This window comes from Anas platyrhynchos, chromosome 1 (assembly GCF_047663525.1).
Source record: "Anas platyrhynchos isolate ZD024472 breed Pekin duck chromosome 1, IASCAAS_PekinDuck_T2T, whole genome shotgun sequence".
NCBI lineage: Eukaryota > Metazoa > Chordata > Aves > Anseriformes > Anatidae > Anas > Anas platyrhynchos.
Window position 1 is genome coordinate 104054326 of NC_092587.1, and position 72089 is coordinate 104126414.

Consider the following 72089-nt stretch of genomic DNA (forward strand, 5'->3'; position numbering starts at 1 on the left):
TGTAGTAAGATTGATAACATATAAGACTGCAGGGTCAGAATTATAACTCATATTATATTTAATTTCTGCAAGCATGGGTTGGTTACTTAAGCTAACAGAAAAAAAATTGCATCTGTCATGAGAGTTATTTTCTCTGTGTACTACATGCGTATTACATACTTAAAACATAGTTACAAAAGTGTTCATATTCTTGTAAGAGAAAAAAATGACAAATGGCAGGGAATAGATAACAATTATCTCATTTATAAAAATGTAATAAGTGGAAGAATGAAAAATAATAACTTTTAAGAAAATAGAAGGAAACTTGAGGGAAAGATTAATCTGAACATTTTTCTCCTGTTGTGAATATATGCATGATTTTGTTGTCTTTCAAACATTTCATTGATTTTTGATAGCATAAAAGTAAGTAACTTGGCCAGTAATTTCTACTCTGCTTTCTCAAGGAAGCTTCTACTCTACCACAAATTTCATCTTTCCCTGACCTGCTGAAAGCTCATCAGGGTGTACTTTTAGATATCTCCAGCTCGCCTACAGATAACCCAGACCTTATTTTTGTAAAATTTTAGTTAGAGTTAATTTTTACATATTTTTTTTTAATGTCTGCATTTCATAGTGTCAGAAGTAGTACCACAAAACTAAGGCTGCTTTTTTTTTTTTTTTTTTTTTTTTTTTTTTTGGTGCAGTATTTTAATCTCAGAAGAGAACGGCTTTAATAGTACACTGTAAATTTGCCGTCTTGAGATGTCCACTTGAATTTTGAGTTTTGTTTCTAGAATTTAGAAATTCAGAGAAGGTGGGGAAGAGTAGAGAAGGCAGAAGGGTTTCCTAAGCACATAAGTGGTTATGGCCTATTGTACTTTTTTTAGAATTGAAGTATTTCAATAGTTTGAAAATGAGCCAGACAGCCTGTGTATTATGAACAGGGAGTGGGGGGAAGAAAAAAAGATAAAAATAAATAAAGAGCAGCTGCAGTTCTGTTAGCAGCACCACAGAGTTAAAAGGGATCTGCAAAATTATAACCGACATTATGTATACAAATCTAGGAGAAAAGAACCCTAAAGTATATTAAACCTTGTCATATTCTGTTCTAGTCTGAAGACTTAGGGTTCAATGTTTAATTTATGTGCAAGGATTTTTTCTCCTTTCAAGTGCTTATGGAGAATTTGAATTAAATATGTAAGACAAACATTAAGTCAGAACTTCTAATCTAATTATAGTCAGATCTTGCCTTTAAAAATAAAAAATAAAAAATGTCTCCCAATAATGAAGTTTGCTATTTTCCTGACTATAGCAACTACAGCAAGAAGTTACAAGTTACCTGTCAAACAAAGTTAGGGTAGAAAATAATAGTGTTGGTGTAGAAAATAATATTGATTAAGAAAAACATATTTTTATTTTGGCATTATTTTTGGCATCTCAAATTCCTAGGTTTTGCTACTTCTTGACATTTAACTGTAGGTAGATTAGTAAAAATCACATTTTTCCTGTGTGGAATACCCCTTTATGATTTCAGTGTGCAAATAACGTGAAGTATTTTCCCACTGTTTTGTCATTAAGGTCTTTTTTAGTGAGAAAGACAGACAAGTGATCAGGGAGTACCTGAATTTTGAAGACAATTGGTTCCAGAGTATGGTGAACATTCATTGAATCTGCGTGTGATGGTGAAAAGAGGAGTATTTATTTTCTTTACTGCACTTTATTCAATAAACTAAAGCTAGTAGCATAACCCTGTTTTTTGTTTTGTTTTTGTTTGTTAGTTTGTTAGTTTGATTGATTGATTATTTGGTATTAAATGTTCTCTCCTGTTAATGAGAAACTGAACAGTCTTTCATAGACAATGTTCCAACTGAAGAGGAATCATTGATGTTTTTATTTTCCTTCCATCTGAAGCTCAGTATTTAACTCTTCTACTAATTCTGGTTGTCAGTAAATGTCAAGATTGTAGATATAAAAGGAAGCATATGCCAGAGAAGAGTCAACTGAGTTTCATCTAGGAAACCATCAATAAAAGAAAGTGGAACACATTATGAATTTAGTCACAACAATGATTAGATGTGGTAGTAGTGATTACCAAGATTTTTGAAATACGGTCAGAACTACAGTCACTATAAATTACAGCAACACGAATAAAGACCTCCTCTTCATCATATAATCTATTTCTGGTTTGGAATAATTGAAGAAAGCTCTTTACAACTGATTGTGTTTGTACAATTTTAAAAAATTATTCTTGTAGTGCCAGGTAATTTGGAAATAGAGAGAAATTGTGGGGGGAGTCAAATTAATATTGTGGACATTGATTGTGATTTTGGGAAATGTAGCAGTGTCTTACCATCCTCTGAGTAAATAATTTCTTTCTTATATCTAATCTACATTTTTTTTAGTTTACAACCATTACTTCTTGTTTTATCATTACCCTCCCTGACAAACAGTCCCTCCCCAGCTTTCTTGTAGGCCCTCTTCAGGTCCTAGAAGGCTGCTATAACATCTCCTCAGAGCCTTCTCTTCTCCAGGCTGAACAACCTCTCCATAGGAGAGGTGCTCCAGCCCCTTGATAATCATTGTGGCCTTCCTCTGGACCTGTTCTAACTGTCCATGTTCTTGTGCTGGTGGCCCCAGAGCTGGATGCAGTACTCCAGGTGGGGTCTCATGAGTGCAGAGCAGAGGGGAACAGTCACCTCCCTCTCACTGCTGGCCATATTTCTTTTGATGTAAGCCTTTGGTTGGCTTGCTGGGCAGCAAGCACTCATTGCTGGGTAATGTTGAGCTTCTCATCAACCAAGATGGGGGTGGGTTCTCCTCAAAGGTGCACTCAATCCATTCTCCTTCCAGCCTGCATTCATGCTTGGGATTGCCCATGGACCAGGATCTTGCACTTGACCTTGCTGAACTTCAGGTTTGCACAGGCCCACCTCTCAAGTCTGCCCAGGGCCCTCTTAATGGTATTCCTTCCCTCCAGCATGTTGACCATACCACACAACCTGGGGTCATTTGCAGACTTGCTGAGGGTGCACTCAATCCCAGTGACCATGTTGCTGACAAAGATGTTAAACAGTACTGGTCCAACACCAACCCCTGAGCAACACCACTCATCACTGATCTCTACTTGGACATTGAGCCATTGACTGCAACTCTTTGAGTGTGACCATGCAGCCTTACCTATTGAGTGGTCCATCTGCCAAATCCATGTCTCTCCAATTTAGAATAAGCTGTCATGCAAGACAGCGTCAAATGCTTTGCACAAGTCCAGGTAGATGATGTCAGTTGCTCTTCCCCTATCCACCAATGTTTTAACCCCATTGTAGAAGGCCACTAGATTTGTCAGACGCTGTCTGCCCTTTAGTGAAGCCATGTTGGCTGTCACAAACCACCTCCTTAATTTCCATGTGCCTTAGCATAGTTTTCCCAAGGATCTGCTCTATGAACTTGCCAGGTATAGAGGTGGGACTGACTGGCGGGTAGTTCCCTGTGCCTTCCTTAATCTTTTTTAAAAATGGTGATTATTTTTCTCCTCTTCCAATAAGTGAGAACTTCACCACACTGCCACAACTTCTCAAATATGATGAGCAGTGGGACAGCAACTATATCTGTCGGTTCTCTCAGCACCTTGTGAATGGACTTGTATACGTTTAGGTTCCTTAGGTGATCTTGAACCTGATCTTCTCCTATAATGGTCTGTTCTTCATTTCCCCCAGTCCCTGCCTTTGCCTTTTGGAGCTTGGGATCTGTGGCTGAAGCTCTTGCCAGTGAAGAACGAGGCAAAAATAGTCATTGAGTACTTCAGCCTTCTTCATGTAACATCTCCCGTTTCCTTCTAGAAAGGGCAAAAAGTTTCCCTAGTCTTCCTTTTCTCAGTGATACACCTGTAGAAGCTTTGGATGGCTTGTCATTATCAATTTTTGGTATGCTTCCCAGAAAGAAAGAAAGACCTTCCAAATTTCAGTTTTGTAAGACCATCCTTTAAACATTTTAAGCTGGGAGTAGTGAGCTGCTGTATGTTTTCAAATCACTTGCAGAAGGACCACAATACTTACAACAAAAACAAAAGCACAGTAAAAATTAAAACCTTGCCATGTCTATCCCTGAACAGCAAACATCTTGTTTGTTCTTAGAAGAGACTAAGAGATGAAGGCATCTTTGCCCTGTTGGAGGAAGACCAAATATTCCTTTAATTTTCTTTCAGAGAAGAGAACTTGTAATTGTCTTTTTTTCCAAAATCATAGCAGTCTTTACAGAACATTACATGATGTTCTTGCATGAGTCCTGCTCACTGTACTTCATCTTCTACAATGCTGTGTTCTCTTAAATTGTGTAACATCAGACCCAAGGGGACACAGGGTAACTCTGTTAGTAGAAGAATAGCATTGCATAGTTCTGGAGAGTTGTCTGAAATTACCACAAAGTGTTGTTTGTGCCTTTTATGATTGCCCAATTCACAGAAATGCAGGTGCTTTAGATGCAGGGGAGGAATGATTGTACCTTGTTGTGAATGTGGGCAACCCTAATGGCTGTTGCTTAATGGGGCTAGATTTCATTTTCTGTCTCCTGAATAACATCATGGCTTCCCCACTATAAGTCACAAAGGAGCTGGAATGGTGCAGCCAGACTGCATGCAAATATTTAGCATTTTGGAGTAAAGAGAATACACAGCTAATTGAAGGGCAGTTCCAGCCTCACCAAACCCTGTTGAAATGAAGGAGTATTTATTATCTGTGGGCAGAAGTTGGAGATAAGTGCTGGAAGTAAATTACAGCTGTTTCCTAGCTGCTGTCAAGAAAGAGATTTTTAGCCAAAGGCTGTGGGTTTCTCTGTGGAGAAGGTCAGTGAGGGATTTTTATATTTTTTAATGCAGTGTTGTGCCACTCTGGCCTAGGTTCTGTCACTGCTTGGTAGGTGGCCTGTCCATAAGCTGGTGTGATACTTCTGTCATTTGTAATGTGATTTGGCATTCACTCCAAATCTGTTTGTGTCCCTTAAATTCAGTCTAAATTTTGAAAATTTTGTCTCCATGGACAGTGTCATCTAAATAAGTTATTCTTGCTCATTTCTGATTGGTGGGAAAACAAAAAATCAATGGCCTTTTACTTATCCTGCTTTCCTGTTTGGCTGCGCTAAAAGCAACATGCAAGGAATCCAAGATCATTTTCCAAGAATTATAAAGAAAAACAGTGTGTTTTTAATATTCACCTCTTATTTGGAGCAATTTCCTTGAAATTTCTGGGAGTAGAGATTCAAATTGCTTTTAAAAATAAGATTCTGTCAAACTGCTAAGCTAGGTAGCCAAATACATTCCTGAAAACCTCCCATTTTGGTCATGGACTGCATTAGTTTTTCTATCTCGGCATATATTCTAAATGGTTCCCTTAGAAATATACCAAAGTATTATATACTTTGCAGAGAAAGGAAATATTGTTACATACCTTTGCAGAGAAAGGAAAGCATGAAATTAAAATAGTTCCTTGTGCTCTCTTTAACTTACAGGTTGCTCAGCCTGTGTACATTATCTTTCTTTCAAGTATCTTGGGTTGGTGGGCAGATGGATGGACAGATGGGTGTACCTATGGATACAAAAATGTGTTTATAGGAGCACAGTCAATATTTTTGGACATGAATGTCACACTTTTTTCACTTTATTTATTTAATTTATTTTTTAATCTGTATCTCTTTCCACTTCATGCAAAGGTGAAAAATTAATACGCAAAACTTAGAATAGCAGTCGTAAGAGTTTCTGTTCTTTTATGTGTATGAGAATAAATAAGTTCCTTCAAATTAATGAAATAGTTAAAGTCTATTTGACAGTAAAATTCATGTTGATGAAACTACAGGGAGCCTGAGGGTTCAGTGTACTATAAAGGTGAGCTCAGGTGAATCACAAACACAAAGACTCAGTCCCTCTCAGCCCTTCCTCTTTGCATTATTTATTCTATATACTTTAGGTGATGGTTAGCTTTCTGTATTGTAAAACTGGAAAATCCTCAACTAGTTATATTTAGATGTAAAATGATGGGATGAAAAATAAAATGGTTGATCTGTAGCAATCAAACTCAAAAACTTTATTCTAGTCCTTGGGGAGTGAGGAGTTTGGAGCTGTATATGTGTATGAAACAAAATTCATGGCTGTTTCCAAAAGGTTGATACTGGAGCAAGAATCCAGATGCTGATACCACAAGGTACTACAAGCAACACGGGTATCAGAGCTCTGGTAACCCTGTTTAGTGAAGGCAAATTTATATCGGAGAGCCTTAAATGTTGATCCATGTTGTTTCTTTTGTCAACCTTTCTCTTTTCTTGAGCAATTGTATATATGAAATAGTTCTTGACTCCCAGTGTGAGCTTTGTAATGGAGTTTTAAAATGTCTGTGTACAATCAAAAATCATTAATGTTTGTTTAAGAAACCAGATAACATTGGAAAGTAAATACTAAATAATAGAGTACAACATGAAAAATGACTATACAATACTATCTCTAACAGTTTATGAAAATGGCGCACGAACAGATGAGACAGAAGTTCAAAGGCCCAGGGTTCCAGCAAGTGACATTATCTTTGTGGATTTCTGTTTGGATTCGGAGTTGGCTGAATGAATCTAGAAATATGTAATCAGATATTGCTCTACAGCTGCTCCTTCCAGGAAACTCAAGAGCGTATATTTTCTGACTTTAAGTGGGCAATAAATTATTTTCAGCAATTCCAGCTCTGCTTGTTTCCATAGGTAGCAGTGGAGTTTTTGTTTTGTTTTGTTTTGTTTTTGTTTTTGATCAGTTGTTACCTGCTTATCTAAGCCATTCACCACTGACATGTTACCTGACTTTTCATCCAATACAAAAGTAAAGTGGGCCTTAACATCTTTGTGGTGGTGGTGTTTTGACATCCATGAATTTGCAGCTAAACAGAAATGTCTCCTTACCATGGAGGCATGCTTCTCATGGGTCAGCAGAGATCAGAGGGGAAGGGGGTTTCTGCTGCTGTAGTAGTTTGTGGCTGCTACAAGTTTTTTGTGATGGCTCCAGCCATCAAAATAAAGTAGAACATTATAAAATGATCACCATTTACTTTCATTTTTTTTGAGGACTGCTATTTATCACTCTTGCTGCCTGCTGATGTGTGTTTTTCTGTGTTACCCCAACAAGCTTTCCTAAAATAAGGACTGTATTCTGCTACAAATGAGTTACTTTTTACATATAAAGAGAAAAAGCTATGATGATTTGAAAATGGCTTCTAACCTGGAAGGATAACTAATGGATGTAGGATAGAGTGGAACTTGCTTTCACATTTATTTTTAAAATACTTCAGAGTGCATTAGAATAATGAGTTAGTTACTGATAATGGAATGAGAATAAACAAGGCCCGTTTGTATGGTATGGCAAATTAGACGTCAATTATGTGGCAAAGCAGCACTGAAGGATGTAGCAGACTGGGAATTAAGCTGTAGTGTTAATTGATTATGAAATCATTTGATAGCCTTTGGTTTTATTGAAATGATTCTGAGAGTGCATCATAAACTTAAAATCCATTACGGCAGAAGTGCAGCACTTTGTACGGAGGGTTGCCTCAGCAGTGGGCCAGCCTCTGAGAACAGCAAAAAGCTTAGTTCAGTTTTTGCAGGTCTTTTGCATGAAGTAATTAGGGGGTTGAGTAGCTTCCTGACCATAACTGCAATTTAGATCTACATCCTTTAGTTTTGCAACTCGAACATCTTTGTTTCAGCTGTTGGCATAACTAGTTAAATGACAAGGATGCTCTTAATCTTTTATGTATATATATTTTTCTTCCTTAAATTAGAGGCAAGTGTGCCTGGTGCTTCTACTTGAAGAGGCAGATGCTACAGAGCTATCTGATTAATGCCATCCAAACTCCACGCAGGGCGGCTGCTCCCAGTTTCTTTTGGATGTGGCCTGTGCTGTAGATTTGCTCTGGTTTTGTACCCCTCCCAAGGGTTTTGCTCTCAGTCCCTGCCCCAGATGACTAGATGGGCCACTGGCAACCCACTGTAAATTAGGATGTTTTAAACTCTGCCCCTATGCCAACTTTGGTGCCTGCCCTGCCAGACTACCCGCTCCTTTTTGTGCTGTGTTTCAATGGGTCTTGTTTTGTCCTCTGCCCCGGTTCAGCCTGTCAGTGTCACCTTTTTCATTTCAGAGTTGCACCAATTGCCCTAAGTTTGTAATGCTTAGATTCTTAGTGTCTTGTAACCTTCTACTAGCTCTCTTTTGCTACTCTTAGTGCAGGACTCCTGGACTTTTGTTACCAAATGGTCTTGGCAGTTTGGCAGCCATACTCATTTTGACTGCTTTTCGTCCACCTCGACACGATCTCTTTTTGGTGCTTCCCACTTTCTTCTTCTAAGGGCAGGAGACCTGTGTCTATGGAGAGGCCAGAATGTAAAGATAAAAGGAAGATGAGATGGGAAAACAGAGTAGTGTGAAGTACAAAAAGCATAAAAAGGCAGACTATAAATCTGTGGTGCAGGTTGGGGAAGACACAGGTGCATTATGTGGCCATTCAGGATGGCTGCACTGTTGTGCTCCATGCAGTCAGAGTTTTGCCCTCTCTGGTGACCTTTGGCATTGCTTTATTTCTTTTTTGAGAACAAATGTCCTAGACACCAGGGATCACCTTCGTTTTGCTGGCATATATCAAGAGGCTTTAAGTGCTTCTTGGGCAGCTGCTGAGACTGGAAGAAAGGATTTCATTTTAATGACTAACTTGAAGAAAGAAAGAATCCCTAGCAAAAAAAAATACCACCACCAGAAGCTTTTGCCCCCCATAATTCCACTGAATTATGTTACCTTTGCATATGAACCTGTGTTTTGAAATAAGACTTCTGGACGTGGGATGAGATGGAAACCAATTGAGCCAGTCTGACATTATTTTGTTACTAGTGCATATAAATACTGCTCTAGTGCCACTTATACATAGGTACCATGCATATCTTTAATGGTATTTAATTGAGATTAAAGAAGCTGTTGGAGTGGATGCTGTGAATGCATATTAAGAATATTACTTAAAACCATAAGCCTTGATATGATAAACCATAACAAGTCTGAAGGACTCATAATGGCTTATCATGTCAATAAAATGCACTTAAAAATCCCCGAGTGATTAGAAGGAGCCATTTCAGTCTATTATATCAACAGTTATATGCTGAGAGCATATGAGATTTATTTTTCTTTTCCATCCTCTGTTTAAAAAAAAAGAGAGGAGGAAATTAAATCATAATAAGCTATGTTCAAATAGAATCAAGGTACTAAAATAAACCCACAGAAGGCGATTTACAAATCAAGGAAGGCAGTGAAAAGTTCTCTCCAAGCAGAGAATGCTCTCATGTTACACTTGGTCTCTGGTCCTGAGCGTCTCAGGGTGGTTAAATGCTGGGGCATGCGCTTGCACTGGTGCTATTCCTGTCGATCTGTTGATCAGCATGAACAGCACACCTTGTGATGAGAAAGCAGAGGTTTGCCCCGTGTACTAGTGATGACCTCCAGCACGTCCACACGAGGAAGGTTGAATTGCCTTTACTACCCCATGTACATGCTCAACACAGGCTCTAGCAGAAGAGAGTCGCGGTGCTTTCCTTTCTCAGTGCTTTTCCGAACATCTTTTCCAGGAGCCAGGCAAAGAGGAAGGAAGTAGCACCCGAGCCAGGGAATCTGGGCTCCCGGGGGTTTTCAGAGGCCGTAATGTTTGTAGGTATCACACTACCAGAGCTTCATACACATCCAAGTGCTCTGTAGCAGCTGCTAGATAGTATGTTTCTGTACGGGAGACCGGCTGTCAGCCTTTGTTTTCTGTATGTGTTTCTCTGCCTTTTGTCTGCTTGCTCTTTGTCTCACCTCAACTGGCCTGCAAGGTTTGTGCAGACCCAGTAGGCTCTGGGAGATGGCAGGAGGTGCTGCCATAAGAAATGTCTCCTTGTCTGATGGTGTAGGGAGGGAGGAGCTGCTTTGGCAGGTCTGGTCTGGTGTGACATGGAAAAAACATGATTGTTAACTTACACAGTAGGGTCAGGAAATTTTGGGATTGTTTACTGCTAAAAACGCAGGCAGATGTTACATTTCTCTGCTGCAAGAAAAGGCACCCCTCCTCTAAGACGTGAGTTTTACTCATCCCTGAAAAGGGGTTTCATCCCTGAAAAAGATGCCCTTGCATCGTGCATTTTTTGTTTCCTTGCTGCCACCAGAATTCATGTAGGGGTGAGGAACCAGTGTGGGTCTCTTGCACAGCTTGTTTGTGGGCTCTGAGCTGCATTATGTGGCTGCTCTACAGTGTTTCCAATGACCCTGAGCTGGTTCTCTGGGGCCAGCTTTGCAGGTCAGTCTGGTACAGCCTTAAAATTGCCCCAAGGGTCAGGTTGCTGCTAAAATGGGTGCTGTGGCTCCCCAGGGAGCAGCTGAAGGGAGCTGCTGGGGCTGCTGAGCAGTGCAGTGCCCAGCTCCCAGCTGGTGAGTGTGACTTCTGTGGCACCCACATTTTGGCTGTTTAATGTCTGGGTAGGTGTAGGGTACTCTGGGGAAAGGAATTTTCCTCTCTCTGCAGCTCCCTGCTATCTCGTGTGCAGATAACTGCGTCTTGCACGTAGTACAGCCCTCCCAGGCAGCCTGGCCTCGTATGGCCAAGGCCTGAGGCAACCCAGTCCTGGCAGTGTGGTGTGGCATGAACCGGCTTGCTCCCGTGCCCTGTTCACATGATCAGGATGCCCCTGGGACTGCGGTGAGCAGGGCTGAAGCTTTTGGGGGGTTCTTCAGCGCCGCTGCTGGCAGACAGGCAGGAGAGGGAAAATAAACAGGTTCAGGACATGGGGAAAAATGAGCTTGTGGAAGCCAGGGGAGGGAAGCAGTGGCAAGTAAACACAGCTGAACAAGAGGAAAAAGATGTTTATGTACGCTTATTTAAGGTTTGCAGCAGGGATAAATGCAAGTCTGTCAGGAGAGTTTCTCTCCTCTCTGTGCTGTGAACCCTTTGTCTATTTATGTGCCGCTATATGTGGGCAAGAAATATGGCATTATGCAATTTTCTCTTGGCCAGAATGCATACTGTGAAGTTTGACAATTTGACTGGTGGATGAGAGTTGCGGTTTGAACCTCAGCTGCAACAACAAGCAGAATGCACACGTTCACATGTTTATGTATACACACACATGTACGTGTATGTGTGCATGCTGTCTCGTTACCCAAAGAGAGAATGCTGCTAATTGGTTCACCAGTTGGCAGAAAAAAAAATTATTTAAGGTTGACTTAAAAATGTACACTGGATTAAAACAGAGATGACGCCCTAAGAAACACACAGATTTTCTATCAGTGCCATCCAAAACGATCAAAGCTGGGGAAATGAGGGACATCTGAACGCAGCTTCAGCTGTGCTAGCAGATATCCCGCTGCACACTCCTGAGCAGTACACCAAGATTCATTTTTCATTTTCCCTGATATGTTGTTGGAGAGGGAGACGTGTAGTTGAACCAAGTGATCAATAAAAGAACAAATAAGGAACAAATGCTAGGAATATTCAAGGTAGGGTTTTTATTGAGAATTGCAGGCAGCTTTATTCTGCAGAAATCTCTGAACATAATAATTTTCAGTCTATTCCATTCATTTACAGCAATACTCACTTCACAGACCCATGTTTCAGGCAGGAAGAAGGAAAATGTAATATTAAAAAGCTACAAATACTAAGATACACACAAATATAAATGAGGAGCTAAAACCAAGCGAAAACATGCAAAGGAAACCTGAATAAACTTACTCGAAGTAAAACTACACTTTGCAGTTTTACAGTTTTAAAATTTGATATTATGACTTGATTTTGATATATTGATTTTGATACATTGAACATTCAATGTCTTTATAAAAATGGCTAAATTGTATCTGTCCAAGTGATCATACTCAAGTCTTTGTGTGTGCAGGGAGATGCATGAATAATATTTTGCAATTTTTAAATGCTGTGGCTTTATGTCCCTTAGGACCCTCAGAATAGTGTTATGGGGACCAGAAAAATGAGAGAGACGTATTTACAAATATTTGTAGATTGATAAAATACACCCTTTTAAGGAAGACTGCTTAAATACATTATCTACATTCATCGTGTATGTCTATATGCATGCATGTCATGTGGTTTATCTAGCATGCAGTCCTGTTTTATTGCAGCTGTAGAAATTATCATGACTGTGTGACTTAGATACTTTCATCCATAAAATTGTTCTTTAATAGATGATTTATATTATTTACTGAAGAGCAATACTTATGCACCAGTGCTACCATCAGTAAATTAGTGTATGCTTTCTTTTTGTTTTGTTTTATGCTTTGAACTAAAAACAGACGAAGCCAGGGTAAGTTTGTTTGTGAAAGCTTGTTGCATACTAATGAGAAGAAAAACCATCCCGGTCATACTGAATAAATTCTGTAGCTGGTATGAAGGATTTTCAGCGATCCATATTGTCCTTGGACTTGGCTGTTGCATTGTACTTTAAATGGAATTGATTGTGTGGTTGTAATGAAAGTAACAGATTGATTTCTATACAGAGTTACACAGAGTAAATAGAAAAATGTTCTTGTCTTGACCTGCATTCATAAACTAAAAATCAGTGGCTTTTGACCTAATCCTTAATAAAAAATGGAAATGTAATCTAGCAAATTGGAAGGTTTCTTTAATTCTTAGAAAATTTACTGTTTATTGGGTTATGCAGGCCTTGGATTTTAATCGATTTTTTCTAATAAGTATATTGTGTTTTCTCTTTGAGGAACTCATACTTTTGCTATTTACATCTTTTGGGAAAATAGATTTGTTTCCTTCCATATTATTCCTTTACTTGTGCCTTAATTATATATGGCATTTTCATTCTTTATCTAGGTAGAATATATATGATTTTCAATATCTTCACTGTTAAATGTTGTTAGCATAGCATCTGTGCTAGTAGTGTATGACCTATACATTTTTGGGCTGCTATTGCAATCTTCTCTAGTTTATTTCTAAAAGATGGTGGTTTTGAACTGAATGTGCAGATCAATAGTTTTATGTTGTGGTAAAAGGAGGAAAGCTGTAGATGGAAGTAAGGTTCAGCATTCTTTCTATGGGAATAAACCCCGACAAATGTGTATATTATTGCAACTATTAGTTCAGTAAAAGGCCACAGAGGTATTTGTGAGCAACCTCTATTACTCCGCTTTCGCGTGGGTGAGACTGCTGTTCAGGCCCCAGCCAAGTGAATGATCTAGTGGGTAAAGCCTTTCCTCTGACTGTAAACTCAGGCTCCAGTGAGGAAGATCGGTGTTACTGCACTAACGAGCTCCTCGGTGAATTTTGCGACCTCGGTTTTGGCGCCCGGAATCTGTTCTCTCGCGGAAGGAAAGCAGCGCATTGTGAGGAGGCGCAAACACGACAACCAAAACAATAGCGACCCAAACGCACCGACGGCCACCGCTACTCCATTGTAGCTTCCGAAGGCACTCTATTCTTCCCAGCCCACTTGATATCCTGCAGGTTGTGGCAGTACAATTCACAGGAAAAGCTTAGACATTGAGCTTGCACGCTTCTTGACTCCATTTTAAAACCTTTGTTCACACCAGGGTGGCATTTTTTCACACCACATGTGGCAGCTTTGACTCCTATCCAGCTTGTCGCAAAGAATCAAAGTCTGTGGTTTCTTACATTCCCAGCGCTACCTCCTGAGCTGCTGTATTCTTTGTAGCTTCCAAAATATTACAAATCTTAATTTCATTCACAGTTTTTTAAAGCTCTATAGGATATGGACTAAGACCACTCCACCTGTGCACAGAGATTTGGTTAAAATCAAAGCTGCTTGCAGGGGAGGGGGAAGAGCTCTTTTCCTTCTCCTGCTTTTTTAAGAAAACCTTAGCACTGGCAATTAAAAATGATGGAGTGAACTTGATATACATCCAGCCAGCCTTATTTATGTTTTACAGAAAAGAGTTAAAATCAGCAAGGCTGATGTGTGTTTTACAGAAAAGAATTAAAATAACATGTAATACTTGTACTTTTAGATTCGTAAAAAATATGAATGCTCATAGTTTGATTCAGCATTAAAACAGTGTCTGTTAATCTTGAGCTGTGGCAAGATCTGAGATACTCCTTTTTCATACTTTTCCTAAGGAAACCTTCATCTGCAATTTTACTGAGTTTTATGTGCCATGATGTCAATAATAGATTCTACATAAAGCTAATTTTAAAAAGAATGCAACCAGTCTTCCAATACCAATACACCTCGAAAATACATCTTTTGAAAGCTTATTAGAAGAAGGTATGTTGCTTAAATTAATGTCATTCAGTGTAGCAAAGACGCTGCTCAGCTCCTTAAACATGCTTAAGTATGTATTTCTTACTAAGAAACTTTACAATGGATGGCAAGTACAGCGTGACATGGCAAGAATAACATTTAGATTAAAATTGTCACAGGAATTTAAATAACTTGTATTTTACACTTTTTGATATACTTTTAAATGATCAACAAAAATTAAATGTTTGTGATTTGAAAGAAACATTCTCAGTTCTGTATATATTTGTAAATCTTTACATCCATTGTTACTGCTTCACTCAGCTGAAGATAATAGAATAATTTCTCCTTAGCACATATGCTAGCCTGTACATTGACATGACACCCTAATAAATATTTTGACTCGAGAGCTGTTGTTTGTTACTATTTGTCAGGTGGTTTGAACTGTCTTTTGGCTGCTGTTCCCTTTGCGAACTAAAATATTAAAATGTATGCTTTCAATCTAGCAGTTTTCTTATTGTATTTTGATAAGTTTTCTGGCTGTTCATACTTTCTTTAAGAGCACAGTACAGAGGTGTTCTTAGTTCATGCTGCTTACTCACCAAAATCTAACTGATTATTTTTAGTGCTTACGAAATACATTGGTTTTATGCGTACTTTTAAGAATATTAAATAGTTCAGTTATACAGCCTGTAGAAAGACAAACCTTCCGTGTTCATGTTGATTTAGAAAATGTAACTCATGATTATTTCAGATGCATATTTGAATGCAGTTTCCTTGCTATCTATTTATCTAAGGTTTGGTTTAAGTTAGTAAACTGTCTTAGCAGGTCTGATATATAACAACACTTGAATAACCAAAAACCTGTTCCAAATAATCTTTTTTTTCATATTTCAGCCTGAAATCAGAAAGGTATCAACTAACCCCAGCAATAATTTATTTTCACTTAGCAGTAGCTTTATTAGTTCTGACTATTAAGCAATTGTTTTGTAATTAAAAAGTGAAAATGTATGAAAACAGCTCATGGGTTTTGTTTGGTTTGTATTCTGTCGTTTTAAAACAAAAAAGATGAAACACTTGAAAAAGACATTTAGAATCTATCTAAAAATGGTTTTATTTGGCATACTAAATTATACAGAATGTATAGAAGTATTCTTTGAGATCAACGATTACTTTCTTCACACTTGTATAAATATATATATTTAAGTTGCCTTTTACTTTAAAAAAAATAAATATATATATATATAAATTAACATATCTATAGACAAAAACAGATATGGTTTACCCCTTTTGCCAAATGCCTTACCAGTTTCTGCAGTTTATCTATCTACACATGTCCAGACATTCTGAATGCAGTTTTAAATCATACACACATACACGCACGCACAAAAGTTGCTGTATGAAAGCTGAGACAGTAAAAAAAAAAAAAAAAAAAAAAAAAAGTCTTTTAGAAGGTAATACAACAATTTATGCTAAGTCCTTCCTAAAGCACACTTTAAGGAAGCAAACATATAAAATACACATGCAAGCTTGCCTATTTACTGTTTAAATATTAAAGCAATGACTCAGCAAAGCAATGTACACATTTAGCAGAAAGTTATTTAACGGTAACACTTATCTATATCTAAACTTCATATCATGCAGCATTTTTAGAAGACTCAAGTATGAATTTCTCGGAAGCAATGCAAGTTCAATAAGTGTATCAAAATTAGTTTACCTACTTTCACAGCGCATATTTACTGAAGAAATAGCATGATCTTATTTCATTTAAGTGCCATGAAGCAGAGATATAGAATAATCATTTATCAATATCCATTCCAGAAAATCCCAACTTTTATTTCTCGGCAATTCTTACTTTTCCCCATGTTTCTTCAGCCCCTCTTCACGTTAACATTTCTTCTGCTTCCAGAAAAGAGTGGAAAAAAAAAAACACACAAGAACAACAACAAAACCCCCTAAACATTCAGCAAAAGCATAATTGGTTTATATTGCTTTTCAGCTTGTGGCCTGTCCTCATATTATTAAATCAGATCATACATACTCCCCTAAAATTCAGCTTGGAGTAATCCTCTGCTACTTAAGGCTGGATGAAAAGAGTACTCATTGTGAATTATATTTCATCTGTCACAATAACCTTCTTTATTCTTTAGTGCACCTCCCCTTTGCCTGCAGCAATTAGAGAAAATAGGTATGCCTTGAAGTACGAGATAGTGGTATCTCAAAAATATATATACTGATGTCATATACAGACAACGCCGGGTAAGCTACACCCTGAAGAATATGCCCTTTTTGATGCAATCCACATTTTATTAGAACAGAGTAGAGGCAGGCATATTTTACAATGAGTAGGTGCTGATGGCTGTCACTAGGTTATTGTTTTTTGACAGGCAGCAGTCAGAGAGTTTGCTGTTCTGTTAAAAGAAGAGTAAAAACTTGCTTACCGATTGATTTCAAGAATGTATCATTTTCCACATTAACTACATTTCGGTCTTTTCTGTTCTAAAGTGTTAGAGCATCTTTTTCTCCCCACCTCCCCTTACCCACCCCCCAACACACACACACACACACACACACACACACACACACACACAGACACAGACACAGACACACATACGCACACCGCGATTCCTGGAGTCCTGTTGAACTCTTTGGCTGAAGACTTCAGCTGCATTTCCTCACTGTCTTGGCAAAATTTTCAGAATTGCTTGGTGTTGTTTGGCCATTTATCTATATGATTTTTAAAATGAAATAAGTCTTTAATAATAAAAAAATAAAAAATAAAAAAGCTGTCCAGTGATGACTGAAAATATTTGCACAAAGATACAGGAGAATAAGGAGGATTTTAGAATTCCCATGGTATCAGATGTTAATTTTCCAAATTATTTGTCTATCTAGTATATCTAGGGAAGAAAGGAGATGTGATTCTTTTAGGTTTTAAGTCACCACTTCCAGGTCATTAATCTATTTAATGCCTGTCTTTTCTTACCACTATATATACATATATTTATATTATTTATGTTATATATATGTGTGTGTATTTTTTTAAACGTTCTTTATCTGCTGGATTTTATTTATTTATTTATTTATTTACTTACTTACTTATTGAATATACTTTGGAAGCTTTCCAAGTTCACTTTTTGTTTTTCCCCTCTCTGTTGTTTGTACTTCATTCCTTATGGTAGAAAATCTTTAGTCAGTATTTTGTTTTGGAATCCCTCACAATTCTGGGGCATTCATACCGATTGTACTTTTAGGGGGGCTGATGTTCACCTGGGAATGACTAGAATAGAAAGAACCTTTTAAAAATTACCCCCCAAATCAGTAATGGCTACATCAAGCAGAGTTCAGGAAGAAGAAAAGAAAAAAGAAACTGTTGTGAGGCTGGTGTAACATTAGGACACGGTTGCTTAAAGTACCTAAGAAATAGGTATATTGCAAAAACAAAACAAAACAAACAAACAAACAAAAACTCGTGAATAAAAGAGGAGAGTTTGGCCCACTGCATAGGTTTGGGCACAAAAGTGCTTGCTAAGCTATCTATTTCACACATGCAACGACAGAAGGTTCGATATTCATTCGATCGATGACTGAAAAGGCACAATGGCAAAATCGGACGGACTTCTTTTCAAATACAGATCTCCGATGTCCCCCTACAGTCTGCAGTCGCGCGGCTGGTGGTGTGGCACAGACGGAGCAAGGGTTACATCAAGGCTGTTCTCTGGACCGTGCAAACAGTCTAGACCAATGACCTGCAGCATCATGCCCTTTGAAGAAGAGGCAAGTTCGGTCACGATGAAGAAAAATCAAGGCGTACCCCTTTTAACAATAGGGAGCAGCTCGTGGCTGCAAAGAGGTAAGCAGGGGTAAGCAAAAAAGGCATCTGCTTCCATGGTTACAGGCCAAGCATGGGAACCTTGCTTTTGAAGAGGGACGGTTCTCAGGCTCCCTCACAGGCTATGTCATGCATTATAAGCAAAGGCAGGTTGAGCTGAAATCCGGAGAGTTATTTCAGAGTAAAATGATACGCGAGCACATGGCTGTTAGCAAAAAAAAGAAGTCACATGACTGTTTAGAAGCAGGCTTGCACTGTTTCCGAATCGAGAGCCTTTCGTTTGGGGCATTTTCTTCTTCTTCATTTTTTGTTGTTGGATTTTTATTTATTTATTTATTTATGGTCTTTTGCAGCAAACTATGAGAGTTAGGAGAATGTTTATGCAAAACAAACATTCGCACGATACACCAGATTCTGGCTGTTCTCCTACTCTAAACTGAAAAAAGGTCAAGGGTCAATGTTTTTTTTGTGACAGGGCCACAAATCCTTTTGTTAGCGTAGCTTTAGCAAATGCCATTTAAAATAAGATTTTGCTTTTCTTTCTAAGTGCATATTATTATAAGTTTGACAGAGCATGAAAGTAATGAATTTCTATATCTCTGCAATAACTTTTTTGTTCCAATCTTTTGCCAGTAATTTCTTCACCATTTTTTTTTCCTTTCTGTATCTACAACGCTAATTTTTGAGATTTGCACTCCTAAACTAGACAATAAAAAGTGCCCATGAGTCATGAGTCAGTACATACTAACCTTACCTTTTCAGGAAGAAAAAAATATCTGTAGGTTAGAGGTATTGAAAATGTAAATTTAAGGCAGTGGTGTAACCGTTAACCTTGGGAAATCATTATGTTTGTACTTTGTTTCTTTTTGCTTTGTTACTCCTTCAGCAGCAGCGTATTGTATTTCCTCTTGAAAAATTAAAAGATGCAGTGTATTTGCTCCAGTATAATCATGCTTCTTTTATTAATTGTATTTATTAAATCTCTTCTGTGAAATTTTAACTGTTTGTTGTAATCTGGGAACTTTGACTATTATTTTTACTAGAATTTTACTATTAAAATGTTTGTATTAGGACCAGTGGCTTCTGCTATGTACCACACGTGCTGTTTTGTTACCAGCTACAGCATTTGTATTCTTATTACTGGTGCAAAATTAATTTTATTCCACTTATTCTTGTTAAAATTGAAAGGACGGGCAAATATCTGGAGAACTGTTGAACAGACTTTGAACAGTTGTTGAACAGTGTTTCAGGAATTCTAATAATTATTTTCCTCATTTTCAGTTTAATAACTACAGTGTTTTGTGGTACATGGTAGAATTTGTATTGCTATGCTATAAAAGTAATTAATATTTACGAGTGTATCAAGCGTAGTAGTTTCTCCATATTCAGAAGTTATGTTGATCTACAGGATGATTTGGTTTAACTGGAGACTGAGCACTACATATCAGAAAGAAAAGTGTATATATGAAGCTTTTTTTAAGGGAGAAAAAAGAAAAAAAAAAGTATTTGGGGATTTGGGGCTATACTGCACGCTTATGGGCCAAAGTTATCTAAGAAAGGCACAAAAAATGTGTAGGACAATATAAGCGTGCCATATAAGCAATTAAATATTAATAAGAAAAATAGGAAACCCATTATCTTAAAACGATCAAGATCTCGATTCATTGGATTCATTCTGGATAATTTATATCCTGCATATTAATTTAGTTTTCAGATTGCCTTTGACATGATTGCAAATTGTTCCTTTTCTCCAGAAGGTCCATTAGCTAGTCCCATTAGCTTAAGAGAAAAATCTATTTGCTGGTCTTTTCTGCAGGCTGTTACATGTAATATGACATTTTGGTATTCCTGCTGAACTATAGATGCATGTTAATGATGACAAACACGTTCATATAATGTCTGTGGTTTAGAAATTCATGCAAGGTACAAAAATGCTGTGCCTTACATTTTATTTAGACTGTTAGATTCTCTTAATTTTTGTCTGTTGCCTTCAACAATAAATGAAAAGATCCATCTTACATGGACAGCATAAACAGTGCTGAATTCAGTGCTTGTGCATTTGGCTTGAAATTCAGCACTGCAATGGCAGCAATCACTTATGCTAATAACAAAATGAGTTTTATTAAATTAAAAAAAAAAAAGAAAAAAAAAGGAGAGGGAGAGAGAGATTTGCTCCTGGAAGGAAGATTTTTTTTTTTTTTTTTTTTTTTAAATAAAGGCCTCCCTCTTGTTCATTTTAATATAATTGATAGGAAAGTCATCTCTAGATTCACAGCAGTCTTCACAGTGTACCAATGGGAGGATCTGATCTTAATTATGTTCATGATCATCTCTTGGAATAATTAGCGTTTTCTTGTAATGAGCTGAGGATAGAGCATTGCAATGAAAGACATATAGGAGAAACATCTCTAGGTGCATCTCTATTAGCAGTGAAAATATGATTGTGAAACCGGTATGTTTATTGTTAATGTTGTAGGGTGGATTTTACCATGTGTCGATGTGCTGCTCCAAGGTATGTACACTCATGGCCCACTTCCTGTTGCTGATGCTTAAGTTCTAAAAACCCATTGGGTTATACTGGTCTATTGCTTGAAATATGTGCTAGCTTTGCACCTAGCTAGTTCAAGATAAAGTTCAGGCTGCCAGTTAGAGGTATTTCAGTCTGTTAAAGCCAGCGATGACTGTGAGACTGATGCTTCCCTTTACTTGGCTTGCCTTTGAGCCATTCATTTAGAAGAAGGAGCAAGTAGCCTAAACTTAGTATTCCCCTTCTTGAATACCTGGGCTCTAAGAGTTGCAAGAAGCAATACTATCTTACAAACTCTGTTGTGACAAAGAGGCCAGTTCATCACTTCTAAACAAAAGGAGTGCATCATTGGTTGTGAGATAGGAAAAAGGAGGGCTTTTTTTTTTTTTTTATACTGGAGATGCCTCCCAAATATTGTGAAGGGTTGTGATTTGCCCAAGGATTATCATGTACAATTTCCTTCATATTCAGTGTAATTTATGGACCTGTTGTCTGCACAAATAAATCCTTTTTTAAATTTATTTTTTCACAAGAGAGGTGTACAAAGATTTAGCACAGTATGCTATGGGCAAGGTTTGCCATGTTTTATTTTATTTTTTTTAGAGGAATTTTAGACTCAATACCGCACTTGAATCAAGAGAGGTACCAGTCCTACCAGAACAGTTTATCTACCTTTTCTTCCCCCCATTTTTCCTCCCCTAAAGAAACTGGGAAAAAAAAATGGAAATCTGATAACACAGCTGAACCAATGTGGAACATCTGGCCTATGAGAACTCAGGCAATTGAGAAAAAGGTTCATAACAGGCTCATTTATTTCACAAAAAGTCTTTTAATTGGAAAACAAACAAACTACCACCACCAAAAACAAAACAAAACAAAACAAAAACCCAAACAAACAAAAACAAAACAAAACAAACAAAAAAACTCTGAAAAAGTCCACTCTTTTCTTCCTGCATGGAGATAAGGGTTCAAAAGTTTGGTATCATCTTTAAGCAATTTGTGCATCGTCACTTTATGATTATATGCAACCTTTCTATAAATCTTCATTTCAAGGAGAGGATTTTGTCATGCTGCACATCCTAAGAAGCTACGAGATGAAATAAAGGCAGAAAAACACAGAAGAGAGCCTGGGTTATGGTTTGTTTGGTGACTCAATAGCAATTATAATTGCCTGAAGTATGAATGGAAATATACCTTTTTAATTCAAGGTTTCTAAGCGTGCTTAGAAATTTAATCTTCACCAAAAGTCCTTTGGTTTGCTTCTCCAGGATTATCCTCTTCCAGATTTCCTTAACGACAGAGAATATTCAACCTTAACTGTGGAGTTGTTGAGAAAAAGGACTTAGAGAACCCAATTTAGCAAAGAACCATCAAAATCTAAAGCTATGTTGACTGAATTTTAGTAGTATGTGAAAGCCTTTAGGCTTTTTCCTTCAAAATCAGTGTACCTGATAGGTAACTTAAGACAGTAACAGGATACTGCATGTGGATTTGCTTTATTATAAACTTAGACTGATTAACTGCATCAACTTCAATTTAATATGCAAAACCAATTAAATCTCTCAAGCTCTTGAATATTCTCCTTGGTCTATAATCACCATCACAAAAAGCTTCGAAAGTCTGCTAGAGTCCTTGCTCCTTATTCAAGTCTCCTTCCAAATACTTTTGATATGAATAACAGATGCAGGATTAACTCTGAGTCAAATGACCAGAAAGACATATTTTCTCACTCACTGGCATAGTTTGATGATGTTTTGTTCTTGAAATGGAAGTTAGTCTGATTCCAGAAACATCTGAAATATGTGTGTTCATTTCAGTACTGTCATTTTCCAAGTCTTTCATATTGATAAGCAGAAGTCCCTTTAATGCTTATGTTCTGTTTATAGAAAGCAAAGCTTCAGCATTGCTGATATAATGTTAATCTGAATTAACCTGGTATTTCAAGTAGCTTTTTAACAGACAGAAGTAGAACAGCAGCAACATTTTCATTCTTGTGTAGACCCTAGCTAATTTAAGGCCAAAAACTTTATGATATGATCCCATGGCAAAAGTATTTCCTGATAAGAGCTGGTCATGCCAAACAGTTAAAAGATGAGTTGTCCTAATGCAAAAAACAAGTGTTTCTTTAAATAAATAAATAAATAAATAAAATTGTGGTTAGCTTGATTTTACCTTTTAAATATTTACAGAATATTTTTTCAGCATCCTAGAGGTACTTTTCATCAGAATGTGCTTTCCACTCACCACCGTCTTGTATGCTACATAATGACATTATGGAATATCAAACAGGACTTATGAGGGACAAGAGTGTATCTAAGATACTGTTGGACCTGCTTTTAAAACATTGCATTTTTTGGGAAATTACTATTTTTTTTTTCTCATCTGATTTCTTCTGAAGAGATAGTCATGAAAAAGGGAATTCTCAGAATAAATATTATATACAGACATGTCTTTGATAGAATTATTACATCCTGTTCCAGCATTTGGGCTAGAAATTTCCCCTGTATTTGTATCCGTTGAAGAGCTCTGGAAGTTTTACATTACTGACGTGAAAGAATTCTAAAGAAATGTTGTAATACTAGCGTGCTCATGAGTAAAGGACCATGAAAACTAGGGCAAGTATAAAAAGTTTTCAGTTAACAATATGTGAAAGAATACATAGCAGAATGCAAAACGAGAACAGTAATTTCAAAAAAAAGAGAAATTTTGAAAAGGTCAGCATATATGCTTAACAAGTGCCACTGTCAAGGACTTGTTTGTGAGAGCTCTGGCCAAAGAAAATAGAATATTCCTAGAGAATGGAAAATCTGATGATTTTTGGTTTATGAGGGGCACGACGACTGATTGTCATTAAAATAATAAATCCGAAATTAGTTCCTAAGAAAATCACAGAATCACAGAATTTCTAGGTTGGAAGAGACCTCAAGATCATCGAGTCCAACCTCTAACCTAACACTAACAGTCCCCACTAAACCATATCCCTAAGCTCTACATCTAAAATCTTCCATATTTCTGTGAAACACCGTATCTTTGATCCTGCTATGAGTGTGATTTTTGGGTCTGAATGAGTGTTTTGTGACAATCTTAACAGTATCCATTCACTTGTTTATTCTGACTGTCTCACTGTATTTAAGAAGTTTAAACAAGGATTTTTTTCCCACAATATTACCTGAGTTTGCTCAGGGTGATACTGGAATCCATCTGTCTTGTGCTCATGTAACAAGATGATTAAAGAATGCTCTTGTTGGCTGGACTAATAGTCCATCTATCCTCATGCTTCTTTTATGAGAGGGCACGCGATTCAGGGAGAGTGCATGGTCCTCTCAGCTTTCCGTGGTCCGTTTTCCTCTTGGCATCCGTAGTTTTTGAGATAGTGATATTAGAGGGAACATCCCTGCCCTCACCCTTCAATATCTGTTTATGGCTCTCCTGTCCAGAAGTTTGTCTTTGAGCTTATCTGGAAGTTAATCCTTTTGGTTGAGTAGTTCAGGAAATGAAGTCATTAGGTGTTTACATTTCGAAAACCTTCCTAACGTTTAGTGTCTGAGCACTATGTAAGATGAAAATCATTCATAATTGCTTCAGATAAAGTAAATAACTCATAGTAATTGTTTCAAATATACATTATTGTGTGTTCACTAATCCTCCAAATACTTTGAAATTTGTATTTAGCCAGGGATTGGCAGTGGTTTGTATAAAAATTATGCCCAGTCATCTCCTAGCATGTGGAATTTTATCCAAACACTTGTGTCACATGAAGCATTGTTTAAATCTTAGTATGCAAGCAAGATTGATGAGATGTGAAGAAAACTTTCATGAGTACCTGTTGGTCAAAACCAAAACTCCTGAGACATTCAGCTCAGCCTATTAGATATTGCAAAATGTGTGAGATAAACATATTTATCCATACTGGTACTTCCCTCAGAAACAAAAGAAACATTGATATAGCAGTAACACTTTCTCTATTGCATAGTTTGTATTTCGAGGTTTTGAGATGAAGTTTTAAGATTCGGCAGTAGTCATTTTTTTAAATATTAAGCCATTGTGAGATCATATGGTATGGTAACTGCATGGATTTCTCTGTGGAGGTAGGGGAGAGTATTGGTTACCTTCTGATTTACATTTTTTCATTGGGAGGTAAAATTATGTCATTTTTCCATTTGAGAAGATGATAGAAATATGTATTTGTACTTCTTAGTTTGATTCTAATTTTTATCTTTAACTTTTTAAAAAATAATCCAGCCCACTTGCTGAGAAGGTGTAGTTAAGGAGCTTTTATAGAGATGGGTTGACAAAAAAGCATCCTACCTACTTCCCCGCATCTACATCCCTTTATTTATGAGGTGAAAATTTGAACAAAACTCAGCATCTTGTTTCTGTTTCTGAATATTACAGCAATCTTGTTTCCTAAAACACCTGTCGCTCTTTTCCCTGTCTTGAGTATCAGTTGTCAAGCTATAATCCTGTCAAATCATTACACAAGCAATTGGTTTTTGAGGCGATGTTGTGCTACCTGTAGTTACAGTTGTTTTAAGGTGTACTACAAGAGTCATTTTTGGTATGCAGTTAAAAAGTACTGTCAACTCAGAAAAAAACAGGGAAACCATCACAACTCAGAGACTGGGGGGAACAGAAATAGGGTGGAAATCTGAAGTGTAGAATGCAAGGTTGTATCTGCGGTTAGGATTACGTGTTCTATTTTTTAATATCTCATGATTTTAAGAAGGAAATAAGGAGCTGATTATATTAATAAAGCACAAAATAAGCCGTTTAGCTGACCAGTATAGATGTCTGAGATATATGGTTAGGCATGGTCAGTGAAGAGTATTTCTAGGGTACAGTAGATTTCATCCAGTCAGAATCCCTAAAAAATAGATCAGATGAATCATGCTGTAAACTGTCTGATTATAAAAAGGGCCTGTGGTGACTTGCTCAGAGGTGCTGCTTAAAACTAGGGAAAATGAATGTAATCCAGAATGGTTGAGACACCGATGTGATGTGTCTGTAAACCAGATTTATCTCATTTGAAAATGTACCAAGTTAGATGTCTCAGAAAAAGAAAAAAAAAAAAAAAAGAGAGAGAGAAAATCATTAACACTTCCATGGGAGGCACTGCAACAACCTGGCTAGGAATTCTGCCCAGCATTCAGAGCGCCCAGGCATAGGAAACACACACTCATTTGGAACAAGCATAGAGGAAGGCTACTAAAATGAGTGGTGGGAAAGGGGAGATTATTATGAGGGTACTAAAAGTCTAACTTCAATAAAATAAAGCCAAGAGGAAATAGATGCTGGAGGCAGAGAAGCATTACAAGCACAAAGGAAGGAGAACAATCATTTAATCTGAAGAACAGAGCTGGGACAGGAACAAATGGCAGAAAATCAGACTGAAAGTTAGATTTCCAGCCAATAAGTCAGCAGTGTTCTGGAGAAATCTCCCAATAAGGTTGAGGGGCTCTTTTTCCACACACGTGTAATTGTTTTCAAGGAGGAAAAGGATACATTTATGAAAAGCAATGTGAAACTTGGTGGCCTCTGAAGGCAGGAGACTGGACTTGGTATGCTACCACTTTGATCCTAGAAAGGGATGTGTATGCATGACTGCACTTATTGAAGTGACAGTAATTATGCTGTAGATATGCCTATACTATCAATGTGAATATATTGTGGCACTTCTTTAAACTTGTAATTAATACTAATTGAGCTTTTAGAATCTAAAAGGTTCCATGTTTAAAAATCCTGTGCATTTGCTGAAAATAACAACAGTTTACTAACATCCCATATCTTGAAAAAACCTGTATTAAGGAAAAGAGGGTACTATATGCAGTCTGTTGATAACAAACAGCACATAGAATTTTTACTGCATAAACTAGAGATCTTTTGCCAGAATACTGCTTCTGCTACATGTGTTTTCCCTTAGTATTGTATTCATTGTACTAGAAATGTAATTATAGATTAATACTTTTTCTAATATTTTCTACTAAACACTTTGCTTGCTGTGTACAGCTGTTAGTAGAAATGAGAAAAATCGCACTGTTTTGTGCAAAGAAGAAAGAGTAAATTCAAGCTATATATATATATATATTTAACAATCTGTAAAGAGAAAAAAATCAGATCCTATAATACAGTCTAAAAATATATTGGTTGCCAGTTTACTTATAAAAAAGCAAGAGTATATTAACTTAAAGCTTAGTTAAGTAAAAGATTTTAAAGTTATTCTTACATTTCTAAATTCCCCTTTTCCTTCATTCACTCTAGTCACATTTCTGTGTGCCCTCTACTTGGTATTGCAGTGATGTGTCCAGTTTTAGTTCCCCTGGGTAAGCAATTCTAACAAATGGAGGGTCACTAAGACCTGGGCTCAGAAAGCTTGGAGAAGAGAGAGCACAACAGGACCCAGCTGGGGTTTCCTCTGTCTACTGCCTTGGGTTGTAGAGAGGTTAGAGGTGGAGTTTGTTGAGGTGCTTGATGAAAGCATGAAAAAAAAAAGGTCACAGGCTGCAGCAAAAGGAGTTCTGATGTAATATCAGGAGAAAACAAAAATCCATCATGATGACGGCCAAGCAGAGGGACAAGTCATGAAGAGAGTCCACACGTTCTCTTTTCTTGGGGGTGCTCCAAACTCAGCTGGATCAGGTCCTGAGCCACCAGACCGGCTCTGGAGCTGCTGCCTGAGTGGGAGGTTGGACAGGGTGACTTGAGGTTTCCTGTCCCACCCTATTCTCTTTTCTAGCTGAGTCAGCTTTTGCTGGCTCCTAGGACTTCATTATTAATAAGTGGAGATATGGTAAATAAGCTGTCCACCTAGCAAAATTAATATGTACCTTTGTGTCCTGATGTATCTTCGTGTCACAAAATGTAATTAAATTGTGACTTATTTGCATACATAGCTCAGCACATGACTGAACACGCAGCCTGCAAGATTGCCCCCAGTTCATAGAGTGATGAAAGGCTGCAGGGCCTGCAAGAAAGAATGTGGTGAGGGAGTGATGAAGTTCTCCTTGCTGCCTGCCTGCATCACCACGGCTGTGGGACAGTGGGGCTGGGAGTGAGACCAGTTGAATCAGGTGCAGGTGCAGCTGGGCAGGCTGCGCAGTGGCACTGGGTTATTGGATTGTTGGATTGCACATGGTGGTTCCCTGGAGGCCAATAACTTGCTGAAGTTCATCAAGCCTTGGAAAAAAAAAAAAAAAAGAAAAGATAATGTTTCTCTCTTTTGTCGGTATATTTTTAATTATGTGATATAACTTTATGTGTTTCTTTGTGATGGGGTTAATTTTAAAATAACCAGATGAAATGCAGAGAGTCAGCTGTTTTATTATGCAACTCCATTATACTCGTTTGATGTGCTGTGTTTCTTTCAGGTGCCTGCCTGCCTTTCAGTTTTGCAGTGGAATCACTGATCATTCTTACCACCTCACAACCTACAGGTAAGTCTGAGATCGTTATTTAAAGTTTCCATTGCCATGTAACCACTGACAAATTCAGCGGTACATGGACTGCAGGCAGCATGGCTGCTTGTGACGCAGCAGTGGCTTTCCTGGAATGGGGATGGGCGAGGCTCCTGCTGCATCCAAAATGGCTCCCACCAAGCGCAGTCGTGGCACTCAGCCTCACCACCTGGGACTGCTGGCAGGATGGGCCCACCGACATGGTTGGCATCTGCGGCCCTGGTCTGGCCAGGGTGGTGCTGTGGGCTGGTCCTGGTGGGGATGTAGCTTCTCACTGGCAGCACCAGAACTGAGCCTGCAGTCTCTGAGGTGTTAAATTGGTGTGAGTTCTGTCACAGTCTTCTTCACTGGGATGAAAATTTCACCTCGAGTTTCTAAGAAAGTTTAAATGGCTACCTTTGTGCTTGTGGGAAGGCTGGGATTGTCTTGGTATGATTCAAAACATTCTTCCTAACAGACATCACTAAATACCTGTCTTTTCATAGAGAGTAAGTGTTTAAAATCAAAATGTACTATTGGGCATCTCATTTAAATACTTCCAAGTCACAAGTTTTTATTTTTTGTGTCATTAGTAACTTGCATTTTGTCTTTCAAGCAGAAAAGGATTTATTTTTTATTTAATCCACTATTTCTCATTATAGCAAGAGTGATTAATTACCAAAACAAACTGTCAACAATTGTGTTTTTTACCTGATTTAAATGCATCTGGCTTCAGCTTTGGGCTATTGTTTTCTGCTGGCACATATAGATGGTAGTTGTTTTCCATAGTCACTGCTACATATTTGTTTAACTCAGCTAAAATAGATTTGATATTTCATAAGATTCAGTGTAACACATATTCTTCAGTAGTAATCTCTATGATTACTACTGCTACTGTAGCTGGAGCAAAAAGCAATTGTCTGTAACCCCTACTTTACTGGCCCTTTTTGTGTCACAGTGTTGTCCTACACTTTATAGGCTGGGGCCTTGATGTTCTGTTTCCCTTGACACTTCAGTAGTGCCTTATTCAGTTTCTTTCTGATCTAAGGATGATTTTTGATTGTGTGATTATTCACAGGTTTACTTTCTCCACTTAAAGCCAGTTTGGCTAGGTTCATACTCAACATTCCTTGTTACCTTTAGTTTTTTTTCTTTCTTCAGATGTTAGGAATAACTTGCTTTTATGGTGGATTCTACTCATACTTCCAGCTGATGTGGATGTGTGAGGTCAGAAGAATAGCAAGACATAATGAAAATCTTATGAAAAGATCTTTTGAATTATACTATATCTACTGATCATCTTCAGTTCAAATGATTTTGATTTGGGATACAGGGCAACTAGTACACATCCATTTGAATTGGACTTCCGGTTTTGTTTTACATAAAGGCGTTGGTTATGGAAAGCAAAATATTCAAGATTATTTGCTGTGTGAACGACCAGCATGACAGACTGCTTAATGTTGAATTAGTAGAAAGAAGTCATTTCACTGTATTTCCAAAAAGGAGCAAGCCACCAGTATATTTCTGATAAAGCAGGTGATGGTGGCCTAGCATTTCTATTAAATAAACGTTTGTCTTCATTGTGATGACACTCCTAAAGCTAGGCTTGATGGCAACACTTTTTGACTTTCCCTCACTTTCTTCCTCTCTCATCCCAAAGACTTCACAATCATGGTTTCTTTTCCTCCTGCTTACATTTCCTCCTTTTACTGTGAATTTTGTTAGGACTTGTTCCCATTCTTTCATTTTCGATTTTTCTAAGATCAGATCTTCTCTTTTTCTCTTCTTGTTTTCTCATGTATTTGTATGTGCCCATAAAATCCAGATCATTTGTGTTACTTTATTTTTTGTGGGCTTTTGTTTCTATCACTGTTCTTATTTCTTTTGTATATCCGAACAAAATTTTGTTCTACTTTGTCTTTCTACCTAGAAGCTATAAAAAGTATAAAGGACAAAATAATCTGCATCTGTACTTGCAGGATAGTGGAAGCCAGCTGTCCAAACAGACTGCGTATTTGGTCATAAATTTATTGGAAGATAAGTGTGTTTTATTAATAAGAATGTGCATTTTTGATATTTCCTTTGCAGTCAGCATAGAGCTGAATATAAACCCACTTAATCATTCTGAATACTAGTACTGGTCGAACAGGAGTGAGGTCCTCTTTTTACAATACATGACATTTTCTTCTGAAGATTTTCTTTCAAAAATAAGGAGAAGCTAAAGAAATAGGGGGTAAAATGCTGAAAAAAATTCCATTTTGGCTGGAACTATGACGGAGCCACTCCTAAAAATATGTATCCTATAGAGTAGTCCCCATCCACCAGATTATTTTCACAGTTATTGGACTATGCTGACAAAATCTCTCCTCTTACCAGCAGAAGTGGTTGTTAGCTTCCATGCTGAAGAAAACGTAGCCTATATGCAATGTTTGCCATCTACATTATTTTTGTATGGATGATACCTTGAATTTTTTGCAAGTCAAGAAGTTTGTGCACTCTGTATATTTGTCAAACCAGTATGCGGAAGATATTTTCAATTTCTTTCTCTTCTTTAGAGTCTTTTAGTCGTTTTAATTACCAGCATATATCATAAAAGTTTAAGTTTATTATGCTATTGAATGTTACCCAGTCATTTGTGATTGAAAATTATTCTTGGAAAGATACAGTAGCTTCAAATAACATCTGTATTTCTCAAATTTGATAACATTGCAGTATACTGAAAAATTAACAATATGGAATGATAATGTTTTCTTAAAAAGCTTGTAGAATACATTGATCAAAGTTGACCTTAACTTTTAGAAAACTTTATACCCTCCAATTTTTCATTAAATGGAATGAATCTGGAATAACTCTATATGTTGGGGAAAAAAAATAATAATTTCCCTCTTAATGAAAAACCTAAATATAAAGAATGCCATTGTTTGCTGCACATGTGGCATCCAGTCTGGTTTATATTAAGTTGAAGTTACTGCCATCTGGTGGGGAAAATAGTATTATATCGGTACAATCGGAAGTAATTCCGTTAGAATCTCAAGGAAATAAAAAAACAAACCTTGAGAAATCAATATTGTGTGAATGTGTGTGTGTGTTAATGTGTATATGTGTAGATTAATAATATGTAATCAGGTACAAAACTTTTCCCCAGAAGATTCCTCTGTACAGCTGGAGATTTTACATTTCATGCATTTTATTTATTTATTTATTTTTGGGTAGCACTTTCTATGGTAGAGATTACCACTACTTATTGCTGCAAAAACATCTGAACTAGCTCTGCCTTAGTGCAGCATTCCTAGATTTTATCTTTGGTGCAGCAAGTGTGCTCCTCCTTGAATCTTGACACATACTTTTGTTAACTTTTGCCTGATTCCTAAGGGAGCAGCTCTATAGGAACAGATCTATAGTAGTACATGTCAAGTAGTGCATGAGGGCAGTCTGGGGGGCATCTTACACATATAAAATTAATTGGGTTGTTTTCTCAAGGAGCTAACACTCTTATGTTGGATGTAACAGTGCAGTGAATGATAGGCAAAAATGGTGATAGAAGGAGAGGGATTCAGTTGTTGAAGACAGTGTCAATTAACTATCCATAGTAATAAGCTGTTCAGTACCATATAAGAGTAATAACTTGTATCCAGAACATGTTCTTATTTCATTGTTATAGCATCAGAAGACCCCAATCAAGATTAGGTCTGCTTTATAAACAAGGAGTTTTTTGCTTGTAGAGAACAGTAGAAGGGGTCTTTTGCTCTTAATCTGAGTGTTTGCTCTTAATCTGAGATACACTATCAAAAGTGTATCTTTTAACTGCCATTCTCTGATGCTGAGATTCAAAGGAAAGTTAGGGAGACCCAAATCTCTTACATTGTTCATAGTAGCTTAGTCAAACTCTTGGCACTCCTGCATTGGCCACAGCCCTCTGTCTGCATGCTTAGCCCCTGATGGCAGCCCAGCTTTTATCAGCAAGCAAGTGCTGATGTTGGTTGAGGTAAAGCTAGAGGACACACAAATAGCATCATCATTGCTCAGGCGTGGCTGCCTCCAGCCCTCAGTGGTGTGTGGAAGTGCTCAGCAGAGGGCTTGAGGGGCCTAGAGGCCCCTGCACTCTGAGTCTGGGTAATTCTGGTCACTGGGGAGGCTCACTTCGTACCTTGTGCCAAGATGGGTGGCAGAGTAACATTAGATTCTTCTTTGAAGGGGTAACCATATGCTCTCATCCTCTAATTACGTACAGGAGGTATATTATTCTGGTGATGCCATCTATATAGTCCTATTTATTTTTGGTCAGGAACATTTTTGTTCTGTGTAAATCATTCTTCAGAGGGCTTTCTAACACTGTCATCTACAGAAATATTTTGTTTCTTTGTCTGCTCAATGGCTTGAGCAGTGACATCCCAAAGAGGTCTCATGCTGAATGTAGGTTACATTTCTTCAGACTGTCTAGTTTGAATTGCAGGGGCTCACTTGGTTGAAAAGATGTGGAACTCTGCTTCCTATATAGAGAAAATTTCCATTCCTGTGCTATACAGGGCAGCTTATGTGATTCTTGGTTTGTACGTTTACAAAGTGCATGATCAAGCCTGGTTGGTGTAGAAGCCAGATCCTTTTTGTTCTTAGTGATGAAAGTTATGTTTTCAAAAGAGCAGGTGAAGGGGTCCTACAATTTTGTGAATGTCTTCATCTTTGAGTTTAATTAAACAAACACACACACACACAAAACAAACAAACAAACAAAAAACAAACTGATGATAACTGGTTTTCTGCACACCTTTTAGAAGTCACTGTGAATGAGTTAAGTGTTGTTGCAGAAAAAGATATCTCTCATCATTCTTTTTTATTTTGTTTAAAATTCTTTTTTACTTGGTTGGTTTTTGCTGCCTGTTGTAGTTTTTTGTTTGTATTTTGTCTTCTTCCTTTTTCTGAACTCTCTAGGAGTCGGAATCCTGCCCAGATAACATCTTTCAAAAAGAAAACCATTGACCTTGTAATCCTGTCATTCTGCTTTTGAGACTATGTTGCACATGCAGGTGTCTGATTTCTTCATAGGTTTTAGAGGAAGTATTTTTTCATGACTTTGCTGTGTAATTGCCTAATTGTTTTTCAAGGAGACAGACACTTTTTTCACTGTAAGACTCTTACTGGAAAGGTTTACCCATAATAATTAGAGCACTGGGCGTCACATGACCACATATTAAGGAAGTCCTTCAAACTCGAGCCCATAACTGCTTACGAGAGAACTGTGCAGCGCAAAGAGCTCTCTCTGACTCAGACACAAGGCAGAAAAGTGAAACGTATTTTAGAAAGAAAGTAATCCCTTGTTCCCTCTTCCAGCCTCCAATTCTCAACATAAACTGTATTTTGTACTGTATAACATAAATACCTAGTTTGATTAGCTCTTGATTACAAAATTGACTCCTTTTTTTTTTTTTTTTTTTTTTTTTTTGTCTCTCACTACTGCAGATAAAATAACCTGCATTTAGCTGTTTTTTGAAAACTTGGTGTCATTGAGATTCAAGCTTTCTGGAATTTCTTTTCTCCTCTCCCCCCGCAATATAGCTTCACATATTTATTTATAGTCCCTTGGGCTTAATAAGTAGTTTGGTAGCTAGAAGGTAATTGCCATCTGTGCTGAGGATAACTGAATTATAAAAGAGAAGATTTTTGTCGTGAAAGATGATATAATGCAAGGCAAGGATAGAGGGTTGTATCTTCTGAACCAAAAATGATTACCTTTTAGACAGTTTGTTACTATGGGATAGAGATTAATCTTATATCACATGAATTAATTGAGAATGTAAAATGCATTAAAATCTCTCAAATTTCAGCTCTTTAAATCAAAATTGACTCCGTACTACATATCCTTACTCAATGAGACATTGTTGCAGAAATGACTCTTCTACTTCATTATGCAGGAAATCTGAACATAGTGTCATAGTGATCCTTGAAAGTCTATGAGCGTATGGATGCTTCTCTCCAGGAACAATCTGCTAGACGTGATATTTGTATTTGATATTTGAATCACCATCCTTGGGAGTTTGCAGAATTTAACAAGACCATGAGGAACATGCTCTCAATAGATCTGCTTTGAGCAGGTGATTGAATTAGATGACGTCCTTTGCAACCTCAATTATTCCATGAATTCCATGAATCTACACTTATAATGATGAAGGTGTTCTCAGACAACAGAGATTTAAGCTCAAGATCCTACTTCTTAGCTTGAAGGTGATAGGTGGATGAAGTTGGTTAAAAAACAATAATAACAACAACAACAACAACAACAAACGTAATTTTGAAGTAGAAAATCAATATAATGAACTCAAGTTTATGAACACCAGAACTTTTTCTCATCTTGTCTGCTCAGCCTTTCAAAGGATGGTTCAGGGTGTTGCGAATGGCTTCTTACGGATCTTTAATTCCAAGGCACAATTATTTTACTTGTCTTTGTTTAACACAGACATAGAAGTATGTATACACATTTATTCAAATTATAAAGTAAAATAAACTTTCTCAAAATATTATGCTCTATTTTTCATTTTCCCTTTAAGAAAAGAGGAAATTAACTAACCATGGCAGAAACTGCTTCTAGCTTTTAGATTACTGAGGGTACTTAGATAACCTGGTGCTAAAGACGGTAAAAAAATCATATACAACTAATAGGATACCAAATACCTTTAAGGGTGCTTTATTTATTTTTTAAAGCCAAATAATTTTATAACTTTCAGACTACCAGTTCTGTTTCTGAAAATCCTATGTATTACTAAGCTGAAGGTCAGTAAAATGCAAACAATACATTCTGCAATTGTTGTGCCGTCATCTCTGGTTTAGAGGAAACACCCTCTCTCTGGGGTAGAGAAGTGATTTAGTCTAGGACACTAAGCAATTTTGGCTGTTCTTGAACAAATATCCTAAAATAAAACAAACTTCTGTGAACTTCATGCTGTTCTTATTCCTATTTACTAAGAGAACTCAAAACTCAAGTTATTCGGAAGTGTTTGTTAGTTGAATTCAAGCAACGCTTAGTAACTTGACATTCTGTTTGCTAAAGATGTGGTTAAACTGCATTTTGGGGAACATTGGTTTCAATAACATACCACCATGTTGAAATTCCTTTTCTTCATGTGTTATCCTTCCACTTAGAGAGGTATGCACGACTGATTTACAAGAAAGCTGGCCCATCATATCTTTTAATATAGTCTTTAGCCAAGACTATAGTCTATAACTATATGGCTATAGTCTATAGACAAGAATGAGCTTATTATGAGCTGTATAGTGCTTAAATTGTGCATAACATAAATTGATTGGTTACAAAATAAGTATCTTTTGTGGTGACTGCTCAAGTTAGATGGTTGAGATTCAGTTACCATGCATTATTATGTTGTCATTTGTTTTTTGGCTTAACCATGACACAGACACAGACATGTTTTTGTATCTCAAGTCTCACTGCTTATATTAATGTGGTTGTATCAATTACAAAACCAGCTTAAGTCCACAGAGAGATCAGCTGGTTTTCTGCTGCATGGAACTCTAACTAGTAAACCCTGTATGAACCTATCAGGCTCCATGCAGAGTTAACTTGGATGTTACTATATATGGTCTTCATTTAGAGGAACATAGAAAAGTTATGCAGAGGAAAGTCCGGCAGGTATTGTTAGGTTGGACTCAATGTAAACTGTTCCAAATCCACAATGAGTCTATTTACTGTCACTATCACTTCCATTTCCAAAATATATTAGGTCAGGTGTAGCTACCATGCAAACACCAAAAGGCAGCACTGGTAAACTCCAACAGATCTGACTTCACTGCAGTGCCTTCTTTCCACAATATCCAAACAGCACGAGATTACTTGATAGTTTGAACACAACACTGAACCCATGCTGGCAGTCTGTTTGAATTGCATGATGCCTGTCCCTCCAGGATCCAAATGTTCAGAGCAGCACTGTACTGTGGGGGATGCTGAACTAGAGCTTTGCTGAATCACAGCCAGCTGCATGCCTGCCTTTGCAATGTTCTTCCCATTCTCTCTAAAACTATATGTATTACCTCTCCACCATTCCCCTTCCCCCCTTTCCCTCTCCAGCTTCCCAGTACCCCCCAGTTTCTGGGAAATACAGACTCCTGTTATCTTGGAAAACAGAGAAAGGATGCTGCTGCAGTGAGGAGGTAACTGAATGACTGTAGTAATGCAGCATAATAGTGAAATGCCTATGTTTTTAATAACTACTAAGATTAAAAGACTGTGGGATTTAAAAAAACTAAAAATCAAAAATTAAACTAAAATGCTTCATTCTTCATGCTTCATATCAGTATTTCATTTTTGTACTGCTTTAAAATTGCTGAAGAGAAATATAGCATTGATTGCAACATCTTTTACATAGGCTATATTGCAGGGTCTGTAGTCTCTTTTTTTTTTTTTTTGATCTTACTTCCCTTCTGAATGCTTAACTTTTTAGTTGTGTTCAGAATGAGAATTACCTCAAAGAGCATTTAAAATAGGCAAGTTTGTTTTTTCCTTATGTTTTTTTGCTACTGTTTAAGGAGTTTTGAAATCTTCTGCCCCATGTTGGAGCGAACATTGTAGTTCTCTGGAATGGAGTTTCAAAAATAATCAAAGGTAGACACCTTTTTTGGAGTGCGTTTGGTGTGTTGGGTTCACAGCTGCACACATCTTCTCAGGAGTGGGCTGGCAAGGGAGCAGGTTAGGCCTCCTCAGTGCCAGCTACTGCTTCACATCCAAGATCTCCACAGCATGGCAGCACATCTTCCTTGTTTGGATCTGACCTGCGTTTGTCCCATGAGAGGAAATTGATCTGTGCTTAGAATTGGTGGCTGGTGTTCTGGAGAACTAGGTCTTCTTGCTGTGCCTGCCACATCACTAAGGTGATGTACACATGTACTCTGTGTATGTACCCCTGCTCAGACATCTATCATTTGTTCCTTGTTTCCAGAGCACTTAGGGGAGGCACCGGAGATTTCCAGTGCAGCACCTCAAAGCTCCAGCAGAAGACAACAGGGGAGATGTGTTTTGAATGTACAAAAATTACATAAAAAACAGGTGCTCTGAAAAACGTCAGTCCACAGGAAGCATATTTTGCATACCCAAATTAAGCTCACTGACAGTTTTGTGCCTGTAAAACAGAAGTAATACTACTGGTGCTTTTCCACCCTAGGGTATGTATGTGTTGTATAAGTGATGAAGGTTTATGGAGCACATGGATAGTATAATATTTGCCAAAATAAACACAACTCTTTTACAAATTAATAATGTGATAATAAGTTTTAGGTGATCGGAATGAGACAGAAAGATGTGCTGAAAGGCTGCTTAGACATTGACAACTGTCCTTTCTGAGTGAGGCCTGTTCAAATTTTATATTGTCATATAAAGACTGTTCTGCAATGAAAACATAAAATAAGACTAGCTGTCCAGGATAGTTGCTTATTCCTAATGTGTTTTCATAGTAGAAGATATGAATATATTAAATATATATTAATGCCTGTGCATGTGAAATAAAATCCCATATTCTGAACTTATGTTGAGGTTACAAAGTTGAGCAGAATATATTTTATAAATGCACACATCTGGAAATTTATAGATAGATATTTATTAAGATATTTTTTATGTTTATTTTTATGTGTTTTTTTTTTTTTTTTTTAATGTTTATTTTTCTTCTGATAGGTACTATATTGGCACTGCTTGGATACAATTTTTAAAATGTTCAGATACAAAGTACATTTTTCTAACAACTTTTGGAGTCAGTGGTTTTGATCTACTTCTCTAAGCATGCTTCATTTTGGGTATCTTTTTACAGAAATGATGGTTGAATATGATGTCAGATGAAAATTTGGGAGAAAACTATTTATTTTTTTTAGCACTTTCAAGTCTTCCAGAAAATTTTTATGTTCCTTAGTCAAAGGTTTTATATTTGGTTTTCTGAATCATCTTTAAAATTTGGTGACAATTCTGCTCAGTATAGTTGTGTCACGATGGACACCAGTAGAATAACAGTGACAAGCATTATTAATTTATTTTTAAAATGATGTTTTCAAAGTCAACATGATTATACAAATGTATGTTGTAATATTAGTAACACTATTAAATTTCTACAAATAAATGCATCATCATTTTTATTGTGTTATGGTTCATCCAGTGGCATATACACGAGATTTTGTTTTATTCAAGAATGATCAGTGTAATTATTATTGACATGGCATTCCAATTTTGCAAAGCCAAAATTGAGATTGGTCATCAGGAAAAATGAGCAACCATTGACAAGAGTTGGACATGGGAAAAAAAAATCAAGGTATTTTATAACCCCAGTAAGGTGACAACTGCTAACTGGCTATGTAACTCATGTGCCAAAATGTGTAATTTGTTAACCTTTCTCTCTTTCATCTTGTTCACCAAAAGTCATAGTACAGAAAGAACAAGAGATTTTGATTATTTCCCTGGTTTTGCTGAAGAACCATATTATGGAAGACACCCACATTTACAAACCTAAAGGCATATGGAATTAAAAGCAATTCAAGTAAGAATGAAATGTAGGTGGAAGAGGATGTATAGCTGACTATGTGTTAGTGGGATAAGCAGATGGAGCAAACGATTGGTGCCATTGTTCTCATGTTATTTGTAGTTTTGGAAAGTGAAAGCAGACTGAAAAACAGTAATGCTAATTCCAAAGTGTACTAAGAACATGCAGGCTGTCAGGATAAGCCACTCTAGAGGTCAATATCAGTGTGACCTTGTCTTAGGCTATGACCAGGGAGCTACAAGAAAGGACAGCACAAACAAACTCTGGGCTAGGAATATTACATCTGCAGCAAAGGACTTGGCCAGATTTGAGCATGTCAGGATAAAGTTTGTGACAGCTAGAGAAGAATGCCTTGACATAACTGAAAGGTGGTATTCTGGAACAAGATGCATTTGGTTGAGGAAATAGGTGGGAAAGGTTATACATATAGCTGATGCATGAAGGGAAAGTATATATGAGAGTGTCTATGGAAGACATAAAGGGGAAGTCTGCGGTCCTATCAGTGAAGGCCAGATGTTAAGTGTGTTAGAAAAATTGGAAAAAAAAATCTTTGGTGGGGATTTTTGTGAAACGAAGTCTGAAACTTTTGGTTTAGCCATGCCCAGCTTGAGGTGGTGACCAGATGTTCACAGAGAAAAAATGGAAAGGCAGTATGACAGTTTCATTTGGATAAAAAGAAACCAAGATTAAAAAGAATGTGGGATGGTATGAGTACATGAGTTGTAAATTAACTGTCTCCATGTATGTGCTACGGAGATGAAGTGTTGTGTATGTTTGCTTTTTCAGTGATGTGAGTCACATCTAGTTCATTTCTGATTGATCTGCTTGAAAGCCAGGTGGAGTTTGAGAGACATCTAATAAAAATGGATTCGTCAATACTCGTATAAGTCAACAAGTATTTACACTGGGTAAAAAAAAAAAAAAAAAATAATAAAAATATTCCCTCCTTAATGTTGGGAAGCCTAGACAAGGCCATTTGAGTAAAACTGTCTCCTTAAGGAGTAGAGGCTATTACAAAAGAAATTCTGAATAACTGCTAATTAGAAAAGACATAAGATAGTTTAGTTTTAAACCTTTTGGTATTTTTCCATTTCACTTTGCAATCATCTTCACTCAGAGCTGTTGGAGAGTGTTACAGACAGTGAGATGTGGGTCAGTACTCAGTGGAGGTTTGAAGAAAGGGCAGGGCAGGTAAGTAGCAATCTTATTTACAAGTCATTTTGTGTTTTCATGAGGATAGCCAGTCTTGTTGAGAATGGTAAGATTGCCTGGTACTGACATTTATTCAAACCTTTCAAATGAAGTACAAAAGATTGCTGGTTGCTTTGTTTTTATTGTTGTTGTTGTTTTTTTGTTTGTTTGTTTGCTTGTTTGATTGGTTTGGTTTGTGTGTGTGTGCTTGTGCTTTCCCCAGATGATGTTAGTGTAAATGTTAGACAAGAGTTGCTTGTCTGTTTTCAGCAAAATTCATTTTCCAGATCTGAGCTCTGTTGGCTTCAGTTATTGGAAGCGCATACCAGATAACCACAAAAAGCACAAGAATTCAGTCTTTTATAAGAAATCAGTTAGCATTCATTTAACTGCATTTGGTTTCATTTAAGTATATTTGAAAACTTTGAAGCTGAGTCTGATATACCAGTACCAAACTATGAATCTTGTTCATCTGTGTTAAATGCATATAACCTATATATAAAGAATTGGACTTTTGTGTTTGTTTGTTTGTGTGTTTGTTTGTTTTGTTCTTTCTTCTTTTACCCCTACCTCCCTCCCCTCCCCCCAGTGATGGCAAAATGTCCGATCTTGGCAAAGAATGAGAAGATTATTCCAGTCCTTATTATTGCTTGACTATCCAATCCATTCTCCACATCTAACCAAGTATGATATAACCAAGTATGATATTTGTAGCAAAGCAAATAACAGTCTCAGCTGCTTCAATGACATTTTTGTGTTCCTTAATTCAAAAATATTTTCAGTAGAGTACCGTAGAAATAGTGGGAGTTAATTTACATATGTCTCCTCATGTGGCTGTGCAGAAAACAATTGTCATAGCTAGGGAAATAAACTGCTTTTATAGCCTCTGTTTGGTTTATGGGACTCTGTTTTCAGAGGCGGGCAGTGCCAGCCAGGATGCTCTGAACTCAGTAATTGTGGAGGCCAGGTCTCTAAGGGAAGTAGTGTAAAGACCATGTTGAGGAGACGATGCAAACTGTGAAGAGTCAATATAAGATGTCAGTTGTACCTAAGATGTTTTTAACTTGTTTTGTCACTGTGCTGTGACATCATATACAATTTTTAGCTGGGTCAGTTGCATCCTGCAATCTGGATTTGGCATGGGTTATTGGAGGAGTGAGTCCATTGCAGTCACCTGCATTAAAGAGGAAAAGACCCTTGGCTGTTCTGTGTGGGCATTAGGACATACACTCAGGCCAGCAGGCTGGGGGGCAGATAAATGTATTCTGTACCGCCAGGTTTCACACAGCTGAATATTGAATTATTCTGCTCTTAATTTTGGTTCATTCCCCATCTCCTCAGCTTTTTTTTTTGTATGTGCAGATAACAAATGTTGTCCAGAAGGGCTTTGGAAATATGTATCATCTTTGAATGCTTTGTTGAGTACTAGATCGTCATCACCTGAAGCTGACTGTATTAAGGTTTGATGGATACAGTCTTTAAAAGGCATAGTTACTAAGAGGCAGTACTAAAATAGAAAATACTTTATTCAAGAATTGTGTAAATGTGAAACAGAAATAATGTCAATCATGAGGAAACTCCTCTTTAGACATGAATGACATCAGTGCGGATAACCAGAGCTAGAAACTAAAATGTATAAAGTGCTTGAGATTGGGAACAAACTTAGAGCTAGGTCCAGAAGAAACAGAAGAGTCCCTTCCCTTCCCTTCCCTTCCCTTCCCTTCCCTTCCCTTCCCTTCCCTTCCCTTCCCTTCCCTTCCCTTCCCTTCCCTTCCCTTCCCTTCCCTTCCCTTCCCTTCCCTTCCCTTCCCTTCCCTTCCCTTCCCTTCCCTTCCCTTCCCTTCCCTTCCCTTCCCTTCCCTTCCCTTCCCTTCCCAGAATGCACCAAGAACTGCTGACTGCCAAGACCATTTTGAGAAAATGGTAGACTAGGCAGAAACTGAGATATCCCTCCTATCATATGAGGAAGATGAGAGATGGACTGGCAACCCTTGATACAACTGTTATTAAATATTTCTCAGAGCAGTATGGCAGTTTGCTGTGTGCTGCATCTTCTAGACTTTTGGTGAGGACAGGGAAGTGTTGATTCCATTACATAGAAAGGGGTCTCCTACTCTGCACTACTTGAGCTGTTTGTGTATTTTTTTTCTATATACACTCCTCTGTAGGACAGGATTACTAGTTCCGTTTTATCAATACACAGAAAAGGCAGACAGAAAGCAAGCCCAAGATCTTCAAAAGTACCGAACTTCTATCAGAAAGGAGTTTGTATCTACCTATCTACCTATATTTTTTTATTTTTGGTGGATTTGTGGGTCAGCTAAAGTAAAGTCAGGTAAGTAAAGTGATCTGGGGATCTGGGCTGGAATGACGAATTCCATCTATATGTCCCATTTCAAGGCTGGTACCCTTTGGTAACAATGGGACTTCTTTTTGAATTTTTGTGGTGTTGATTATATCTTCTTCCTATAAAGTGAGTTTCAAAGTGTTGCAATTGTTTCACTAACATATTCAGTAGTTGTTTTTTGTTTTGTTTTTTGTTTTGTTTTGTTTTGTTTTTTTCTTAAAAAATTAATTCAAGAATATGTTCGCACATGAATACAGAAAAAGGATATCAAGTGGAGAAAATCAGATGTTTTCTAAAAATAAACCCTGATCCTTTCCTATTCCTGACTGTCCAGCTCATTAATTATTTTTTTAGAGGACAGTGTAATGTTACTCATGATGAAACAAATGAAACTGCCTAACTTTTTGGTTAAGAGGTTGTATAATGCAGGCAGTTTTTTTATTGGTTTGGAGAATATAGAGCAACTTTGCCATACCTGTATTGTCTGTGAAAAACACAATGTTCAAACTGTTAGGTGTACACCTGAATCCACTTTAAATTCAGCATTGGCCCCTTTATAATAATGATGACTTAATATATTAAGTTTCCTAGGGCAATTTCTCCTGAAGTGTGATCATTATGGATAATAGTGATAATTGCAAAATTTGTTACATTAGAAACACTAACTTTTTGTATGTAATAGTTATTAAAATGCCTTCTGTAGTATTTATGAATTGTAAAGAAGGATCACATAACACACCTAATAGCTATTTAGTTGCATTACCCAAGAAGAGATGTAGCCATCTAAAAAGGAACTGCAGAATTCTAATTTTCTTTGTTCATAAAGGGTTTTTTTGTTTGTTTGTTTGTGTTTTGTTTTGTTTTGTTTTTGCTAGACCAACTGAGCCAAATTATTACAGTTGTATTGATGCTGCATGACTTTCCACTTAATCTGTCTTTAATAAGGAGACACAGAAGGATTGAAACAGTGTGATGAGACCTGCTGGGCAAAAGATACGATTAACTTCTGGGGCCTTTATCTAACACTTATATCTTCATCCTCCAGCCCAAAGTCTTCATAATCATGTCTGGTATGCAATTCTTCAACCAGATATCTGAACTGCAAGCTTTCATCCAGACACTTTAGAGCAGAGCCAAGAACAATTAAATAAAATGTGTACTTTTAATTAAAATGCACATTTCTGAAACTGCATAGCACAGACTGTGGTAAGTTTACATACCTCACTGTAGAGTATCTGAAAAAAAATAGCATTATATAATTGTGTGTCTGCACTGTGCAGACAATAGTCTTTTCTTTTCAAAAGTGTGCATTTAGTTTATCTAATGTGAGAAAACATGTCTTTTTCAAAACAAATATGCCACTGCTTGTATTTTGAAAAATACTCATTGACGACATAAAAAGGTGCAGAGACTGTTTTTTCAGCATAAACAAATTTCTTGTTACGTAACTTCTTTGCCTTCACAAATCAGGCAAGCAGTTTGGTTCTATACTGGGATTTTGAACCTGCTAACTCTGACAGCTTCTTTTAACTGTTGTTCAGTGGTATTACAGCAAACCTCCCTGCTTAGTTTACTTTACCCTTGTCTTCCAGGTGAGATTCAAAGACTTCCTCTACAAAGGTGAATCTGCCAGAAGTTAATGTGGAAATCATATTTAGAGTGCTCCACTAGAACTGGTAGAACATACATACATACACACATATATATATGTATGTGTGTGTGTTATATATATATATATGTGTGTGTGTGTGTATATATATATATATATATTATATATATATTTGTTACGAGTGAAAAGTAAGATTTTGAAATAATGAATAAAGGAACCAAAAAGAAAAGAACAGTTCAGAATTTTCTGTGTAGAGATTTGCAAGTTTTTATTTTTATTTATTGTTGTTTTGTGTTGTTTTGTTGTTTTGTTTTGTTTTCCAGTATAATATAGAAAGTACTATTGAAAAGTGCATACAAATTTGATAAAAGTTTGTAAATGATTTTAAATAATTTTCTGCTGATTGACCTAAATGTCTGGTTTTGTATTTTGAAGAATACAAGTATCCTTCTCTTCCAAATAGAGCTTCTGTAAAATATTTCTTATATGTATTGGGTGGGGTGAAGGAGAACCTTTTTCTGTTGTGACAAAACTTCATTTTCTCAATTATATTTTTCCTTTTCTTTTTAAAATGTGCTCTAAACAGCATTTTATTTGCATTTGTGTTGTATAAAACCGTAAAAGTTATTTAAACAGCCTACTCTAGATATCAAGCAAATTTTTCCTTACTCTTACATTTTTTCCAACACTGAAGCATGATTTGCTTTCAGGTCCTTTGAATACTAAAGCAATAAGTATACTAATCATAAATCTTAACTTCAATGTTTTAACATTTCCCATTTTATATGTAACATTTTTAAACTCTCCTCCATAATTTGACTTCTAGATATTTTCTAAAATATTTGGTCAGTATCCTTAATAGCACTGTTTAGTATCTCTGATATGTTAAAAAATTGGAGACCAAGTCTTAACTTAAACACAGAAAAAAAAAATCTCATTAGCTAAAATGTTTTTTTTTTTTTTTTTTTTTCCCTCTGGTTTTAAACTGACTTGGCTCTTCCCGTATGGGTGTGCCTCTAAATTTCTTCCAAATTAAACACAAAGTTATAAAAAACAGTATTCAAACAGCAGTAAAAGTGCATCCTATCTATCCCTTCTTGTTTTTTACTCATGAGAATCCTTTAGTGTGGCCTTCATTCTAATCTATAAGAAGGAAACATGTTAAGACGAACAGCCCACTTTCTCAAGTGACCTGGATTGATTACAGTTTTAAATGTAGTCATTTAACAGTAGAGCAATGGATTCTAATCTTCCTTGAAGATGTCATCTTTGGAGGGAGCCTGATTAGAAGCATATTTTCTCCCATCAGTTTGTTTCCCCGGTTCTGAGGAAAAAAAATGTAAATTGTAATTTAATCTGCTTTAGGACTGTTTACATTTTAAATTAAAAAATAATTATCTCTTAATAATGGTAGGAATGCAAGTAAGACCCATTTCAAGCCATACCGATCTGTACACATCCTTTTATAGCTTCTTTATACAAAAAATTCACCCATGAAATTGTTAATTAACTTCAGAAAATGAGTTTTAGTTTAGTCTAACTGTAATTTCTCATTGCAACTAATATTAAAAGTGTGAAATTGATCATATTACTTCCAATATTTACATACGTGTATGTATTTGTCTGTAGGCACACCTATGTGGCAACTGAAGGTTTCCAAGGCTTGAATTACTGTTTTTTTTTCTTCCCCTCAAATGTCATACAATCAGATTGTATAATATTGAAGTTTGGATGAACAACAGTGAGAAACAGAAGCATTAGAAAATGTTGATGAGCACACAGAAGAAAGGGCAAGACCGTTTCCTACAGTGACTGCAAAGATTTCACAGTCTGGTATACAAGTGGTTTTTGGTAGACTGTTTACAGTTGACACTAGTTAAGAATGAAATCACACAGCATTCCCAAATATTATTCTAAACCCTTCAAATGGTATAGTACTAGCCACAGTATACTGGAAGGAGAAGGTGAATGTGCATTATATGATTGCAACTTTTTCGCAGAAACTGCCTAGAGCTGACAAAACAGATTGGTGTTTTTTTTTTTGTTTTTGTTTTTTTTTTTTTTAATGAAAGTGAATACAGTTAATCTGTGTATACTTTCATTGACAAGGTTCTGCACTTAGGAGTACAGCACAGATGGTGTAAGCAATGAATACTTATGTCTGACTGTAATTGATCCTATCAACAATGACATACCTTTAACTGGGTTGTATCACTTTACGTCACATATGGTTAATTAAGTAAGAAGGGCCCAAATACACTAAAGAGATTTTTATGTTTATACTTAGGAAAACAGTCTAGACAGGTGTTAATGTAAATGAAGTTAGTACTTGTCAAAGGTGAAATTCTCCATATGTAGCCCTGTTTCAGTCTCCAAATAAATATAGTTTCAACTATGTCTACATTAGCATGTAGTGAGGAGCAATAGGAGCTGATCTGTAGAGTGAGACGGTACTGAGGATCCCACTTCCCAGCTGTAGGGATCTGGGGCAGCAGGGAGGTTGCTTCATACTTGCTCTGTTCTAGTCCCACTGAATGAATGCTCAGAAGCAACTGGAGGACACTATTAGGTGTAGTCCTGGAGGGATTCATTTGGTTTAGATTCATGCTTTGTATTAGTACTTTGCCATGTATTTTAGGGAGCTACTCTTTGTTACCTGTAATACATTTTTTTTTCATTAATTTCCAACATCCTTCAACTTCAATTACAAGATATTTGCTTCCTTAGATAATCCCTTCTAGGATGCTTCCTGATTAGCCACCAATCATGGATTATTTTTAAGTACATGAAGACATCTGCCCTGCAACAATGTAGTAGAGTATCACGAAGTACTGTTTGTGGAAAGTTTTTATATATATTTATTGTATATGCATGTATTTGGTTTGGTCCTCAGCTGGGTAGTCAGTCTCATGAAAAAAAATTCTGGAAAATGGTATGTCCTAAATGCTTTCTTGTTACAGGCTGTACTTTCCATTGAGAAGTACACCTTCCCTCTACTTTCTCCAACATGAAAATTGATATGATAAAACAGAAGTCAGTGGGGTATAAGTTTTGGTCCTCGAGGTCTTCATAGCCCGAGGTATGATTTCTTTGTATCAGTTCTAATCTTGGTATTCTACCTTTCACTGAGTGCTAGTCTTAAAACTTTGCCCAATAATTTTACCAATTTTACCTTCAAATTACTGAATGTGTAGTTATATCAGAACCAGTGACCACCAGAAGGTGTCCAGAAGCAAATCTTAATTGTGTTTTGAGATTCACCTGCAATAAATGCTCTTGGGGTTAAATGACTGCTGAACTACATGTTCTTCTGGGCTGATTGTTCTTCTGAAATAGGTATTCCCACAAAGATTCTTTTTGTTTTGAGGGAGGGGAAAAAAAAAAAGGAGAGGGGTATTCCTCAGCAAGAAGCATTTACTGAAAAAGGAAGGAAGAATGATAAAAAATAGTTAAAGATAGGAAAATTATTCAGGACCTTTCAGACCTCACATTACCACTCTTGAAAGAAGAATTTTTCAAGCCACCGAGCACTTTTCTGTAACAATAAATGTTTTTGTTTTGTTTTGTTCTCATATTGGTTGACAGCATTTTTTTTTTTCTCTGATAGCTTTTCCCTCTTTCAGAGCAAAATCTTGTTTCTGTCCCTCTTTATCCCTAGCACAACTGTATGTTGTGAAGGAGATCTTTTTACCTCATGTGATTTTTATCAGCTTCCCCCACTTGAAAACATCGCAGCTGCTTGAAAGCTCTAATTTGTCAGTGCTAAAACACGTATTTTGCGGATGTCATACCTAAACTTTCCCATCCATCCCAGGTGGCTTTGTGATTTCTACTTTTTGATTAGTATCATCAGTTTCAGAAGCAGAAATGTTGATGTCATTTCTGAGTTAACATCATCTTAGTGATGATAATCATTAGCCTGCTACCACCATTCAACTGGTTTGCTATTTCTTTGTAAATTACCAACTTTATAAATTAATGTGAAAACTATGTTCTAATTTTTTTTTTCCTAATGCCTAAACAGTCTGCTTCTTTATAAAGTGAAAACATACACATCTTCTTGGTATGAAACTGGTTATAATTGTGTTTGTTTTTAATATATAATATCAAAAGCATTATAATTTAGGACACAGATTATTGTGTAACATTGGATCGTGTGTATATTAGACAACATCAAACTAGCTAAATAAAAACCAAACAAACTCCTCCCACACTTTAGGAAACTGACATTAAGTCATTATGATAATTAGTCTTGTAATGGAAGGTTTTTTTCCAAGTGTCTTTTTTTTTTATTTATTATTAATTTCATATGTTGAAAAATAGTTGGATGCATATTGCTTTTTAATTTAGTTTAAACATCACTGATCATTGGTACATGATTTAGAATTAAAAGGAAAAAGTAAGTCCAACAAATGGAGCTGGTACCTAAAGGCACATTTGATTCCTGCTTATTATAGACAGCTTTAGATTTAACTCATTGCAAATTGTGGTGCTATGCTAAAAATTGCTTCAAAGTTATGTTTTTCTATTTTTACGTAAAAATATCTGGCACTTTAAAAAAAAAACTTTTTAAATAAAGTTAAAATATTATTTTTTTTTAAGTTTTAAAAATTTAAAAAATGTTGCTTAGTAAAAGAATAGCAAGTATTGCAAGCTACAAAAAATATACTGAGCAAAATATATTAGCAGCTTTAATTTCCAAGTTTAGCAGCTTGTTTTCATATGTTGTTCAAATATTTTTCAGATAGCTTCTAACAAGTTCTTAATTGGAGTACTCACATACCATAAAGCATGTAATAAAGTATCTTGCTAAATCAGAATTTAAAATAAAAGTTTTGGAAGCCTGTTAATTAGTCTTGAACTCTGAGTATTTCAAAACAGCAACAGAAGTCCCAATTCTAGAAAACACTTATTGTATGCTGTACTGCTGTAGCTCCTGCAGTTCTCCTGTGTCTTGTTCCAGCTGAAGAAGTAGTTTGTCTCCACTCTGTTTCAAAATAACTTAAGCAATGATATCAGCTAGTACATGGGGTATAGTACAACTTTATTGCTGAAAGAAGGATTTATATACACTCATAAAAGAAAAATAAAATCTGGTATCACTTTTGGAAATGTACTTTGGGAAGTACTTTTCTTTTCCTCCTTAAAGAGGACTACTTAGTTTACAAGTTCTTTTAATTTGTGTTCTTTAGTATAAGAAATGATGAAACAATATAGACACATGGATTAAGTTTCACATCTATATTAAAAGATGGCCACAAAAATATTTTACTTGTGAGTAACTAATATACTCTCCATATTCATTTTATCACATAGTATAAAGAAACTAAGAGAATGTTTTCAAATTTGAAACCAAGCTTCACTGATACCAACCACAATACATTATTTTCTTCATAGTGCTTATGGATATATGGATATAAATGGTGAAATAGAGTGCAAAAGGACAACAGAAAAAATCCTACCAAGCTTATTTGTCTATTAAGCATATATTATAATTAATTTATTTGATGTAATTTGATAGTTGTGTTTCTTTGACCTCGAGTTAGAAAGAGGGGAAATCTGAAAATTAAGTCAATTCTGAAAAAGAATAAATAAATAATAATAATCTTCCATGTACCTGTTAAAGATGTAGTTGATATGAAATCAAAACAAAGAATTTTGTTTTTTCGTATTTTCTCTTTTTGCCCATTCTGTTCTAGTAAAGATAGGAATATTTTCACAGTATTATATGTATATTAATAATTAGATAACCAATAGGGAATATTTTTATATATTCTTTTGAAATTACATGTACAGTTCACTCATATACCTTTTTGTACAAAAATATTCCACCTAATTATCAAGGGACTCACATTGATCAAAGAAGGTTCTTTAAAGAACAGATTAAAAAAAAAAAAAAAAGAAACCAGTAAATAGAAACAACTAAGAAGAAATATCTAAAGAGCATCTAACATGTGTAGTCATTGCTTATCAGTTCCGTCTAGAAAAGAAACTGATTGCATTTTGAAATCAAAACAATTTGGTTAAGTATGAAATATTAACTGCTTAGCAGACAAAGAGAAGGGCAACAGTAATTCTTCAAAGCTAAAATAATATTTGCAAGCATCTTATCCTTATTCCACTGACAAATCTTTTATGGTCATTTTAATCTCAATTTAAATTATATGAAAAGCATCAACAACTACAAAGCAAATTAAAAACAAAACAAACAAACAAAAACAAACAACAAAAAAATGATGAACTGTGAAAATTTTCCTAGACCTTTATTTAACACAAATTTAGTTATTGTCAGGATAACATAACAATTTGTTTTTATTTGCAAAAAATGATGCATCAGTTCTCAGGCTCCTAATTCATTAGCTTCTTCACTATTCTAGCCAATTATCATCTTGAGTCATTGTCCCTTGCTGACATTTTCCACCTTTTTGCTACATATAGCAGGACACATTGTTCCCTCTCCTAGTGCATTATACTCTCTGCATTGCTCCCTTTCATTAACGAGAATACTAGCCCTATGAAGGGCTAGACTTACAATCTCTTATCTGAAATACATTAAACTCACCAACTGAGCAACCTCCACCAAAATGCATAATCTGATTTCAAATATTAGACCATTATTTATTGCAATGTTTGAGAACATTTTAACCTATTAATTCTGAAATGGTTGGCTTTATAACGTTGTGAATTGTGATTTGCTGGGAATAAAATTAAATTGCACATGGAAAATGAAGAACCAATCTGATAAACTTCTCCCTTTCTTGATTTCAACACAAAAAATTTGAAATTACTTCCTTTTGGTCTTCCTGTTGGTCTTGATTCTATTCTGTGACCTAGTGATTATAAGGAGCAATTAAGCCTTCTTGACTTTGGTCTGTAGCAATGGTTCTTCTCTAGGTTCTTCAATGAACCTTTCAGACATGACAATGAACTTTTCAGACAATGTTAGACTTTTCAGGACAACTTCAGTGTGTCCTGTTAAAAGACTTCATGTTAAAAGACTTCATCTTCTGGTAAGTAATAATATCTTAAATCCTGTTTACAAGACCTGGCTGATAATCCATTATTTCTGGTAATGAAACTTGTATATTTTACAAACAGTGAACTAACAAAGTTAGCCACAGAACTGCCTTTTCAACACTATATGTCAATGAAGACCTAGGTCCTTAAACCTCTCTCCTTAAAAAGCAAGAAATCCTCCATCTCTACCAACTGCTTTCTAGGTTTGAGAAGGAGCTGGTTCCTTGACTGTCGCAGAAGAAAACAGTATATCATATAAAGTTGACTAAATTACTAAGATTTCAGCCTAAGCACATTTTTTATATGTGGAAAAGTAATGTTTGTTGTCATGCTAGTATTTTCATTATATGTGATTCTTATTCCAGAAGTCTACCCTGGACCTCTGTCTTTTTTAAAGTATCTAAATGAAAACTAATATAATCTAGTACTGAGTGTAGTGAAGACAGTAATACAGCATTTGGAAATTGAATTTAATGTTATTTCTTTTCATTCTGTTCTCTTCCTTCCTCTATTCAACTTTCAGTCCCAATTATAGTAAATTGTTTATTGTTAGGTATAGAACAGTTATTGTTTATGGCTTATATATAAATTTTAGTGAGCTGATAACTATTTAGAAATTCACACTTTAATACATAGGTTTTACATAAAATCTATAAAGTATGTTTTCAACATGTTGGAAGAGTGGTCCCAGGACTGTTCAGTATCACTATCTTTGTATTGTAAAATTTTGTTTGATAAAACCAATAGAGAACTTTTTTTTTTCTGTTTTATTTGGGGGGAGGGGAGGAATGTTGATTTCTTTTTTTTTTCAGGCATGGTAGTTTTGTTGGTGTAAAAGCAAGAAATACTCCCCTCCTTCCCTCCCCTTCCCTTCTCTCTCTTTTTTTTTTTTTTTTTTTTTTTGTTTTATTTTGTTTTGTTTCCTGGAAATTCCTATGCCAATAATTTAATTTTAAAACTCAAATACAGTTGAACTATAGAGACTGCTGCATATGAATTTTGTGAGTCACAAAATCATGACATTAATTTTAGAAATATAACTACTTCTGTTTGTAATGCTTTATTTAATGGACTCTGTTTCAGCTTCCATTATAAGATGTATTTGTAGATGTTTAAGAATTTGATTGAAAAGTTTTGCTTTGTGCAGAAAATTAATATTAATGTTCTAGTGCTTGAAATAAAGTTGCCTTTTTTTTTTTTTCCCCTAAATTTTGAAAAAGAAAACTGTGTGGGCATTAATTCTGTACAAGCCCAGGATGTTAGCTGATACTTCTGTAATTCAGAAAGACATTTATGAATTCTTTTTTTTTTACTTTTTTTTTTTTTTTTTTTTTCCATTTGACATTTCTTCCCGTTTCACTCAGTATGTTGAAGAACCATTGGTAGCAGTGGAAGTTCCATTCATAAATCAAGGGAATGACAGATTTTAGTGTTAAGGAGATGGTTGCCAAGCTATTGGAAGACTGGAGTAACAGAGTCATCTTTTCTTCTCCAGATATATTTGTTACCCATAACAAATATCATCTGGACAGTCAAGGGTAGAATCCTCAGAGAGCTGGCTGTTCTATTTTTTCAGCTGCATTACTGAAGTAGGTCACTCTTTATACATCGAGCCAGCATAGCATGTTGGGGATGATGTGTATCAGACCAGTGTAAAGCTGTCCAAAGTTGGGTTTGACATCCTGGAGGCAAAGGCAGATCCTAACTGCTTTTTCACTTACAGCACAATGATCTAGCCCTTTTCATTTTTCAGCTGAGTCAGTTAGGCTGGGTTCTTCCATGGTGAAGTGCAAGCAGACAAGTAAGTCAGGAGAGGAACAGAAAGGCAGCTTTTTAAATTGATTTCTACCTTTTCATGAACTACTTTACCTCTTCTCTTATTTGGCAGTGTTTGATGACTAAAAAATGTGAATCATTTTGCTGGCAGGAAGTATAAACCACTCTTACCTTTATATATTACAGAAATGTTAGTGCATTGGTAACACTACTGTCATGTATTTTTATTAAATCAGTGCCCATGAATTCTTACTTAGGAAGTCTTTATGGAATTTTTTGCTTGTTTCTTCCCAGAGAAATTAACCATGTGTTATCATTGGAGTGTTATGTGCTAAAATACATATTAAATTCATAATAGAGACTAAAAATATTTCATATATTTATTTTGAAGGGATAACCTTTATGGCAACATTTTTGAAGTCTAAAATTCATTATTTTTATGTGTTTACTTATTAATTTAGTTGCTGACCTTCAAAATATCATTAAAACGTCTTCTATTAAGAGTAATATTCTGTAGTAATCAAAGTGTCACTTAGGTTGGCTTTTTACCATTATTGAGGGTTTTTTTAAGTTTTAACTTCACAGTCTAATGTTTTTATACATGACGCTGCCATCAAGTGGCTATTGAGTAAAACCTCTGTGTTATCTATCTTTAATTTAAATGTTAATTTTGATTTTAATTGACAGTTTGGGTGGAAGGAGGAACTATCCTACACTTGTTAACTGACAAACAAACTCAGTTTATTGCTCTCTGGACCAAATTTGTAGAGAGAGCTGCTCAAAGATACGTTGAAAGAAGCTTTAAGAGAATGGGATTTGAGTGGCATAACACTTTGTTGGCATTGATTTTTGCACCAGCTTCAATAGGTGTTAAGAACCTGTTTTCTCTGGCCGCCTTGTGAACACTACTGCGTCCACTTGTATTGTCACACACCTAAATATATATGAAAATATTCCTTTTTAATGTCTTATTTTTATATCAATTCTACCAGAATTCTGCAATATACATGTAGACTGCAGATTTAGGCAAAGATTTTAAGATACCAAATTTTAAGGGCCAAAATTAACACGGACCCCAAATTTCATCAATTTTTCAGTCAAATAAAAAAGCTGTTGAATAAAGAAAATCATATCTTTGTAATGGACCCACAAATTTGTCTTTTAAGGTAGATAAAAACATGCAATTTTCAGTTTCCAGGAAGATATTGATAACACCTCAGCACCAAATGACTCTTTACCATCCATCACAACCCGTATATTGACGTTAATCAACTACTCTCGGTTCACTTACATCAGTATAGAACAGTTAACCAATTTTAGACAAATAATGGTAAACATCCCCATTCTCCAGAAGATCATTTGCCTTCTTTCACCCTCTGGAAATGATAATAGAAAATCATGTGCGCATTTGCATTTGTATTTACTGTGTTTGAATTAAAGCTGCAAACAGCTCTGATTCACTAATAACTGATGAAAGTGTCTCATTATTGAGCTACAAAACCTTCAACAAATTAATGGAAATTGCAAATCACCTTGAAAATTGCAGGCTCTTTAGTCCTATATTGAGTGCTGAGACAACTGCATAAATCTCTTTCTTTTGAAAAAATAGCTTTCTTATTACCTTGGTTAAAAAGCATGACTTACTAATTAAGGCACGGCTAAGCAACATCTTTAGTTTTTTGCTGTGTTCTGTTTTTTTACACTCAAACACCAAACTGTATGCTACCTTTTTATGTCCATCCCTTCCATATAATATTCAGAATCTATTTGGGGTACTTTTCTTTTACAGACCAAATTACAGTATAAGATTTGGGATGTGTTGGTTCTTTTCAGTATTGAGATAATGAATTTTGAAATATATATTCCCATGATGTTTTCCTCCAAAATTAAAGAATAGTTAGGGAAAAAAAAAAAAAAACAAACTTGAAAAAACAACAACGACAACTAAAGACCTATTTATTAGTTTGTTCATTATTTCTTCGATTTTTAGTGCTCCTGAATAACTCTGAATCTAAAACTAGTGCATGTCACTTTATCATGAAGAAATACGTATGGAAGCTGACCTCCAGCTGGCTGAAAATGCCATAGCCTTATTGTCATTGAAATCTCTAGCAGAGTATCAGATGCATTTCTCTAACAGGTAGAGTAATTTCTACAAAGTGCTAGGTTCTCTTATGTCCCACAATCCAGCTAGTTAGCATCTCTGAGGTAGACCTGATTGATTTAAAGGAGCATATTTCAGTTCAACTTAGATTCAAAATAAAAATCAGTGGTTTGCAATTTTGTCCATTTTTGCTAGTGCTTGAGTTGTCATTAAGCACATGCTGTGTGATAGTAAATGATAGTAAATGTTTGTTTTACATGATAGTAAAACAAAAGTGTTTTACATGCAAAAGTGCACAGCATTTCTGCTAGTGCAATGCATCTACAGATTTTGCATTCAAATACATACTTCTGCTATATTTGAGGTCACTTGACCTCACGTATCTTGAATTGGAAGGGACCAACATGGATTATCAGGTCCAGCTCCTGGCTCCACACAGGACCACCCAAAAAATAGACCATGTGTCTGAGAGCACAGTTCAAACACTTTTAGAACTCCAGCAGTCTTGGTGCTGTGACCACTGCCCCGGGGAACCCGTCCCAGTACCTGAACACCCTCTTGGTGAAGAACCTTTCCCTAACACTCAGCCTGACCTTTCTGTGTCCCAGCTCCATGCCATTACCTCTGGTCCTCCCACTGTCCCCAGAGAGCGGAGTTCACTGCCTGCCCCTTTACTCCCCTCGTGAGGGAGCTCCAGGCCGCCATGAGGCCTGCCCTCAGCATGCTCTGGGCTGAACTGAACAAACCAAGTGGCCTTAGCCACTCCTCATACATCTTGTCCTCCAGACCCTTCAGCATCTTTGTAGCCCTCCTTTGGACACTCTCTGGTAGTTTCATGTCCAATATTATGTCTAGTAGTTCTGTCCTACAATAGCACTGAAAGTAGTGAAGAATGTAAATTTCTGTTTGTCCTGCTCCATGGTTACAATCTTGATGAGTAAGAAAAAGCAGTCCCTTTCATTTCCTCTTCCTCTCTTTATTGCTTCTAACCCATCACACTTTTGTTTTTCTACTTTCTTGGTATTATTATGAATGTATCCATGATTATTGTTCGTCTGTGCTGTATCATTTTCATTCCACTCCACCACCCCAATTTATGTCCTTTTACCCATAAGTGCCATACTGATGTTTGATAGCAGTTTGTCTTTTGCAACAGATCATGAAGTTTGATGAACCCATTCCTCAGATATTTACTCTTTAAGTATTATGGTGTTGTAGGACTGATTACATACCAAGATTCTATGTTTTAGAAGTACACAGAATAATAAACAAAAACTTTGATCATTCATGATACTTGATTACTTACAAGGCTAAGCTAAGAATTCTCCATCAGTACTTGCATACAGCTCTCAAATAGTAATGAAAAATGTATGTATTAAGCACATGTGAGAGACCATACTCATGATTTAAAAAGGGTTTCTGCTTTGCAAGGACTTCTCCATAAGTGAATTCCAGTTTCCTGGGTTTCATGTCAGAATAGTAATTTAACTTCATACAGTGTAAATGTAAACCAAGTTTTGATGATGTGACTAACTGAAAATTACTTTTCATAACTGTTACTTTCTCAGCTGGGATGCAGAAGTTGCCTTAGATTAAACTGGAAACTTCTCCAGTGACAGTAAAGTGCTGTCTAAAATAACTGCTAAAATGCATCTGAGGCTAGATTGAAAGCTGGTTTTAGACACATAAGGAGGCATTTTATTGAAAAGCCATCAGGTAGTCTCTGTGCAGTGTGAGAAATTAGCATTTGTATAAAAAACTGAAAGGTATCGAATAGGATTTACCTAATTTAATCTAGGCATTTGATTTCATGGAACTTTTACTTGACAGGTATTGTCAGTCATGAAAATTTAGAACATCAAAATACCGAGACAAAAATATTTTCCATTTTTTTGTTTGTTTGTTTTGATTTGATGAAAACAGTGATCAAATACATTGGTCTCCTCTAATGTGTGTTCCTGTTGGATTTACTCCGCTATGTTCCAGGCCTCTAACCAAAACTGTGTCAAATTATGACTCTTAACATAAAGAAGGCAAGAGGGACCTTCTCTTGGGACCTCACGTATTTGCAGTGATAACTGATTGTAACTGAACTTCATCATCTATTGCTTCTTTGTTTAAGTATCTGTTTGACTGGTTCAGAATAAATGAGCCTAAAGATGAGTCTTTTGTGTCTTACATTGAGTTTGAAAGGACAAAACTCTAGACAGATGGATTTGCAGGGAGAACACAATAGTGTTGCATACATTGTTTCAGTTGTGTGCCAAATTGATGGATTTATAACACGCAAGTAAAGGGTTTCATTTCCAAACCTTCTGATGTAATAATTTAGATACCCAGCTACTTTGGTACAGTATGCACAAAGATCTGAATAACTTCTCCCATAGGTTTGTTTCTGTTGTGTTTAACAATGGAAATGACTGCTTAGTAGGATTTTGAAATCACTGATGTACACAAATCCCACCTGCCTCTTTTTTTTCTCCTCCAGAACTTTGAATAGAACCAAGACATAGATTTTTAGTTTCCTACTGTAGCTGGTGGGCTCTCCTGCTTCCCATTAATGGTAAATACCGTCGTGATTCCTATGTGGAGCAATTTCAACTGTAAGTCATTAAAAGGCTGGTAAACAGGCTATCCCTCAGACAAGAGTAATGCATGCATCTGTGCTCTGTCAGCTGTACTTAAACAGGTGAGACTGAAAAAACAGAGTGGTAACTTCTCTCCATTTTGGTTGTGTAGGGTCTTTGTTCTCTAAGAGAGATTTTTGTCTGAAAAGTTTATATTAAAAAGTGAAAATATTTAAAGAGTCAACACAGCACTGACTTAAAGGCATATACATTGGCAGAGTGATTGGTTATTTAAACTTTGCAGTGAAGCAGGTAGTTTAAACCCAGACATTAGTGCTTAGGACAATCTTTGTGAAACATGCATTGAAAAACTGAATTTAATGCCCTATCTCTCCAATTTACATAAAAACAGCACTTAATCTGACCACAAATTTATTCCGGATATTCAATAGAGACTTGTTTAATATTTATTTCTACTGTACAAGAACATTACAGGAAATCAGAAATTGTAGTTCAGTTTATATTAATTTATGATGAAATGCTTTTCTTTGATTCTTCTACCATTGCTACAATGGTGGATCTCAAACCATTTAGCAAGATTAATAATGTTATTAACATATTAGCAAGTTAATAATGTTATTAACATATTATTAGTTACTTAACAGCTAGTAGAAATATTATTTGCCCACTTAGAAAAAATAGGATGGGCAAGTCCTTTCAAATGCCTTTTAAGTACCCTGAATTTTATCAGTAGAGATATGGAACAGAGAGGTTAAGTAATATACCCAATGTTACACATTGAGCTAGAAGCAGGGCCAGAAATAAACACTGAGAATCCTGATTTCTAGTGCCTTTGAACCTCTATATCACATTCATTCCTAGATGTGCTAGAATCTCAGTATTACCTAATACTATAAATAGTATTTCTTTGGTGTCCATCTCATTTTTGTAGTTAGTGTTATTTATGAAACTAGAGTTAATATTTGCCTAATGTTTGCAAGGGTGCGTTACCAAAAATCTTCTTAATTATTTTCTTCTTCTTTTTTTTTTTTTTTTTTTTCTTTCCTTATCTTCGTTACTTCTTGCTAGAAAAAATAATAGAAATTAAATCAATTGGAAATGGGCTTTAGCCACACAGAAAAACTGGGCCATCTATCTTCTCTTTTTCAGTAGTCAGAACTACAAAGAGAGATTATGGTGGTGGGAGAAGAGGGAGAACTGTCTGTGAGCACAAGGAAGAGATCTTATGTATGAAGGCTGCATTTGACTGACAAAACAGTAGGATGATGTTTGAGGCAAGAACTGCCTTTTTGTTCAGCAACACAATAGAGTTCTCTTCCTTCTCAGCACTACTGAGTATAATAATATGATAATTGGTCCCAAAGATGGAATGAGTAAGATTGGATGGTGGTCTTTGGGGCCCAGTTATATTATATCTAATCTAATTATGTCTGATACTGACTTTTAATACATATGGTAGCTATTTCCTTGGCATATAAGTAAAGAGTATATACAAGCTTGATGTTTGCTTGGTCTCTGTTCTAAAAGCACACAAATTTTTTCTTAGGAGAAACCCCAGCTATATCTGTCTCATGTCATGCAGTATTCTAATTCAAAAATAAAACTGATTTGTTCCAGAAGATGTCTTGAAGCATAAATATGTTGTGGTTTGTGGAAATGTGGGAGGTGTGATGGAAAGAGCAAATGTCTATAGATTGTACTTCAAAAAACCACTGCAACTTGCTACAGAAAAAGCATAGTAGTTATTGCTGCCTTGGAGCAACAATCCACAGCAGGCATTCACCCCTTTGCATGGGACAATATAAACATTTTAGTGGATTTATGAGCATAAAGGAGCATCTGGAGATGATGAGATTGTGTAAGACTAATTTTAGAGCCTGAATGAAACTAATTCCATAGCTGCAAAAGTCACTGCCATGTTCTATCTTCTTTAAATTATGTCTATGGACTATGGCAATACCAGATTTTCCCAACAAAATGCAATGGAAAAGTCTAATGTGCTACTGCTGGTAGTGGTGTGGTGGGCATTGGCTCATTCAGAGACTTATGCAAATCCTTCATTAAAGATATTTATGCAATCAAGTTTCTGAGGCAAGTTGCTTTTCAGCAGTTAGCATCTGGCTTCCATTTTAACATGAATAGGTGAGTGTTTCTTGAATTTATTTCCATTTCTCACTTTTTACATAGAATGTGCAGCATGCTTTCCTGCCTTTTATTATTATTTATTTTATTTAATTTTTTATTTTATTATTTTATTTTATTTTATTTTATTTTATTTTATTTTATTTTATTTTATTTTATTTTATTTTATTTTATTGTGATATTTCACCATTGTCTCTCAGCTTAAAATATGCACATTAAAAATGAGAATATTAATAAAATCAGTGGTGCTTGATGTACTAATGAAGTAGGCAGGGAAATAAAGTTGCATCAGTTTTGGTTTTGAAGATCTGACTTGCCCATTTGAAATACCTGAAACACTGAAACAAGAGTTTTATTCTGTGTTTATTTATTTATTTCTCCTGCTCTTCCCCTGCCTCCTCAATGATTCTTATTGGTGAAAATACTATTTATCATTGAAGCCTAGCAGCAATACTTGCTGAAAGCTCACATAGTGTAATGCTCAGTAGGTGAACAACACAGAGTATTGTAGGAGCTCCGACTCTCAAATGCCAGCAATGGCATATATGACTTTCAAGATTATGTCACAGTTTTGGCCCATCATCCCTTGCCAAAGTGGCTGATGCACAAGTGGAAGTTGGAAGCAATAAATCACCTCACAGTGCTAGCTGCACAGTGCTCTACATGCATCCTGTTCTGGGCCCCTCTGGCAATACGCTTATAGCTTGGGTCTGACAAGGATAGAATCATGATTTCTTTGAAATTAGTTAGAATTTTAGAATTGATTTGAAGTGAGGAATCATTTGGCCGTAAATTAACAGGACAAAATTATGGTACCAAATATAGAAGAAATGAGGAAAGGGAGAAGCCATTCTACCTGAACAGCTGAAACCAGAAAACAAAACAGAAATGGCTGTGAAAGATGCCCTATATGCTGGTCAGCTTGCCAGCAAAACAAAGGCAGTTCATGACCCCTTTCCTATGCATTCATTTCTTGAGGCTAATTAAGCTATGATATCTGAAACAGTGTTGGGGTCTGATAGAAGTTTTTGGTATGAAGCACTGAACCAGTTAGAATGTCTTCTAAAGATCTTCCATATTTGCTTATGGGGATGCTGACAGACTTCCCTCATCTATTCATTCAACCTCTGTTTGATACAGGATGGAGATCTCAAAGCTACCGAGTTTCTCAAAAATACACCTGAAACCTCTGATCTTAAATTTGACCAATAATGGCCAGTAATTTTAGGAGGTTTTAGATGGCATAGATGCATACAGTGTAATCACACACACACACTGAGGTCCTTAGCCTCAAAATCAAGGTAAAAAGAATGAATGCATTATGTCTAACAGAGAACCTTTTTAGAAGTAACCAGAGATTTTCTACAAGAACTGCAAATATGCTTAGCTGTACTAATGCTTCATTTATAAGATAATAAGAATTTTAAATGATTTTCTAGAAGGAAAGAGAGATGTATTCATCAGCAAAGTGCTACTAGTTATCAATTCCAGTGCTTCCCTACATTTCTTCATGCATTACCCAGGGCTGACTGAAGTTTGATTAAAAGGGGAAGAAATGCCACATACCACCTCCTTCTCCCACAACCTCCCTGGAGCAATTATGACAAGAATATTTAACTTACAAATCAAAATGATGCTATGAGAACCCACTCTTCTGGTCCTCATACAGGACCACATTTTTGATTAGCTTTCCAAGAAGGCTGCATGTACTTTCAGTTCATTATACTGAATTTGAATGAAAAGCCTTTTGTGTTCCACCTTTAAACGTATAGTGTTTTTTTTTTGTTTGTTTGTTTGTTTGTTTTTCAGTATTTCAAGTGCCTTTCCACCAGAGTTTATCCACATCCTGATCTCGTCAGGTCTTGGATAAATTCCTTGCTGGCTTCACTGGGAGCAACATTGTTCCTTTCCTGTCATTTGACAATTTAGTTGTTAAATTCTTTGTCTGTTGATCTGGTCGTATTACCTTCTTCTTTGCCTCAAGATGCTGGCAAAGTTTCCCTCCAGCCTATATTTTGTTTCTTACCTTGTACTTAGTTCTTCTCCAGTCACGTTAAGTTCACTGTCATTAATGTCTTCCTAGAGGTATCGCTGCAGTATGGCCTTTCTTGTCTTGCAATTCAAGACATGCTGAGGACTCATATTTTCTGTAGGAGGCAAGTAAATTAATTTCATGATAAATGCTTACTGTGCACCGTAGAGAGAGAGAGAAGAGAAGGACTGTGAACGCTGTTGACTTTTTCTTACCTGTCTGCCATTTTAAGATTTCAGACTTCTTGGGTGTTGGTAACTGCCTTTTTTGTACTTTCTTTGTAATATAAATGTCTTGGCATTTTATTTATGAGTATATAAGTCTCAGTATATACATGTACATGTAGGTCTCATCTCCCATTTCAACTTGCATGTTAGATAGGAACATTGGGCATTTGTTGTTATAGCCATTATTCATTTTTATTTGTATTTCTTAATTGCTTTATGCTGGATTATTTAAGGTGTTATCCAAGATATTTTTTTTCAAACTGTTCATACACTTTAGGACCAATGAGAGCTTCAGGTACTTAGAAAATGTGCGTAATATTTCACTGGTTTCTGCTGGTTTCTGGGAGCAGGCTGATGAATAGCTCAAAGAAATCAGTTGGTGCACAAGACCCTAAGATAGACAACAGGCAGCTTTCACGGTTTGGATTTTTTGTTGTTGTTTTATTTACTTTTCTGTTTCTGTTTCTGTGTTGTTTTTTGTTTGTTTGTTTGTTTGTTTGTTTGCTTTTTTGTTTGTTTGTTTGTTTGTTTTGTTTTGTTTTCCCATTATCTCTGTACAGTATGTCAGGTGGATTTGAGATATCCAGCAGGGCCTACTGAAGGCATTTAAAGGTCAGGAACTCACCTTCCCCACTCCTTTATTCTGTATCAAGATAAGTCACATGGTTTTATATTAAATAAAAGGGGTAGATTCCCTCTCTTTGCATTTTGATTTTAGCTGGAGGTGTTCTTTTGAAGGAAATTATCATGACATACAGCTTTGGGGAACAGCTAGCAGCCCTCCATGGCAGGGGGAGAGGAAACAAAGTTTTGGCTTAAGTACCATGGCTGAGTTTAGGTGCAAGTGTGGCAAAACTGTAGGTGCTGTGTTGGACTGCACTGTACGTCTGGTACTTCAGAAGCCTCCATGGGTTTTTAACATATTGCTGTGCTTCCTTTCTGTAGCTGTAAATCTTCGTTGACTTTTTTATTTTTTTCAATTGGAAAAGATGTGCCAATCTCCATACCATATGCCTATTGCTAATAGCTACTTGTGTACTTTTTTCAGTCTCACGTACTTTCATATGGAAATCGGCTATCGAATTCCACTCTTGGTTTTAATCTGCAATAACTTTGTTGCTTACAGTGCAATTTGCACTGCTGTAATTTAGATCAGAATCTAGATGTGTATGTAAATGCGTGCATGTATGCACACATGCAGCAACTGCTCTCTTAGGTATCTCCGTAGACCTTCATTTTACAATGAAAAATGAATGGGAGGGTGAATCTACACGTTGATTATTTTTATGCTGAACAATTTGAGTGTCACTGAGATGAAGCAGGTAAATACTTTCAGGCTGTGGATGGATTTTGTTGTTGTGCATGTACACACCCCCCTTTTCAATACATTTTGGCTGTTGGTGCTGGGCAGCAACTCCTCTGTCCACCTGACACAACGCTGGGTTTCCTGCGTGCCTTAAGTCTCCTTTTTATTTCACCTCAGGGAAAATGGAGGCGGGGGTGTGAAAGAAAGAGAGGAAGAAAGAAAGAACAAGGGGGGGGCCTGGAGGGGCTTAAAGGCAGGCCCCATCCCAGCAGCCCTCCCACCCCCCGCGTCTCCATCGCCAGCCCCAAGCCGGAACGCATTTGAGCAGAGCTGCCCCGGCTCTATCATCTGCAGCGTGCAGAGTCATCACGGCCGCAGTGCATAGCTGAGAGCCGGAAAGCAAACAGCTGCTGTAGCCTGATTTGAGTTAAAATAGTGTCAGTGTTTAGTCTGGCGCACTGCTTCAGGAGAGATTGGCAGCTGGGTCAAACAAAGTCATTCCATTGGCTCCCTTCCCAGCCAGCTTCTGCTAGTATTTAGGTACTAGTGCAGCCTAGGCCCCTTTTCTCAGGGATAGCCTAACATCTGACCGCACCCTCCTTGCTGTTTAAAAAATGCCTTTTCACTCTTTAAGATAAATCCACTATTAGACAATCTGCCACTAATAGTGCAGTAAGGCTGTTTTTCTCCCAAAAGCCGACGCATCCCGCTCCCGCCGCGGTGCAGAAAGCAGGCTGTTACAGTGCCGGATTCATAAAAGGGGCCTTTATGGCTGGTGAAAGAATATCTGTGTGCTTAGGCCGGAAACTTTTTGATCCAGTGCAAAGCCAGACGACACCTAGGTAAGGCCGTATATCGAATCTGCTTTTGCGGGACAGGGAGCTCTTAATTGCAAGTGCTAAATGTTTGCATGAGCTTTTTGACAGCCTTTTCAGAAAGTTTAGGAAGCAGCTTCTGCGGGGTCTCCAGCGCTTTCTTTCCTCCCTCCTTCCCCCTCCTCACTCCTCCGGTGGTGGCTTTCAGGCTCACTGGGGCTCAGTGCACTGCTCTCCCTCCCAGCTCTGCGAGGAGGAGGCAGAAAGTTGTGCTGCCGGAGCAGAGGCGTGCGGCAGCGCCGCGGCCGGGAGGGCTCGCAGGGAGCTCTCACAGCTTGCGCGGGCTGCCCGAGCAGTCCCTTAAAAAGTAGTTGCAAACCGCTCTGAGCTAACAAGGGTTTAATTACGGAAAAGTTTAATGTGGCGATGGAAGGAATATTAAGTAAGTTGTCTTTGTCTCGTACTTTTTAATTTTAGTTGTTGCTTTAGCCTGTTGGGTCACATTTTTTGTCAGCGCTGAAGGCTGCCATGAATTGGTAATGAGGGCCCCTTTTGCACATGATTTTGGCACTTGGCCAAGATCAACTTCCCAACGGCAAGCTTTCTCTAAAAGAACCTGAAGCATTTTTTTGTGATTAGGAATCATGTCTGAAAGCTGCCACAACCAGTTGTGTAGGCATGTCAAAATGACTTTATACAGTATATCTGAAGCATTCGGGGAGTGGGGGGGGGGGGGGGGGGAGTGGGGAGGGTGTCTGTTTTTTCCTGATGTACCAAATTGTTGCTATTAGCAGGCTGAATTTCCGCAGCTTGTGCACCTCCAAAAAGCAGGCTGCGGGCAGCGAAGGCGTAATGGGAGTCGTTGGTACCTCTAGATTTTCCAACGCGCCCAAGCGGCCCCAGTTGTCACGTTTAAGCAGGATGCAGTGGTAGGGGCTTCTTAAAACACTTGTGGACGTAAAGCAGATGAATCTTTAAACTTTTAATCTCAGTAAATTATGCTCAGTGCACAGTAAGTAATGACATTTTCTGGAAGTTTCTTTGTTTGAATTGCATAAGCGGAGCTTTTTGCTGTAACTGTTGAAAAGTACGTGCCTAGATCCACTGAGGGGGGAATGTGCAAGGAATATCTAGGCTGCGCCTCTGGATTTATCCTTGGTCCTTGAAGTCTGGGTATGGATCAGAGCTGCAAGACAGGGAGCAGAATTTGGGCCGTCCTTTGTTTTTAAAAGGGGGAAAGGGAGTTACTGTACAGAGGAGTAAGGAGCTGCGAAAGTTCATGTTTCAAGTGCGCTCCGAGTTTTGAAACTTGTGGAGCTCATCAGTGCAATAAATGAGTTATTATTCCTCACTGATATTACATAAACAACTCTGGCACTGTAAGGGAATACATTATTATTGTACACTCGAAGGTTTTGTGAATTTAATCTCTGTTTAACAAAGCAGCCCAGCAACTGCAAATTAAGGACCTCCTCTGACACGCTGTGTGTGCTCTACCCCGCTGTCTTTTCCATGCGTGTGCGATGTCAGACAAAGTGTGGCAGGCAGTCTTTTTGTTAGGTATTTTTTATTTTACATGGCAACACTTGTGGTTGCAGCCCTGGAAATGCTTGTGTCTGCCTCGACGTGCTGCTTACTGACATGCAGTGCCATACCCGCGCAGCAGCATCCGTGCGGAGCCGCCGTTTTGCACCTTTCCCTGCACCCTGCCCCCCCTGCTCGGTCCCCTGTGCAGTAGTTCCTGCAGCTAAAATGGGCTGTACAGGTACCGTCTTTCTGCTGTTCAGGCGTATGTTTTCTGTAAGGTGTTTGTGTCTGTGTGGGTGTCTGTGCTGCCTTCGTTATATAATGCAAGACATAACCAGGTTGGGGAAAAAACTTAGGCTTCGCAGACTCTTCAGCGCCTCGACTTCCATTTAACTTGCCTGGGAGGGTTTGTTCATTGTTACCTTGCAGGAGACTGGGTTTCAATAAAGTCTACCTCTGAGTTTAATTGTAACACGTAGCATTTACAAGGAAAGAAAAGCAGACGAGATGAAAACGTTGAAAACAAAAGGCGGAGAGTGTTAGCAGACTGAAGTAAAATGGATAAGAGTCACTGCATTTTTACTGGGACATTTTAAAAGTTTTACAGCAGGGAGAAATATATCACAGTTGAATCCTATTTTCATGTAAAACACTGTGAAAAACGACCATTCTGGATGCAAAAGTAAACATGACAGCAGAATTTTAGCAGATTGTTACAAAATTTATTTGCTGGTGTGTGGAAGTAATTTCTCATGAGTTACTAAATTAGGTACACAATTTCAAATATGCATATACTCATCAAGTTACTGCAAAATGATAACTTTAAAATGTTTTCCTGTGGTATTCCTAGTTTTACCTAGAAGGTTTTACTGTGAAATAGCAAACACATGCTAGTGCACTACTTCCAGAGATTTTCAGTTCTATTTTGGTTGGTGAAGGACCGTGTTATAAATCACAGCAAGTTATGCTCCAAAAACTTTGTGAGCACTTTCTAAATCTAGAGCCAAATGTTGTCTAATAGAATGCCTGAAGTGAAAAATGTAATATATGAAGTAACAAAGAGTTTTACAAAAAAAACCTTAAAACATTATAGATTTGGCTTTTGATAGCATGCAGTAAATTAGTGTTTTCTTTCATCAGAAAATGTATTGTCCGTATGAATATACACAGAAGTCAAATTTCCATCAAATAAATAATCATTCTGCAGTCATAAATATTTAAGTATAAGGCTTAAAATGTAGAGATACTATACTCTAGTTTTAAATCCTAAACTGGTAGATTAACATTTCTTCATTACAGCTAGGTTGGTAAATGACTGATTAGTTATCTTTCCTGAGACTGCAAAAGGTAAAGCATACTAAGTATTCTCCATTATGGCATTTTTGTTTTTAAAAGCCAACAGAAATAATGTGTCTCTAATCTTCCTACTTGGAAGTCTTTATGTTTTCTATTTGTTTGCAAACATTTCATGAAAGGGTGCAATTATAAAGCTTAACTTCGCAGTAATTTTGTATATTAGATTTTGCTCCACAAATTGTTGAACTCCCAGTCACCCATTTCAGTGCAGTAAGCAAACCAATTCTGCATTCAAAATAAAAATTCTTGCTTTGTAGTTGGCATTTTTAATGGCTGCTAGACATTAATATACTATGTGTTTTAGTAGTGCAGTATAAATGTACATATTGTTATACATTTGAGTAAAAGTTACAAAGGTATTTATAAAATAACTTATATGAGAAAAAAAAACATATTGTACAACACTTTCAGTTTATCAAGATATCATGAGGGCTTGTAAAAATAGCTTTATTCCACGATAGATTCTACTGAACGTTTTAAAACTTTAGAAATGAAACCAGGCTGGGTTTTTTTTGTTTTCTGCTTTTTTTTTTTTTTTTTTTTAAGGAAATGTTTCATTCATATAAACTAGGTGCTTTGTTCTATATATTCTAAATTCCAGCAATGAGATAAATAAATTGCTGCATTGGATGGAACATAATTATTGAATTTTGGCAGAACTTCAGTGAACTCTGCCATGAAAGATTAATGGGCACAGTGTGCTTTTAGATTCTAAAGTAACAGAGGAAGATAAGGGGAGTGCATAACAGGCTCCAACCTTTGTGGTTTAGAGAAAATAGAAAATGATGGGTGAATGTTAACTTTTGGCATAAACTGCTAATGATAATGTTTTGTCATCTCAGTGATAAAAACTACAGAAAGAGACAAGAAAATCCAATTTAACTGAAATTCTCTTCATTTCTTTCTTGCTCTGCTTAACATTTTTATGCGTTCGAATAGCCACAATTGCTCTGTATTCTCACAAAAAGGAGAACGTAGCAGGCAGGATACATACTTGCAGATACAGTAATATGAGTAATGAAGTCCCTCTATATCAGCATTTTCACTGGAGTTACAATTTTGGTTTGTGATTATGCTGCAGTGATTTAGAAATGCAGGTAAAATTGCACTGGTTCCATAAAGGCTGTGTGCAGTCAGAATGATTTTTTTTGTTGCTTCCTCTGTGCTTTCTCTACCAAACCTTCACCGTTCACAATGCCTGTACCGATTGACAAAGTGCCTCTGCAATCACAAAATAATATTCTGCTGGGCTTTTGAATTGTTGCTGCACCCTGGTAATGTTTTTAATTGAGAACAGTGCTCCACTGTCGTGCCAGTCTAGCTCCCCAGGCAGGGCTGACAGCACAGCAGAGGCCTCGCAGGATTTTCTGTTTGCTACGTCTAGGGGAGCAGAGGGGCACCAGAGCAGCCCTGTTCAAGGTGAGCGGCCCTGGCCTTCCACCTTCTCCCCGACGCAGATGCTGGTTGCCCTGAGCAGCAGCGGGGACTGCGCCAACGCACCCACAGTGCCCCGAGACAGGGCAAGTCAGGCAGGATGCACCCACGGCAGTATTTTCCCAGTTGGTTTGTGCCGTGCTTCCAGGCAGTTAACCTGCTGCTACGATGGAGTGCGTTCAGCTCAGTGTTTTAAAATGGCAGATATCCAGGATCTTGGATATATTTCACGACTTCAAAGAAAGACGTTTCTGCTCTCCTTCCCAGTCACATCCTTAAGCTCATGATGACAGCATTATGAGTGGGGTAGCCAGAGATGTGTATGGGCAAGGGCCTGATGTCGGGTCCACGGCAGTCCTCAGGGAGAAAAACCCTGACCTGGTGGCTCCTGGGACCCTGCGCCTGCTGACCTGCCTGCTTCAGGCTGCCAAAAGCTGTGTCTTCCCCCTTCCTTTCCAGCAGCTCTAACACCACTGACATTACCATCCTCCCCATGCTGCTAAGTCATCTTCACTGGCACTCCTCAAGAGGAAGGCTTAGCGAGTAAAGGTGTATGTGTCCTGGCATCATTGAGGGGAAAGTGTCTGAGTCCTTATCTTGCCCATTTTCAGTCTCTTCTCTTGTTCTTCTCCCCTTCAAAAAGTTAGTCTTGTGGCTGACCTTACTTATCTCCGTATTGCCGATTCAAAAAAAGTGCAGAAAGTGCAGCTACCCGTGTGCAAGTGTCTTCCTTCTAAAATGCTGCATTAGGAGCTCTATGTCCAAGGTGAAATGAATTTACACACTAGATCTTATTTTTGTAATTAGACATAATTATTTTTTTTTGAGTAAGATTGATTTCAGGACACCTTCATATTCAAATGTACAAGTGCTTCTTTTGCCCTGTAACCATGTTGAGTTGGAAAAACCTTTAGCAAGTTATATTTACAGAGTGTGCCTGTATTTCCAAGTAGACCATGATCCTTTTTTTCTTTCAAGTTTAAGCAACTCACAGAAATAAAACATTTTTTAGCAATGTAAAATTGTTACCACAGGTTATCCAATAGGAGGAGGAATATTATGCCATGGACGATAAATGTATTTGCAATGTGAAACCAGATTATGCTTTTACAGTGGTGGGATGATAGACCGTTAATATATTCAGTCTCTTAAAGCATTACAAATGTTTTTGCAAAAGTTACGTTTATGACCCAGGGAACACCACTGTGCATTATTTTAGTACATCATAGTTGGGTGGATGTTCAAACATCTCAGAAGGCTGTGAGATGACAAGAAAGGGTTCATTGCCGAGGGTCTTGCTGCTCCCTCTGTGCTGAGCCGGGGCAGCCTGAGCAGCTCTCAGCCTGTTGTGAGCCGGCAGTGCTGGGGGCTGGGGATGGCGGACGGAGGGCAGGAGCAGGCCAAGGCACTTGGCAGCTCTGCAGGTCGGCCGTGGCTCTGCCTGATAGAGAGGCAGCACAGCGGCTGCCATGGGATCCTGGGTCAGCTGTGCTGTGAGCCTTCCCCAAAGCAGTAGCTTTCCCCTTCCTTGCAGCTGCAGCCCCAGAGCCCTTGGCATAGGCGGCGAAGGCACACACGCAGCTCACTGGAACAGAGTTCAGTCCCAAGGGGCTCCTCCATGTCTTCACATCTCACTGCAAGACCTACATCCTGAATTAAAGGCAGAGAATACTAGGCAGGTGAATGCATTTTTTTATTTTTTTTTTAGATGCCTAGCATTGTGGAGGCTTTTATTTAGGCACAGTAACTTCCGAGGAGATCAAAATATGCTAAAGCGATACTTGGATTTTTTAGTTACAGACACACAGTGTGGGTCAGCACAGCAAATGATTCTCAAATGTAGGCTGTAAAATCGCGTACTAGTACCCTTTGCAAAGTTACGCCTACCGGTGTGTGTTCCTGACAAGTCTGTCCCTGAGCGTAACAGGTCTCCCGGGGGGTGAGAATTGCGAGTTCTCAGCCTTTCCTTTCCACTCTGATATACTGAATCTTGTGTGTCAACATTATACACTTCTGAAGCATTGAAGGAGTGTTGTAAAGAAAAAGAATCCATAGAAATAATGAAACTTTTTGTTTGTTTGTTTTTGTTTTTTTTTTTGTTTGTTTGTTTTTTGTTTGTTTGTTGTTAGGAAGAACAGTGATGTAAAAAAGCTGTTACACTTGGTTGGAGCAGGGTGGAGGGAGTATGGAAGAAGGTTAAGTTTAGAAAACCCAACCTAATCATGTAGCTCAATGTTTGCAACCTATGAAAATATTTATGACAGAATTGAAATACCGTTAGGCTGACAGATCACAGTTGAAATAGCTTTTTGTGATCTCAGGGTATGGCTGAAGAAGCCATGAGTATTTGACTATAATAATCATGTGTTAACAGTAGGAAAGAAACAAATATTGGAAAGGAATTCCAAATACTTGTGAGGTATCTCATTTGGGGTTTATACATTAGTTCACTAAATTCCAGTTCCCAGGCCAGTAATCATGATTGTTAATGTGTATCTTTTATGACTTTCAGAGTAAGAGAAGCCAACTTTAGGAGCATGCTCATACCCTCAGTGGTAAGTACCCTAACTGCAATCAAGTTTATTACATTTTTGTAGAGTAGAGGTCTTTTCAAGACCACACTTGCTGCAGCTTAGTCACAACAGCTTCAAATGCCGTTCTGGAATAATAGGGTAGTAATGTGATATACTCTATAATGAAAATCAGTGTAAAGCACAGGTGGTTGCTGATATTTGTGTGGTCAGATATAAAAGCTTCACTATGGGTACAAGCTACTGCTTTCCCACTTGAGGAAAGTATAATTAAAAGTGGTTTCCAGATGTGCTGGCCCACATCTGCCATTTCTAAAAGTGAATTTTGCAAATGCAAACTGAACTATGTTACATTCATCATTATAAAGCTGTTGATGGGGTTTCAGATAATGAAAAAGTTAGGAGCATCAGTATCCCTGCTGTAAAACTGAGGTGTCTTTAAACAACAGATACTAGCTTCTTATGTTTCTGTTGTGTTCTTAGGGTTTTCTATAATAAGTTCATAGCTGAGCTGTGGCAAATATGCAAAATCTATCTGGACACAAATTAACATTTATTTCATGGAGAGATGAGAGGTGGTGGGTTCCTTGCTAGTCACTAAATTTGCTACCAGAAAGGTGCAGTAAGGTGTTTTTGTTGTTATTGTTATTTTCTTTTCCTTGCAATACAGGGAAATAAATGGCATCCTAAAGCATTAGACTTCAGTTCATTTATCCTAATTTTCAAGTCTGGACATGTAAAATGCATCTTCTAATTTTGACTGTGTCTGTAGATATGTAAATAGTTGGAAGATGAGAAAAATATGCTGAAAAATGACCTTTAATTTGTCTCAAAACAGAAAACAGAAGGAACTCTATAGTTATAAGCTTATGTAATGCATCCTTAGTTGAACTATCTGGGAAAAAAATTAGAAAAAAAATCAGAAAAGGTGGTTGGATTTATAAAATTGTTGAGAGAAGATTTCAGCTCTTTTGATTTATTTAAATATAGATTTTTAGGACAAAATGTTTGTCCTAATATCCATGTAATTTCATTAGAGCTGGTATTTGCCCTAGAAATCTTGTTAAAATAAACCCCCCTGTTTCAGAAGAAAGTTTTTGCAACTCCAGAAGTTGTAGTTGCTCCTGCTGTTTGGAACAAGCTTCATTAAAGAAAGCTGTGCCTGTCATCTTCGTAGCAGTGCTTGTTTTAGCATTGTTCACTTACTGATCCCTGTGTCTTCCAGTGAATTTTGAAAAATAAAGGTTGGGTCCTACTATTCTGAGTATCTTGGACTATTGAACAGGTGGCTAAAGAGTGAGAGAAGGTTTTGTACAATACTATGTGTGATAACGCCTGACCTTTGCATGCGTTTTCTTTACTTACTTTTGCAGATGTGAATCGTGGCATTCTTGTCAAGTGAGAGTCTGATGCTTAACATTTTATTTTAGGGAAATACCAAGATAAATTAAATGTTTTTTGGGTGTTTCCTCTTATTTGGAATTTTCTGCATGGAAGTCACTTTCTTATTTAAATCTCTCTTTCTTGACTAAGCAAAATTAAAAGGCTCTTATGA